Below are 72,089 nucleotides of genomic sequence, written 5' to 3' on the forward strand. Positions count from 1 at the left end.
TCTATCAGACTATTGATTCAATTTTATGTTTCCAGCTAAAACCTGCCATTGGATTGGCTATTACCTCAGTGGGAAATGGCTATGGTATCCATGTAATGTACTCTCACTAAAGCCCCAACTTTATATTGCTAATTGCCTTCTAAATATTCACAAATGGATGTCTTGCTATTCCTTGAAAGATAGCTATTCAAAATCATTTTTCTCTCCAAGCCTAGTCCCGCTTTCTGATTTTCTCATTCTTCTATCTCTGCCATAGCCTTTAGATACAAAAAAATTTGAATGTTTTTTCAACTAACACTCTGTAGGCTCCTTGCTATCCTCCTAGGCCAGGTCTTTGGGCCAAGGTAACTAGTCTCTGGATCCATTAGAAAGTCCAAGGGGGCAGAATTTTTTTTATGCTTTGTTCATTAATGTAGCCTAATCACAAAGGATGATAACTAGCTCAATTAATATTCATTAATAAATGAATGAGCCCAAATACCCAAAGTTAGGTTCTCCTATTATTTATTTTACATTAATTACCAGATGAATATTTTTTAATACCACTTTTGTATTGCTGCTTTTCTGATCAGAAACTTCATTTAGTCTATTTTGTCTCTTTTTTTCTGACTTTTAAGATTGTCCATTTTTCCATTCTAAGGAGGTCCTAAGAAAGTGAATTAATGTTGTGGTTAAGAGTGAACATACTGGAGTTAAACAGCCTGAGTTTGATTATTGTTCTTTAATTTACTAACTGGGACAGATATTTAATTTTTCTGTGCCTTGATTTCTACGTCTGTAAAATTGAGATAATGATCACTGGATTGATGTTAGGATGAAATAAGTTAGTGCCTCTTAAGCACTCAAACAGTGCCTGGTATTTAATGAATGCTCAATATGCCTTATTATTGTTATTATTATTATTAACCTCTACATTTGAAAAGCGTCTGTACAGTCAGTGACATCCAGATATTTAATAGAACATATCCCATCTTTCAAACAAAATTTTACATGTAATCCCAATAACTTTATGAAATACAAAATAAGTGTGGCTCTGATTATTTGTACCCTCCGCTTTTTCATAAACTCATAAATGTCCTTGACAAAATCCCCAAACTCCAAGAATACAATTTAAAAACCACTGGTCTCAGTAACTTTTTTTCTTTTTTAAAAATATTTATTTATTTGGCTGCACTGGGTCTTAGTTGCGGTATGCAGACTTCTTAGTTGTGGCATGCGGAATCTTAGTTGCAGCATGTGGACTCTTAGTTGCAGCATGCATGCGGGATCTAGTTCCCTGACCAGGGATCAAACCCGGGCCCCCTGCATTGGGAGCACAGGGTCTTACCCACTGCACCACCAGAGAAGTCCCTGGTCTCAGTAACTTTTGATGTAAGTATTTACTGATTGACTAAGTCATGTTGAAAACCATTAGATTGTAGAAAGAGCAGGAATTTTAATAATACATCTATTATATTGCCAGTCTCAAGTGAGGGTATTGTAAGACAAGGAAGTTACATTTGAAAATATTATCTAACACAGACAATTTATATCTATTTTAGTAAATTTAGATCAAAGGAATAAACTTTTTTTTATAATAAATGAGGGGTAAGTTTGAATTACAAATCATACTTAAGGAGTCAAAGTGTTGTGTTATTATAATTGTCATATATAGAATAAATTATTTGCCCTTTGAGCATTTGGAGATGACTTAAAACATTATTTGTTTCTGAACTAAACCTAAAAGATGTAAAAAGCATTTTCTAAATGATAATATTGATATTAACAATACTTATCCTTTTACTTTCAACTCTGTAAGCTTAGTAAAACTTCAGACTTTATTGATATCCCCATATCTAAAAGATATTTATCTCTACTGCTTAACTGGAAATTTTTGAGAAAAAATTAATTGATGTTATTAAAAGAAAGGTGTCATCTAAAATTACACGGTCTCATTCTTAGAAAGAATTTCCTGAGTGATCCAATGAACATCTGACTAAGAGTCATGTACTCTTAAAGGGGTTGAGAACAGGTTCATGAGATATTTTAGTCCCTTCATTTTACAAATGAGAAAAATATGAGCCTGCTTAGCTAAGCAATTTACCAAAGATAAATGATTGCATATTAAATATTAAGAAATATTAAAATCTCTGTTCTCAATCCAGTACTTTTTCCACCATTTGGAAAATTAATCATACAGTCTCAAACATCAAAATATTTTTTCCTGTATCCAAAAGAGAACAGAATGTCATGTTTTAGAATCCAGATGTCATATCAACTTAAAAAGCAACATAAAAAACAACTGTAAAGTAAAACTTTGGATTAAGCAGATGATGACTGCTTGATTGGTAGTAGCTTATAGTGGAATATAAAGTAAATCGATTCGCAGAAATACTGCAGTCATCTGTTTTTCTGAATGTCAATAAACAGAGCTGTTCTAAGAAGGATTGAGAAATAGCAAAAGGCTGGTCTTTCTCCAATCTGTGGTTGTCTTTATTGAACTCATTTTCTTTTTTCCTTGCCCTTTTTGGTGCCTCTTATCTCTGTTCTCTCCTTCTCCTACCAAAACTTCTTCTAGGAAACTTATATCAAACTTGTACTGAAATGTAAATGGCTTACAAGCCTTAAGGTGCTGCCTCTCCCAGGGAAGTGTGAGGAGTGAGATTTAAGAGGGGCAAAGAAAGGTAAAGTTATAGAATGTATATCTAAATATGAAATTTTAAGCATCAATGAGGAAGAGAGTAGCAGTTTTAAATTGTAGGAGGACACACTTCCCAGTGATTTTAAAACCATTGTTAATCTCTCCAAAGAAATAAAAACCAAACAAACAAACAAATATGCAACAAATATAACAGCCAAACACAAAAACAAAAATAAAAAACCCCAAATTAATGGGACTTGACTATGTTGAAACTGAGATTAATATGTGGAGTATTGATTTCTCTAATAAGTTGAGTCCCTCAGTCCATGATCATGGTATAGCCCTTTATTTAGATATTCTTTAATTTTTTTCAGTACTGCTTCATAATTTTGCATATAGAAGTCTTCGTATCTCTCATTAGATTTATTTTTATGTGTTTCACTTTTTAGATATTACCATCAAGAGCATCGTTTTCTGAATATCCTATTTGCTGTTGGTCTGTACAAATACAATTGATTTTTAAAAATACTGACCTTGGATTCAGCAACCTTGTTAAATTATCTTATTCAAATGGCTTACCTGTAGAATTTGTTTCAAATACCATAATGATTAAAAGATCAATTCTCTAAAACAATGTAATAAATCTAAGATTTCACACAAACAATAATGTTTTTAAAAATTCATACAGCAAAACTTGACAGGAAAAGAAGAATAAATATGTAAATCCACAATCATCATGGGAGATTTTAACACAACTCTCTCAGTAGTAGGTAGAACAACCAGCCAGAAGTCCATGGAAGATTTTTAACACAAATATCAAACTTGATCAATTTGAAATATATAAAACGCTCTATGCAACAATGATGGAAATCACACTTTTAACAAGTATATATAGACTCTATTACAAAATTAATTATATGGTTGTACATAAAGCAAGTCTCAACATATTTCAAAGACTGAAATACAATAAAATATGCTTTCTGACCATTGAGATGTTGAGTTAGAAATCAGTAACAAAAATTATTTTAAAATAGATCCAAATGTTCAGGAATTAAGCATTTTACTTTAATAATCCACAAAGAATAAATCACAATTAGCATAAGAAAAGCAAAATTTTAGCTATATTCCCATGGTTTATTACATATATGTGTACTCTAACACCATCACAGTTTCCCCCACAAGCATATGCACTAACAGAGTTTGTATCCTATTTATCTAGTTTCCTTTAGGGTCTGATAAGGCCAGGTGAAGATGCTTACTAAATGCTAATTGGGTGTATTGGCAGAACTCTTGGTTTTAAGCAACATGATATGACTTAGATAACTTTAAGAAAATGAATTTATTACAATGATATAGAGTAGCTCACAGAATGGTTTGGAGAGTCAGAGAACCGTGGGTCCAAACTATCAGCCAGGAGAAATGTCTAAACTTATTTCATGGTCTGATGTGGTGAAGATGAGATTGCCACTACTGCTGGATTACTGGATTACTCTGCAGATTGTAATGCTGAGCTCACAAACACAGAACGTTAGATGCTGCTGGAAAGAGGATATTGCTTCCACTAGGGTTCTTTTATGTGACCAGTATAGACTCTACAATTGCTGTTTTCCACTCTCTCACTGGCAGCTTTTAATTGCAAATCTGGGGCATATGCATCCAACTGATAGAATTCCGTTTTTGTGCTAATGCCCTAGTTTCAAAGAGGCTGAGAAAACAAGTACTTGAGATGTTTAGCTTCTATGGTGAAAGGTGGATTTGCCTCATAAAGTGGGAGATTCCTAAAACATAGGGAATGGACAAGGTTCATGCAATTTATCTATGACTTTCAGGCAGACATGGGTCTTGCCAAGACACTTTGGATAGTCTATTTACTGATCTGTAGGTTCTCTGAGCATGAGGTCATTAAAATAGAGGATAAGTGTGATGTCGGAAGGTCAAGGTCCCTATGAGCTAAGCTGTGATATAGAATGAAAAAGTTGAGACAATACAGTGAAATTAATACTGCTGCCTTGTGATTTGCAAGCAAATTGTTCTGATGTTCTCAGCTTTTTAGAGTAAAGGAATAAAAGCATGTGCCTAATCAATAGCTATCGATTACTTAGAAAGCAAAGCAGGTTCCTTAGAACCTTATTGATTTGTTCTAGTGAAGAGACCACATATAGAACAACGGTCTCAATTTGCTGTCTCTAGCTGATCAAATTTATAACAATCTTCTGTTTTACTCCTGAATACTCTGACTTCTACACTAGACATATTGAAATTTTAAAAGGGAATATGATAGAAATCACCAATCCTGAATTTGTAAAATCTTCAGTAGTGAAACTAATCACTGTGATTCTCTTAGGGATTTAATCATGCTTTTGACATATTATTATAATAAATAGAGGAAGCTCTTGGGGCTTTTAGTGGGCTCTTCCTAATAAAACATATTATTCCCTGAGACATGCAGCCAAGATGGTGATTCTGCTTGTGGCTGAGTGTACTACTTTAATGATATACTAAGAAACTAATGAAATATTTATGGACATTTGGGGCATCCTACTAGTCCTATTGGGAGGCAGACTTAAGGCAAACTGCCATTTATCATTTCATCTTCATGTCTCCACCCTGACTAGTGGAGAATAGTGGTATTGAAGGTACCAAGAATCAATACAGGGAAGGCTAAAGAGGTTGGGATGGGAAAAATTGACTTCCATTTTCTAGGTAACTTTTCTTGGCTAAGTCATTACATGTCTCCAATCATGGAGAAAAAAATGTTACTATATATTGTAAAATTGACTTATCCTTAGAAAGATGGCAAGTGAGGGTTGGAGAGTCCTTTCTTTATTGGAATCTACCATTATATCCTCATCCCACTACAAAGAAGTCCAGTTCCTTTTCAGTCAATGCCCCATTCCAAGATGCCAATTAAACTCTCATAATAAAGCAGTCATCAGAATTAAATTTTAGTGTCATTCTATCTCAACCTGTGGATGCAAGAAGTAAGACTTTTATCACATTCACAGAAAGTTAATGATATTTTGGCATTATCTTGAGCTGGGAATTTAAGACTGGAATATTACATTCTTATTACATTGGTGTATCCTGTTGTCTTTATTTTTAATTTATTTTACTAATTTATGAAAAGAAATTTTATTGTGGTAAGAAAACAATATGTGATCTACTCTCACATTTTTAAGTGTATAATACAGCCCCTGGCAACTATCATTCTATTCTTTGTTTCTACGAGTTTGACTATTTTAGATATCTCATATAAGTGGAATCATGCAGTATTTGTTCTTCTGTGACTGGCATATTTCACTTAGCATAACGTCTTCAGGTATATCTATATTACTGCACATGGCAGATTTTCCTTCATTTTTAAGGCTGGACAATATTCTATTGTATGTATATATCACATTTTAAAAATGTATTCACCCATCAATGGATATTTACGTTTTGTCCATATCTTGGCTATCATGAATAATGCTGCAGTGAGCATGGTAGTGCAGAAATATCTTTTAGATCTTGATTTCAAATCTTTAGACTATATACACAGAAGTGACATTGTTGGGTCACGTGATAATTCTATTTTTAAGGTTTTCAAGACCCTCCATACTATTTTTCATAGCAACTCTACCATTTTACATTCTTACCAAGAGTACCCGGTAGTTCCAATTTCTCCACATCCTTACCAATACTTTATTTTTATTATTTTTATAATAGCCATCCTAACAGGTTCGGGATGATATCTCATTGTATGTTTTTTTTTGGGGGGGGGGATTTTTTGGTCTGCTCTGTGTGGCATGTGGGATCTTAGTTCCCTGACCAGGGATTGAACCTGCACCCTCAGCAGTGAAAGCACAGAGTCTTAACCACTGGACCACCAGGGAATTCCCTCATTGTGGTTTTGATTTACATTTTTCTGATGATTAGTGATGTTGAGCACCTTTTCATATATCTGTTGACCATTCATGTATCTTCTTTGGAAAAATGTCTGTTCAAGTCCATTGCCCATTTTTAAATTGGGTTGTTTTGGGGGTTTTTTGCTATTAAGTCATAGGGGTTTCTTATAAATTTTGAATATTAACCCCTTATCTGATACAGGGTTTGCAAATATTTTCTTCTCTTCCATAGGCTGCCTTTTCATTTTGTTGTTTGTTTCCTTTGCTGTTCAGAAGGTTTTTAGTTTGATGTAGTTCTACTTGCCCATTTTTGCTTTGTTGCCTGTGCTTTTGGTGTCATATAGATAGGACATCATTGCCAAAATTAGTGTCAAGGATCTTTTCCCCTATGTTTTCTTCTAGGAGTTTTACAGTTTCAGATCTTATGTTTAAGTCTTCAATCCATTTAGAGTTGATTTTTGTGTATGATACAAGAGTCCAGTTTCATTCTTTTGCATGTGGATATCCAATTTCACCAACACCATTTGTCAGTTCTGAGAAAGAGCAAAGTTGGAGGCATAAGAGTTTCTGATTTCAAAAAATATATTACAAACCTACAGTACTCAAAACAGCATGGTACTGGCAAAAAGACAGACTAATGGAACAGAATAAAGAGACTAGAAATAAACATATGCATATACAGCCAACTGATCTTTGACAAGGGAGCTAAGAATACACAATTGGGAAAGGATGCTCTCCCAGTGCCCTTAGAAGTAACCATGACACCCTACAGATTTGGAATACTCAGGGCCTTCATACTTTTTGAAAAGATAAATTTATTTATTTATTTTTGGCTCCATTGGGTCTTCATTGCTGTGCACGGGCTTTCTCTAGTTGTGGCGAGTGAGGGCTACTCTTCATTGCAGTGTGTGGGCTTCTCATTGCCGTGGCTTCTCTTGTTGTGGAGCACAGGCTCTAGGCTCATAGGCTTCAGTAGTTGTGGCACACGGGCTCAGTAGTTGTGGCTCGTGGGCTTAGTTGCTTCCTGGACCAGGGCTCGAACCCGTGTCCCTTGCACTGTCAGGTGGATTCCTAACCACTGTGCCACCAGGGAAGTCCCAGGACCTTCATACTTTTACATGTGAGTTACTACTTGATTTTCCCTAGTCAGGTCACTAGTAGGCTTTAAGTTCCAGGACACTCTAAGGATACTTTTTTCTCAATTTGTTTCTTATTGCCAACTAGAGATTTACTGTCTTCAGTGCAAACCAAGCTAGATAAGTGATGGCAATTTCCCCTATATCCTCAATGATCTGTTGTCTCTGATCTCTCCTGGTATCAATTTTTATGTTAGAGCAATCGGTGACTTACTCTGGGTTAATTAAGTAGAAAATAAACTACTAAAAAGATATTGGACAGTTTATGGAATCTCTAAATAAAAGATTCAACAACCAGGATTGGTGTTTGGAAGTTTAAACTTATGCCTAGGAATCATGCTGTAGAATTGGTCCAGGGAACAACCTAGTTCAAGAGTCACTGGGCAGAGACACTTCAGCTAGAACTACAAATATCAATGATAGGGGATGCTAAATACAGTAATATGAATCACTGATACATTTGTTCTGGATACTGAAAACAGTTTGTGCTTTCCACTGCCAGAATATATTCTAAGCAGTCTTTTCTTCTTGTCAGTAGCTTCTAGTCCAGTCTCCGGAATGGATATAACTGATTGTCAGAGCTAAGGTCATATGCTAGCCTATGGCTTTAAAGGACACTCAGAGATTAAGTAGCTGGCATTTTCAATCTCTATAATGAGAGACAGATTCTTCCTCATAAGATGGGGATTTCCATAACTTATATATGTGTTCATACACTGGACAAAAACGAGGAGCAGAACTCTCCATTAGAGTTTATTCATGAATAAATACCACATAAGTCATAATTTTCTTTACAATAATATTTTGGAAACAAGAATAAGGAAGTTTTATATATATATATATATATATATATATATATATATATATATATGTATATATGTGTGTGTGTGTCTTTATAAATTCTGACTTTATATAAAGTAGGCCTTTGTTTTTTACTGTTACTGTTCTGAATGCAGAATGGGGATCCTTTTATTTACAAAGAGGAAAATGAAAACTTTTTTCTGAACTAAACTACATGAAATGTGAACATGAAGATTAACATCATCTCTGAGGCAGGAAACTCAAAATTATACACCTTCTCAATCAATGCTATTGTCAGTTCTTAGTTTTATTAATTATTAAAGGAAAATATATATCCAAGACATTCCTGCAAATAAATATTTTAGAATATGTCTGGCTTTTCCTGTACAGTGAAAACATTTTTATAATATGAAATGTAAGAACAGATGTTTTTCCAACGTAAGTTCTCGTTGCATATTCTCACATATTATAACCATATATAATTACTGTTAAATGAAAAGCCTGAATTAGATGAGTAAATTGTTACAGCCAGTGGTAAGAAAATTATTATATTGTTTTTTTTAGCACAGTATTTAAATTTGATATTTAAGAAACTTTTGAGGGACTTTTCATCTAGCTAATAAGTGAGTTAATTTAAAACAGAGGAACGTTGTGAAGAGTGGCACCATGGTGTTTTTAGAATCAGAGGGATATGAATTCCAATTATTCAATGATAATTTTTGAGATCCTACCACAGCCAGGTACATGGCTTTTACATTTTCTCTAGGAATTTCATTTTCATTATCTAAACAATAGATATAAAACATTGAACTAATGAAGTTTTTGAGAGCAGAACAAATCTTAAAGGCAAGACACAAAAAGGTGAAAACCTTTCCAAGTAACTTGACTATGTTCCAGAGCAAAACTCAATAATATTTATAGAAATACAAAAATATCCATCACTACTACCAGGCAAAATTAATAAGTTATGTCATCCAACCAAAGATTACCAGGCATACAAAGGGACAGGAAAAGATGAACTAGAATAAGAATAATCACTTGAAAGTGACCCCAAACTGGCACAGATGTTAGAATGAGAAGATAAGGAAGTCAAAATAGCTCTTATAATTGTACCACACATGTTAAAAAAAGTTATGTAGAAATATAGAAGATACATAAAAGAATCAAATTTAACTTCTAGAGATGAAAGCTACAGTTATTGAGATTAAAACAAAGCAACAAACAAATCATTTGATAGGTTTTGTGTGTTTGAAACTTTGTTGTTTGAAAATTTGTTTCATTTGTTCTACCAGTCAGACCTGGTAGAAGAAACAGTGTTTCTGGGTAAGAGATGATGAAAATACCAGTCCTCCAGTTAGTTCACTGTCACTCTCAGAGAGCTTAAAAGAGAACTCAGTGTGGTCAAACAGTAGCCCAGAGAATAAGTTGGAGGGGGTTATTGCTGGAAGTGACAAAAGTATGACATGGCTTCCACTTTGGTGGGGTTCTTCCGTTGTAAAAGAGGCAAGAATAAGGATGAACCCTAAACTCTTCCCATGCTGAAGCCACAGAATGAACCCATCCCATGTTATTAGAGGCCACTGATATCAGAGGCAGAAGACCAGGATCATAACTGCTAATGGGCAGCTAATTGTGCTTGTAGTCAGAGGAGGGTCTCCCTCTTTTCCCCTTTTTCTTTTTAATCCTAAACTCAGGGTTATAATTAAACAAAACAGGAATTTAGAGAAGAGCATGTGGGAAGCTTTTTGGCTATTTGGAGTTGTTGCTTTGAACAAATATCCCCCCAATAAAAATAATAACATAATAATAGTGGTACATGAAATGTCCATATAGTTACTTAAACGAATTCTTTAAAATTAGATGTAGTTTTTGGTCTAGACTGCAAAAGCATTAAATTTCCCTTGTAGCAGTTACTGAAAAAAAATTAAACATTTAAATTTTTTTACTTCATCAAGATTGAATTTCTCAATCAAACCACATATGATTAACCTGGTTTTCCAATGTATCTTTTATAACAGACACATAATCTGATAATAAACATGGCATTGTTTTCTAAATTATTTTTAATGACATACATGATAGAACATGAGAGGATCTTGGCCCATTTAGCAACCCCCATACTTTTATTTTAATGGAACATATAGTTTAGGTAGAAAATATAGCCTAGTGGATTTAAAAAGAATTATCTTTGGAAATGAAAAATAATGGAACTGAAAAATTATGTATAAATTAGAGACTATAAGGATTTGATTTATTGGAAGTACAGAGTCCTTAAATTGTGCTTCTGGTTAATAAACTGGCTTTAGACATTGGACAAAGGTCTGTAATTTCTTCTACTACAGTCTGATATTTCAAGAGCTACCAAGAAAACACTGCTGAATGGCTTTAGGTCTCAGAAGTTAAGACATAAGAGAAGTCAGATATCACCACTACGGTGGTAAATTCCCTCTATGCAAAACAATTTAAAAAAATTCCACTTCTCTCATTAGAATACCACAGTGCAGAACTTCCGTGGTGGCGCAGTGTTTAAGAATCCGCATGCCAAGGCAGGGGACATGGGTTCGAACCCTGGTCCAGGAAGATCCCACATGCCCAGAGCAACTAAGCCCGTGTGCCATAACTACTGAGCCTGCATGGCACAACTACTGAAGCCCACGTGCCTAGAGCCTGTGCTCCTCAGCAAGCGAAGACTCCGCAATGAGAAAGCCACACACCGCAATGAAGAGTAACCCCACTCACCGCAACTAGAGAAAGCCCACGTGCAGCAATGAAGACCCAACGCAGCCAAAAATAAATAAAAATTAATTAATTAAAGAAGAAAAAAGAATACCACAGTGCAACGTCATCATCTCCTCAAGAAAAAGTGCCATATAATTCTGTTCTCTGTCTTCAGTGTTACTCAGTAAGACAAGATTTGTTTTCTCCACATCCCCCCTCCCTTTTTTTGGTCATTTCCCCCTCCTAGAAGAGAGCCTTAGCTTAGATGAGAAAAGAAAGTTTCTATTATCATAACACCAAATAAAGGCTATCAACATTTGCAAGAGAAATTTTGATTGTAGATGTTTAACTGAAAGATTAAAACATATTTCCGTAGGACCTTCAAGGTACCTGACCTCTCCCACAGCCTATCTTGCTGAGAAGATGAAAGGAGCCTATTGACTGCTAATCAAGCCTTGCAGAGTAAGAAGAAAGCTAAAAAAAACCAAGGTCATGGTGAAGAGGAGAAAAGTTAGGGAGAACCTACAGAGATGCATCTTTAAGCTGAAACCTGTATAGACTTAAAATGGAAAAGAGGAAAACACTATCCATGCTCTCCACTGTTCTCTATGTGTTTTGTATTGTAAAGTAGGCTTTTCTTCTAGTAACAGACCCACTTTCATGCTCTTCCAGATATTCAAGTCGACATAAATGAGGATTTATATACTTGTGGTCTTGTCTGAGATTACTGTACTGTGACATAACATATGGCTGTGCCTCCATCTAAGACTACCATAGAAATTAGCCAAGAAATACTCCACCGTTTATCTCAACTACCAGATTGTTGCTGAGGAAGGGGAGTGCTCACAGCTTTTGTAAACTGATGTAATGAATACTCTTTCAGCAGGGGAGTAACTTGAGAAAAGTAGTAATCTTGGCCTGGAAGCACTGGCCGAGTGTCAAGTTTGAGAATGCATGGTTTAACATGAATGCCTAGGTTAATACTTTCTAGTGAGTTTATTAGTTTCCCATAGGAAAATTTCACAAGCTGTTATCAGGCTATGAAGAGAGGGAAGAAGTCTGGGGAAGGTCATTTGTGTATCTGCAACATCCAAAATGGATGATAGAGGGGAAATTAGATCGTTTATGAAGACGGAGGAAAAGTCCCTGAATGATATGGCAATATTGATGGGGGCAATGCAGTTGATACAGTATTTGGCTCCAGCTACATTTGAAACAGGGCTTGAAACTAGTGAGAAGACAGCCAGTAAGAACGTGAGAAGAAGAATGCATTCTTTAGGAATTCATGATTCTCTGCCATTCTCAAATAATTCATTGAATAATTAATTGAGAGGATGGGTAAGGGAAATTGATTAAATAAGCTTTAGAGGAACTGATATAAATTATTTAGTGGACAGTGTATATTATGATTGATTTAAGAGATTTTCAAGGGTAATTTTGACTTTAGTCCCTTAAACAATATTTTCCACTGATTTTAGCACCTAATCAAATATCAGAGTAATGTTTGACTCCAATTTATGGACAGATTTGAATATACAAAATCTTAAGTAACCTAAGAATGGAAGGCAAGTTTAAAGAGAAGTTATAAGGTATGAATACAAATTTTTCCTCTCAATAAGCAGTGCAAAAGGAGAACTACAGCTGTAGAACCCTAGAGTTTGTAGAGCTTTTCAGTGTGATTGAGCCATCAGAGATCAATGTTTTATGGTACCATAGTAGGAAATCCTATATTATGATATCATAGTACCAAAGTTAGTAATCTTATTCAATTGTGATGGTATTTTAAAAGACTAAGAAAATTAGGATGTGTGTGTGTTTGTACTAAAGGAAGTTGAAGAAGAAACTATTAATCATTAATTTACTATATCCCAAATTCAGAATTCAGAAGTTGGCATGGTATAGATTCAGGAATTTTTTTTGTCTGTGTTAGATTTAAGGAAGGAGTGAATATTATTTGATACCCATAGGAAGACTAAACCTAAAGAGAATATAAATACTTTTTTCTAGGGAGATTATTTTTTCCTTTGAAAAAATGCTTCAGGGTAACACTAGAGTCTAAACTCTTTGGGGACAGTGGCTATTGGTGAGAGTATTTGGAAGTGTAGGTATAGTTAAATAATAAACTTGATTCTTGGAGTAAAGGACTCTGAAAAAGCAAGAAAAGTTACTTCTCTAAGGGCAAGATCACCTTAAGGAAGTTAATTTGAAAATGTCATTTAAAAGGTGTGAGTTTTGACACACTTCAGTGAATATGTGCACCATGTTGTTTATTGACAAGGGGAAAAAGAATTACTTATCTCATTAACAAGACCACTTCTTACCAATCTGAAAGAACTAAAGATATTTGGAGAGTTCAGATGGAATTATAATCGATTCATCCAAGATTACTCCTAGAGTGAAATAAGTGGATTGGCATTCAGCATCTATTTCATCTATAGACATTTCCCTTTATTCGAGGTTTCATTTTCTGCTGTTTCAGTTACCCACGGTCAATCGAAGTCCAAAAGTATTAAATAGAAACTCCCAGAAATAAACAATTCATAAATTTCTGAGTAGTGTGATGAAATCTTGTATCATCCATCCACCCACCGGGGTATGGACCATCCCTTTGTCTGGCCTATCTCACCCCTTAGTCACTTAGTAGCCCTCTTCCTTATAGAACTGACTGTCTCAGTATCACAGTGCTTGTGTCCAAGTCACCCTTATCTTACTTAATAATGGCCCCAAAGCAAAAGAGGAGTGATGCTGGCAATTTGGATATGCCAAAGAGAAGCTGTAAAGTACTTTCTTTAGGTGAAAAGGTGAAAGTTCTTGGTTTAATAAGGAAAGAAAAAATCATTTGCTGAGGTTGCTAAGATCTATGGTAAGAATGAATCTTCTGTATGTGAAATTGTGAAGAAGGAAAAATAAATTCATGCTAGTTTTGCGGTCACACATCAATTTGCAACAGTTATGGCCACAGTGCATGATAAGTGCTTAGTTAAGATGGAAAAGGCATTAAGTTTGTACAATAAGATATTTTGAGAGAGGAAGGGACCACATTCACATAACTTTTATTATAGCATATTGCTATAATTTTTACATTTTATTATTAGTTATTGTTAACCTCTTACTTTGCCTATCTTATAAATTTTATCATAGGTATGTAAGTATAGGAAAAAAACACAGTATATATAGGATTCTATGCTATCTGCTGTTTCATGCAACCACTGGGGTCTTGGAATGTATACCCTGAGGATAAGGGGGCTACTGCATTTTCTAGTATACCTTCCTAAGGCAGAGGATTGAAGTTAAGAAAAAAAAAATCCCAAACCCTCTTTCAGCTTGGGATCTTTATATAAAAGAAATTCCACAAACTCAGTGCATTTATGTGAGACTTGGAATTTGAAAATAAGGAAAGGCAGTTATCCTGGTGCTTTAGCTTTTGTGGCCAGCAAGCATCGCTGTGGAGACATAAGTATTCATCTGTAGCATCAGTCCTGTGTACTTAACTCCCTAGGTAGTAAGCACAATAGCTGTTTTTCTTTGTGAGTTTAGATGGAAAATCTATAGACTCTATGTGCATTTAATGAAAATTATGAAGCAGTAACAATTGTTACAATCACACGGGTCAAGAAATGGAACATTGGCAACAACCAAGAATCCCCTCCATGTCTTGCATCATCACAAAACCCTCCCATAGCACAAACAATAACCACTTGCCTAACTTTTATGTTAACCCATTCATTGTTTTTCTTTGTAGATTTATTACTTATGTGCACATTCCTGTAATACTGTTGATAGATATTTGTGTTGTTTTCTATTTATGGCTGTCATGAACAATGCTGAACAAGATACATGTTTATATATGTATCCTAGTACACAGGAGAACACATTTCTCTAGGGAGTGAACTACTGGGTTATAGGGAAGTTTCAGGAATGAGATGCTGAGTCACAGAGAATATATGTCCTTAAACCACAAGATAATGACAAGTGGTCAAATCAACTTACACTTCCAACAGTGGTGGTGACATATTTAAATTCCTTGACATTAGTTGTTATCATTTATTTTAATATTTCCTATCTAATCTGTGTGTAGTGGTACCTCATTATGGTGTGAATTTTAGTTTTCATGATTACTAGTGAAAATATAAATATTTTACAATTTTAAATATAGTTATTGGCTTTTGGGATTTGCTGTTTTTTGAAGGGTCTATTGAATTTTTGGCCTACTTTTCTATTGGGTTATTTGCCTTTTTATTCTTGCTTTTAAGAGTTTATTTCATTTTTTAATTGAAGTATAGTTGATTTACAATATTATATTACATTCAGATGTAGAACATAGTGATTCAATATTTTTATAGATTATACTCTATTTAAAGTTATTATAAAATATTGGCCATATTTCCTGAACTGTAAATATATCTTTGTAGCTGATTTATTTTACACATTTTATACCTCTTTATCCCCTACCCCTATCTTGCTCCTTCCTCCTTCTCTTACCCCACTGGTAACCACTAGTCTGTTCTCTATAACTGTGAGTCTATTTCAGTTTTGTTATATTCATTCATTTTATTTTTTAGATTCCACATATAAATGATAACATACAGTATTTGTCTTTCTCTGTCTGACTTATTTCACTAATCATAATACCCTCCATGTCCATCCATGTTGTTGCAAATGGCAGGATTTCTTTCTTTTTCATGGCTGAGTAATATTTCTCTCTGTGTGTGTGTGTGTGTGTGTGTGTGTATCATACCACATGTTATTTATTCATTTGGCTGTTAGCAGGCACTTAGGTTTCTTCCATATCTTGGCTATTGTAAATAATGTACATAATGCTGCTGTGAACATTGGGTGCATTCATCTTTTTGGATTAGTATTTTCGTTTTCTTTGTATATATACCCAGGAGTGGAATTGCTGGATCTTATGGTCGTTCTAATTTTAGTTTTTGAGAAACCTTCATACTGTTTTCCATAGTGGCTGCACCAATTCATATTCCTACCAACAGTTTACTAGGGTTCCCTTTTCTCCACATCCTTGTCAACATTTGTTATTTGTAGTCTTTTTGATGATAGCCATTCTGACAGGTATGAAGTGATATCTCATGGTGGTTTTGATTTGTATTTCTTTGTTGATTAGTGATGTGCATCTTTTCATGTGCCTATTGGCCACCTGTATGTATTCTTTGGAAACATGTCTATTCAGGTCTTCTGCCCATTTTTAATTGTTTTTTTAATATTGAGTTTTATGAGATGTTCATATATTTTAGATATTAACCCCTTATAGGTCATATCATTTGCAAATATTTTCTGCCATTTAGTAGGTTGTCTTTTCATTTCGTCAGTGGTTTCCTTTTCAGTGCAAAAGCTTTTAAGTTTATTTAGGTCCCATTTGTTTATTTTTGCTTTTGTTTCCTTTGTCTTAGGAGACAGATCCAAAATAATATTGCTATTATTTATGTCAGAGTGTTTTGCCTATGTTTTCTTCAAGGAGTTTTATGGTTTCTGATCTTGTATTTAGGTCTTTAATCCATTTTGAATTTATTTTTGTATATGATGTGAGAAAGTGTTCTAATTTAATTGTTTCACAAGTAGCTGTCCAGTTTTCCCAGCACCACTTATTGAAGAGACCTTTTTCCTATTGAACATTCTTGCCTCCTTTGTCTTAGATTAATTGACCATAAGTGTATATAGGTTTATTTCTGGTCTCTGTATTCTGTTCCATATGTCTGTTTTGGTGTCAGTACCATACTGTTTTGTTTACTGTAGGTCTGTACTATAGTCTAAAGTCAGGGCGTGAGATACCTCCAGCTTTATTCTTTTTAAGTTCTTTTCATATTTTGAATAGTAGTCTCTCTATTGGTTTTATATGTTGCAATGATCTTTTCAAACTCTGTGGCATGACCTCTCTTTTAACTATCTTTGTGTTTTCTTTCGTTGGAAAATATTTCTTAATTTAATGTGGGTAAATACATCAATCTTTTCCTTTAAAGCTTATACTTTTTTCCATCTTTCTACTTTGTGGCTTAAAGATAGCCTCCTATATTGTCTTTTAAAATATATTTGGTACCATTTCACATATAGGTCATTAATCCATCTGGAAATAATTTTGTTTACAATATGATACAATTTTAATTATTTTTTCTTTATGGATACCTTAGTGCTCAGCATTTTTTAATTGAAAAGTTTGTTATGTCTTTGTTGAGGTGCTGTGATACCTCTGTTATACAGAGGTGCCATACGTATGTGTGTGTGTGTGTGTGTACATATATATACATATGACTTTGGTTTAATAATATATGTTTTGGTTTGTTTTTCTGTGTCTCTATTAAGTCTTCTTTTGGTTCATTTGTTTGTCTCTATATCAAAACTGCACCCTCTTTGTTACTATAGCTTTATAAGAACACTAAATATTCAGTAGAACAACTTTTCCCACATTTATATTATTCTTCAAGTGTGTGGTGGACTTTTGTAATCTGTATAAATTTTTAAAGAAGTTTTTCAGGTCCAAAACAAAATCTTGGGCATTTTCACTTAGATTTTGCTTACTCTATAACTTAATCTTTAGAGACTTAACATCTTTTCACTATTAAGATATCCAACTTATAAACACAAAATATATCTTTATTCATTTCTGATATCTTCAAGGTCTTTGAAAAACTATTATAATGTTGTCTGTAAAGGCTTTGTATATCTTATTGGATTTATTGCTACTTCAGCTTTTTGGTGCTATCTAAAAGGATTTCTTTCTTTTTACTATCACTTTCTGTTTGATGCTATTATATAAAAACACAATTTATTTTTATTGATTTTTATCTAGAAATCTTAAGAAGCTCTCTTACAAATCCTAGCAATTTCCTGTACATTATTTTGTATTTTCTCTGTACACAACCATATCATATATAAATAGAACAAGTTGTGTGTTTTCTTTTCTAATCCTTAGACATTTTAGTTCTTTTTCTTGACTTTCTCCACTGGCTAAACTCTCAAGTACAATACTGAATAGAGTGGTGACAGGGGGCATCCTTGTCTTCTTCCTGATCTTTAAATCTTTCATCATCTCACCTGTATCTATAATGTTACTCTATGGTAGATTGCTAATTTTCATTTAGGAAAGTTTGTTTCTACTTTGATAAGATTAGCTGCAGGTTTTTGTAAAATCATACATGACTGCTGAAATTATAAGAAACTTTGGATTTAATTTTTTGTATGTTTAATTTTATTAATTTTGTTGTGTAAAATAATTTTGGTTGTCTGTCATGAAATTAGCTTTTTATATTGGACTCAGTTTGCTTATATTATATTTATCATCTGTTTTCCTGGGTAAGGTCACCTCTAATTATGCTTTCTTATACTACCCTTTCCTGTCTTGAAATGAAGAAAATATTAAAAAGTAGTTGAATAGTGTTCCCTCTTTCTATTCTCAAAGAGTTTGTGTACTATTGGAATTCTTCCTTTCTTTAGAACACACTAGTGAAAAATCTTGGATTTCAGCTTTCTTCATGGTGAGAGTAGTGAGTGCTGATTCAATGTCTGTAATGTATAAATGTATGTATAAATTTCTATTTCTGTTTGAATCTATTTTGAGGTTATATATTTCTAGGGGACTGTGACTTTTATAAAATTTTAAATTTATTTGAAAACACTTTGTTCATTTTTTCCTTTGTAAAGTCTGTAACATGTATGTGATATATGACCCTTTTACCTTTCTGATATTGGTTTCTTGTGCTTTCTATCTTTTTTTATTCTTTTTTGGTCTTGAGAAGCCTCTCAAGTAGATAGCCATTTTTATTAGTATTTTCAAAGAGCCAAGTGTTAGCTTTTGAAATTGTGTTGTTTATTTTTTATGTCATTAATTTCTGCTCTTGCATTTATTATTTACTTCTTCCACTTTCTTTGGGTATGTCTCTTGAAGATAGCACATAGTTCCATGTAATTTTATACAATCTGACACTTATTTTCTTTTCATTTGGAGCAGCCAATCCATTTGCATTAAATGTAGTTACTAATTTGGTTTAAATCTTCCTTTTTTTCCTACTTGTCTAAATCCTTTCATATTTTTCTTTTTCTTCTGGAATCATGAAATATTTATAACAGTCTACTTTTACTCTATTAAGTTTGAAACTGTAAGCTCTATTTTATTATTTAATGACAATTTCTGTCAGAATTTACTAAATATTTAGAACTGAAAAAAAAAAAAAAAACCCTTGCTGGGAACCTGTAAATCAATACTTTTAATCTGTGTCACACACACACACCCACACACACACACATATATGAAAGGAAACTTATTAGAAATTAATTAGCTAAGTTTGCAACATAAGAATTAAATAGATTGTGCCATCGAAGAAGAGATAATTAATAAAACAAGTAGGACAAACAGAAAACAAACTTTAGAGGGTATCAATAATCTACAACTTGTAGGAAGACTCACACTTCACACTATTTAAAAAAATAGTGGTAGGACAGTAAAATGGTGTCACTCAATTGAAAACCATCTAAGCAGTTCCTCCAACAACTAAACATGAAATTACCATATGACCCAGCAATTCTACTCCTAGATGTATACCCAAGAGAAATGAAAACATATATTCACACCAAGTGAACAAGAATGTTTATAGCAACATTTTTCATAGTAGCAAACAAGTGGAAACAGCCAAAATGTCCATCAGCTGATAAATGGATGAACAGAATTGGTATGTCCATACAATGAAATATTACTTGGTTATAAAAAGGAATGAAATACTGATGCATGCTATCACCTAGATGAACCTTCAAAATATTATGCTAAGTAAAAAAGTCAGTCACAAAAGACCTTATATTGTATGATTCTCTTTCTATGAAATGTCCAGAATAGTGAAATCTACAGAGACAGAAGATAGATTAGTGGTTGCTTAGAGCTTGTGGCAAGTAGGATGGGAATATAGGGAGGTGATGCCTAAATAATATTAGATTTGTTTTTTGAAGTGATAAAAATGTTCAAAATTGACTGTAATGATGGTTGCACTTATATGAGAATATACTCAAAATCACTGAAATATATAAATAGGTGAATTCGATGGCATGTGAATTATATGTCAGTAAAAAATGGGATCTAAATAGACAATAGAGAGGATCAGTAAACTTCAATTTTGTTTCTTTGAAAATATAAAGAATGGTATTTTTTTATGTTCATAGAAGAGGAAGGCACAAACAAAACTATGAAAGAAAAGGGGTTTTATTTACATATATTTGGAGTTTTACTAATTATAGGAATAAAGTAAAGAGTATTATGCCATTAATATGAAAATTTATAAAAAATTGAATTAAAAAATAAAATTAGCACAATTGTCTTAAGAGGAAATAGAGAAACATAGTATACTAACAACTTTTACATGAATAGGATAGTCTGGTCAAATGTCTACAAATCAGCAAACAAAAACACCAGGACCAGACATTTTAAAAGTGACTTTGCAAATCCTTCAGGGCTCAAATTAACCTTTATCTTATATAAAATTTTTCAGAGAGTGAAACAAGAGGGTATACTCACTTTTTCAATATACAATAGCCAAACCAAAACAAATAAATAAATAAAATATACAACACATCCATTTATAGAAATCAATAAAACTATTCCAAATAAAATATTAACACAAGATTAATTTATATGTACCAAAGCAAAAGCCAGTGGAAAATATATGTGAAAACAAAAAAAGAGGTGGAAAATGTCTGCATACAAAATATAAGAAAATCTGTAATCTCTGAACTTGCTGGATGACTGACGTACAAAAACCAATAAGAATTTAAAATATTAGCAACAACCAGTAAGAAAATGTACTACTATTAGTAAATACAATTCCATTAATACTTTTACTATTAAGTAAAAATATCATTCACAATAAAACAATAAATATCAGGTATTTGAGAATAAATATAATGTGAGTCAAATATTCATAGAGAAAATGAAGCTTTCTTAAAGGATGTAAAAAATTAAATGGAACACTTTGTAACATTCTTTGAAAACATGAATCAATATCTTATAATTGACCATGGCAATAACTTGTGTATGCATTGCTATTACAATGAAAATTGCAATAGATATTTTCATAAGGCATGACAAGCTAAATCTAAAGTTTATATGGGAGAGAAGTGTATTAGGCAGAGTTCTCCAGAGAAACAGAAGCAGAGCCAATAGGACATGTGTATGTGCAAAAAACCTGCAGGGCAGGGCAACAAGCTGGAGACCCAGGGAAGAGCTGATATTGCGGTGTGAGTCCAAAGGCAGTCTGCTGGCAGAATTCCCTCTTTTTGAGGGGCCGTCAGTCTTTTTCTATTAAGACTTTCAACTGATTGGGTTAAATGTTAATCTCATCTAAAAAATTCTTCACACAAATATCATGAATAATGTTTGACTAAATGTCTGGTTACCGTGTCTTAGCCAAGGTGACCATTAGGTATAAGTAGGGAGTTGAAAGTAGCCGAAAATTTTTGAAGAAGATATGAAAACATGAAGAAACATGAAGAAAGGGCAACCTATGCTACCTGATATAAACATTTAAAGTCATATTAATTAAAACAGTGTGGTACTGGCACAGCAAAGGTATAGACAAACAAAATTGAACAGAATATAGGGCCCAGGAACATAGATAGATTAAAAAAAAGACTAATGTGGTAACATTACAGATTTGTGGAGAAAGGATGAACCTTTTAATAAATGGTGTTGAGATTATTGGAAATTCATATGGACAAAGGGTTAGACCCCTATCTTAAAGAAATGAGAAAATAAATTCCAGTTCAAATCAAAAATTAAATATGAAAGAAAAAACATTAATACTTTAAAAGCAAAATATGGATATAGCTTTATGAAATCAGGTTAGGGAAAGGTGTCTTAAAGACAACATTTAAACAATCACAAAGTATGAAGAAAAGCTGAACAGATTATATGACATTAATATTGAAACATTTCCACAGCAGTATAGACAAATGGACAAATAAAAACACAAAAGAATACATCTGGGTGGCCACGAAAATTATAATAGAAAGGTCAGCCTCTCTATCATTAAGGAAGTTCTTATTTATCTACATTAGAAGCTAGGTGCATTGGAATCTTAATGTAGTGCTGTTTATAATAAGGTGGATGTTACCTAAATTACCTTCTTAAAGGTAATTGATAAATAAATTATGGTTTGTTTTCAAAAGTATTATATTATACAATAGGTAAATTGAATGAAATGTCTTTGTGTGTATTAACATGGGTGGATCATAATAACATAATGTGGATTTAAAAAATAAATTGCAGTTACAAAAAGAGTATGTAGGTTTACAAATATATGAACTGAAGGGATGGGTGTGTGTGTGTTTTTGTATGTATGTGAGAGAGCGAGAGACAGTGTGTGCATGAGTTTTTGTGTGTGTTAAATAAGAATATATATGTAGTCAGATATGGCAACATGAACATAGAAGATTTACATACCTTTTGGTTAGAGATCTCTCTAATGATTGGGGATGATCTGAAGCGAAATGCAGGAATCAGATCTTTGGAAACACGGTCAGGCTCCACGTGAAGTTTTGAAAAATTTACCACTTTAAATAAACATTTTCTTCTCTGAGTCTGTTAAGATTTATTGCAAGTTCGATCTAATGAGCTGTATAGTAGAATGAACTTTTCAAAGTATGCTTGGTGAGGGATAGATTTCAGATCATTGATTGTTCCCTTAAAGACTAAGGCTATTTGGTGAGAAGGCTCCAAAACAAGGATTTTGTCGATATATAAATCTGTTTTCTTGAAGAGCTAATTATTTGTAGTTATGGCAGTATAATTTACTGAAGCTTTAATTTGTGTTTATTTTCCCCAATAACTCTATTACCACCACTTCAAGATGGTAGTTAACATTTGCTGTTAATTACTTCAGGGGAGATTTGTGTTAGGGTGAAAAGCTGGTGTTTCCTGGAATTGACAGATTTTCCTTTGTTCTTTGAAAAGCACAAATACTTTGAAAGAATAATGTTAGGTGAGAGAGAGAGAGAGAGGAAACAGAGGAGAGCCATTGAGACTCCAAAGGAAGAGGGATAGATGTCCCTGAGGCTGGAGAGAGGGACATATCTTCATGTAGCAGAAAACTTAAACATTCACTATGGCAATGTGAAAATAGGGCATGTCTCCAGAGATAGAGAAAGATTTCAGAAACAGTGGTTATGCACTTCATGCAAGTAATATGGGTTCAGGCACCAACTTTCCTGTTATTCCAGTTTATCAGTGAAGCAGTAGAGTCAGCAGATTTAAAGCCACCATGAAAGTTCAACAAGATGTATCTTTTAAGGCCCCAATACAGAGCCTCTACCACACTTTCTAGGGTTATTTTAAGCCTCTAGAATGTTCATGTGACCTAATGAAAGAAATGGATTCTTGAATGATGACAAACTAGTAGAGTTTCTTCTTTGCCTGATGGGATGAGGGCTTACATTATTATTAAATTTGAAATAAAAGAAGTAAATAAATGAGCCTCTTCTTGACCAATCACTTGAAATTCACTTTAATGAGAATACCAATATGGTGTTGTAGAATAACAAAATCTCATGCAAGAAGGGAGCCTAGAGATCACTCCATCCAGCCTACCATTTTGTAAATAAGGAACCTGAAATTGATCAAATGTGGACAACTTGCCCGAACTTAATATTCTGGTAATTAATCAAGCTGCGATTCAAACTCAGGTCTTTTGATTCCAGGTCTAGTTTATTTTTCCCATTATATTAGGCTTTGTTTAAATAAATATAATTTTAAAAGTACATGATACCTTTACTCACAGTGGGACAGTATTCCAACATGAAGGTTTTATTTCTATTTGCCTTTCCTTGAACCTAGGACAGTTGAGGAACACACACACACACACACACACACACACACACACACCACTCAGTAAATCTTCATTGCTTGGACTATCAATCCATTGTTATTTTAGCATTTCCTTCAGACATATGATGCATCCTAAGAAGGTATATTTTCAAATAGCATATTTCAGATGAATTATCTAAATGTGTGGGGGTTAGTTCCTGAAAATCTATTTCTCAGTTAATTGCTAGTTAATGTTTTTCTATTTTTACCACCTTAATCTGTTATCCTTTACCTGGACTCTTATAAAGGGCCTTCTAAAGTTTCTTCTTGAATCCTTGTTTACTTGTCTATAGGAAACTCCCCATAGATAATCTTTTGTGTGTGTGTGTGTGTGTGTGTGTGTGTGTGGTACGCAGGCCTCTCACTGCTGTGGCCTCTCCTGTTGCGGAGCACAGGCTCAGTGGCCATGGCTCGCGGGCGCAGCCGCTCCGCGGCATGTGAGATATTCCCGGACCGGGGGATGAACCCATGTCCCCTGCATCGGCAGGCGGACTCTCAACCACTGCGCCACCAGGGATGCAGCCCCCAATAGATAATCTTAAAAAAATAAATTAGATCATTTTTCTCCCATGTTTAAGCCTCCAAACCCAACTCTGCATTGCACTATCCTATTGTAATTGAATAAAATCAATATTTCTCACCATTGACTAAAAAGCTTACATGATATGGCATCTCCCAAATACTCCTTTGTTTGGTCTGCTATGACAAAAATACCATAGACTGTCTTTTTCTGTCTTATATCACTTATATATGGAATCTAAAAAAGCCAAAGTCATAAAAGCAAAGAGTAGAATGGTGGTCCAGGGGCTGGGAGTGGGGAAATTGGAAAAATGTTGGTCAAATGATATAAACTTGCAACTGGTATTGATAGATAAATAAGCCCTGGAGATTTAATGCACAACATGGTGATTACAGTCAGCAATACTGTACTATAAACTTCAAAGTTGCTAAGAGACTAGATCATAATTATTCTCACCACAAAAAAAGAAATGATAATTGCGTGACATGATAGAGGTGTTAGCTAATGCTACTGGTGGTAATCAGACTGCAATATACAAATGTATCAAACCAACAAGTGTACACCTTGCACTTACATAATGTTATATTTCAACTATATCTCAATAAAAAATACTATAGGCTGGGTGGCTTAAACACAAATATTTGTTTCTTATAATTCTGAAGTAGTATTTCCCCCAAATACTACTTCACTATTGAGTTGTAAGATCATCTTACATATCCTGGATGCCAGTCTATGTTATGTATATATCTATATCTATATCTATATCTATATCTCATGAATATTTTCTCTAATCTGTGGCTTGCCCTTTCATTTTCTAATGGTGTCTTTAAAAGTGCAGAAATTTAAAATTTTAATGTAGTTATAATTTTTTTTATAATTATCAAAATGCTATTTTTAAAATTCTGAGGTAACGTGTTTTTAATTATAAATTGAAAAGCAGATAGTATAGGTATGTGATTTTGTATCTCATTCAGAATTTGGCAGTCTGGTAGCTTGTGAATATTTTCTGTTTGTACTATTATTGCATGTATGAATTTATTTACGATAAATATACTTACGTGATACATAGAGAATAGTTAAATTGTCAGGATTTGCTATTTCCCCATAACCTTTCTCCACTCAATACTCTGAAGACTTGAAATGTTTACTTTCTTAATTGGTACAAGGCCTTTGTTGAGGTGGGGGGTGGACGGGAGAGAGATACAAAGAATGTAAAGAATACAAATAATAGCCCAGGCTATTCTCTATGAGGAAGAATGAAAGAGGGAAGAGGGGTAAGAAGGATAGGGAACAATAAAGGAAGGGTGAGGACAGGAGAGAAGAGGTAAAAGGAAAGAGCAGTCACTATCAGGAATGGGATTTAGGAAAGGGAGTGTGTAAAAAATCGTTCGGAATCCTAGCTGTGTGCTGCCTCCATCTTTAAAACAAATCAACATGATCTTCAGTGCTTTCTGCAGGTTGGTTTCTGTTTGTGTGCATTATCATACCTAGGCTGTGATATATTTGACATCCTAAATTTTCATGGAGTTTATTTCCCACTCTGACATCTATGTATCTTACTGACACAACTTGAGTACTTCCTACTTTTTCTCATGTCCAATCACCATAAACTCATCAATACAAGGGACTATCATAATGCTTTTGTGATATCCAGATGACTAATCTCCCTATGGACTATAATATTATAGACATCGGGAGACTTGGCATAGCACTCAAGTAAGACAGAGTTTGAGTGTACTTCTATCTCTGTCAGGTAGAAGTGAACTGCTCCATTACATTTGCTGTTTGATGTGGAGACAACTATTCACCAGATCAATAGCTGTATATCAGGAGTTAGAGATGTTTTGATTTGTTCCAGGAAAAAAAGGCCCGTAAAATCCAGCAGCTTTGATTAGAATTAGTACCTCATTATCTTATGATAATCAACAATCATTGTCCATGACTTATTTGCCTTTTTTACAGGCCAAACAGATTATTTAAATGGGGCAGGTGATGGAGATTACCATCTGCATGGTTATTTTAGTCTCTGCAAATTCCCCAGATATGTGCTATTGCTATTTTTTGGTATTGTTTTCATGTAAGGACAGTTCCAGGAGCTTCCACTTGGCCCTTCCTATGTATTTTTTTCCAGTTGTGGCAAAATATGCATGACATAAAAGTTACCGTCTTAACCATGATTAGGTGTACCATTTAGTGGCATCAAGTACATTCACGTTGTTGTGCAACCATCATTACCATTCATCTCCAGGACTTTGTTCATCTTCCCAAACTGAAACTCTGTACCCATTAAACAACACCTCTCCATTCATCACTGCACCCAGACCCTGGCAATCACCATTCTATTATCTGTCTATATAAATTTGATTACTCTAGTACCTCATATGACTGGAATCACAGTATTTGTGTTTTCGGTTCTGGCTTATTTCATTTAGCATAATGTCTTCAAAGTTCATCCGTATCGTAGTGTGTGTCAGAATTTTTTACCTTTTAAGGGTCATTAATATTCCATTGTATGTATATACTACATTTTGTTTATCCATTCCTCTGTTGATGGACATTTAGGTTGTTTCCATCTTTTGGCTATTGTGAATAGTGCTGCTAAGAACATGAAATTACAAACATCTGTTCAAGTCCCTGCTTTTAATTCCTTTGGATATATACTCTGAAGTAGAATAGCTAGATCGTATGGTAATTCTGTTTAATTTTTTGAGGAACTGCAATGGAGAAGGGTTCAGATTTCTACACATCCATGCCAATACTTGTTATTTATTATTGTATTTAATAATAGCTATCCTAATGGGTGTCAGGCAGTAGCCGTTCTTAATAGCACTTACCTTGTTTGAGAGTTCTGTCATTTTCCAAGTATGTGTACTCCAAAAATACATTCAGATATGGGGAAATATAGTGTAGGTCACTGCACAAGATTTCTAGTGAGGTGAACTTGTGTCAAAATTTCAATTATCACATGGCTTCCATAAGCCCTATTATGACCTGAAGACCACAGTGATGTTTTGGAACCTCAGGTGTGTAAATTTATCTTAATAACCTCTGAAAAATTCTGAGTTTTCCACTTTTCTTTCTAAACATTCCCCCTGGAAAATTGTAAACACCTTTGAGGTAGACCTGGAGAAAAAAAAAATCACACTCTATACTTTTGACAGTTTTGCAGCAAAGTTTCTGAAGCTATTGTAGCCACCTGATCTCTGGTTTAGGTCTGGGCGAGGCTGTAATTTTCATTCCTGGAAAATCAATGCAGGTTTCTGCTCATTGTGCTTGAATTTTATTTTCATTTATACAGTCAAGCCTGCTCATCAATGTAATTCCCAGTGTAAATGTGATTAATCTGTTACTGCTGGAAGTCATTTTGGGTGAAAATAGTGCCACTCTGCCCTGCTGACCTTTATGATAATTGCACTCACCTTGTTTCTCATATTAAATGCTACCACTTAACCTCTGCTACTCTGTAACCCCATATTCCTGTTAAAAGCATGGGGGCCATTTCATTGGTGCTATCCCGCATTGTCATCATTAGCCCCCAGAAGACAGATTCCACAGAGGTTTTCAAGTATGCTTGTATTTCTCTCATCAAAGAATGTCTTAATGTCTTGAAGAAGAATGTTATCGATGACCTCTGTGGGGGCATAACTGTGGGATAGTTGAGTGGGTTTTACATAATTAATCCACTCCAACATTCTCATTTTAAGTACATGGATTCCTTTGTCTACATTCTGTCAGATAAATTATGGCATCTTGCCCTCTTTGAATGTTACTGACTATTGAATCTATGTATCAGTCAGCCAAACAAGCCAACGATTAGAGCCAATTCCATCAGCTAGAGCTAATACTTTGAATCTCAGGTATGTTTTTATAATAAATTCAACCCCTTTCAACTTTATATTCCATCTTTCTCAGTCTAACACTTGTAAAACATATGCCAGGGCTTCCCTGGTGGCACAGTGGTTGAGAGTCCACCTGCCGATGCAGGGGACATGGGTTCGTGCCCCGGTCCAGGAGGATCCCACATGCCACGGAGTGGCTGGGCCCGTGAGCCATGGCCACTGAGCCTGCGCGTCTGGAGCCTGTGCTTCGCAACGGGAGAGGCCACAACAGTGAGAGCCCCGCGTACTGCAAAACAACAAACAAAAAAACCCAACAAACCATATGCCACACACACATTCTACAGGTTTCTGCTGATACACATTAGCAGGATATAGCATTTCTTTTGATGTATATGCTAACTCCTACCAGGGTGGACATTATACTTGCCTCCTGGGGCCTGGTGGAATCTGACTGTAGTTTTTAGGATGCAGTAAGTGCTGATGTGGGTGGGTCTTGAGAAAAGTAGAAATTTCCTTGAAAACTAACCTATTTAGATGAGGTCTTTAGAGATATGTTAAGTAAGGGAAGGTTAGTTTCCTCAAATGGGGAGGAAGAAGGGTGGTTTCCTTTGGCGAGGAAACCAAAGGAAGATTTGGGTTAAAAATTTTCATATTAATCTGAGTCTGCCTACCTGCACTTATCCTAAATACTCAATATATCCTTATCTTAATGCCCAGCTCTTCCTGATCAATGTCCTGATATTAATCTGTGAGACTTAGCACAGATGTACCTTGAACTTGCATTTTAATTCTGCAACTCACACTTTTAGATTTGAAACTTGATCCTCAGCCATGTCTGCTGTGTGGCTATAAGACGTGAGAAAATTTTAAGGCCCTCAGTGTGGCTCTCTGTGACTTCCCATGCCTCGATCTGAGAGTTTAAACACCTAACATCTTTTAACATTAAGTGTAAACATTTTCATTTTGTAAGCTCTCTGGTGCTATAAGAAGCAGCTAATGGTCCCCGTGGTGCTTGTAGTTATTACTGCTGTAATAGACAAAATCAGCTGCCGCTTGACATGTAAAAGTATTGTCTTCAACTGGCAATATGTTCAAAGCAAATATTGCTGGTAATTTATTTATTGCTTCCACTACTCGGAAGAAGCACTTGTCTTTGCATTGGCAATGGAGTCACTACTACATTCAAGCTCAAAACCTTATTCCAGAGTCCCATCTTGAGCATCTTTTTCCCGGGATTACTCATGCAGGACAGGAAATCTGCTTCAGGAAGTTTAGAAAGTAGATTTTAATAAAAGGAGCTTGTTTCAAAAGTTATAAAATATGGAGTCAAATGAAATAGGAAGGCAACCTAGAGTTTGGAAAGACTGAATCCCCTAAGCAGAACTGGAATGAATGTAGAGACTGCTGGTGGGTGCTGGGGACATGGAGGGAGAAGCCCTTGAGCAGGAATTGGATGCATGAGGGAGACGAAGCCTCAGTTGTATGTACAACTCAAAGAAAGAGGTCATTCTGGGTTCTCCCCTATCCCCTTCTTCCAAACTCTCACCAGTCCTTCCTTTACTCAAAATTAATTGGAAGCTAGTTGCCAGTGAATCCTGGGAAACCGAGTTTTCAGGAGTCAGTCCTCTAAAATAAAAATCAGAGCTGGAAAAAGAGAAATAGTCTTTAAAAATTATTCACACAAATATGCCATCCCTTTACGATAACTTCTCACATTCCAGTTCACTTGTTCACATACCCCACCACTATGATAGTACTTTGACGCAAGTCTGTTTACCCCCTTGCTTTCTCCTGATACTGCCTTTGTATCTCTCCTTACTCTCTTACATTCCAATGTCCATTATCTAATAGTGTGTTTGTCCCTAGCCCTGTTCCAGTGTCTTTTAATTATGCTGGATCAACCCAAACCATTGCTTTCTCTTTTCTTGACCTCCAGCTTTCAAAGTCTTCCCAAGTAAAGTGTATAATAGTTTAGATTGTTTCCTTTATAAATTCATGATCACTAACCTAAAAGGTCCTTTAATATTGCCCTTTAATTCTGCTACATTAATCTGGACCCATCATTTCCCACTCTTTACAGTTTGTTCTCTCTTTCTGCACTATTCTTTGTTTTTTTAAAAAAATCTTTATTGGAGTATAATTGCTTTACAATGTTGTGTTAGTTTCTGCTGTATAACAAAGTGATTCAGCTATTGCACTATTCTTAAATGGCATGTCCCCACCATTTGCTATAATATCAGGAGATAATCTCTTTTAATTCACAGAAAAGAAAAGAAAAAACATTAGGAGAACTTTCCTGTTAATTAACATAATAGAGTTACTACATCTGCTGCCATCTTTATCTCCTTTGGTAATTTAACAGAACAGAGGCTCTATTCCTACTAAACCCAATTCCCTTACTCCTGATTTGGATTGCATCACCTTGCACTCTCTAAGGATCCTTATTTTGTTCAATACCTTCTCTAATCTGGATCTTTTCCACTATCTTTTTTAAACATTCTAAAATCTTCCAAATTGGGAAAAATAATAAAGAAGAGTAAAGCAAAAAAGAAAAGCAAAACCAAACTCACCTTTCTCCACCTGACTTCTATTACTAATTACCACACTATCTCTTCTTCAAAGGCACAGTTTTTAAAATAATTCTTGAAAATGTTTTTCTATATCTTGGCAATTGTGAATAATGCTTCAATGAACATGAGAGTGCAATCTTTTTGAGATCCTGATTTCAGTTCTCTTATATATATATATATATATACACACACACACATATATATACATATATATATATATATACATATATCCATTCAGAAGTGGGATTGCTAAATCATATGATAGTTCTATTTTTAATTTTTCGAGAAGCCTCCATACTGTTTTCCATAGTGACTATATACCATTTTGTATTCCCACCAACAGTGTACAAGAGATCCAATTTCTCCATATTCTCCCCAGTACTTGTTACCTCTGTATTTTTGAAAGTAAGCATCCTAACAGGTGTGAGGTGATATCTCTTTGTGATTTTGATTTGCATTGCCCTGATGATTAGCGATGCTGAGTACCTTTTCATATACATTTTGGCCATTCATATGTGTTCTTTGGAAAATATATATTCAAGTTATTTGCCCATTTCTTAATCGAGTTATTTGGTTTATTTGCTACTTAGTTGTGGGAGTTCCTTATAAATTTTGGATATTTACCCCTTACCAGATATATGATTTTCAAATATTTTCTCCCATTCCATTGGTTACCTTTCCATTCTGTTGGTTGTTTCCTTTGTTGTGCAGGAGCTTTTTATTTTGATGTAGTTCTACTTGTCTATTTTTGCTTCTGTGGTCTGTGCTTTTGGTGTCATAGCCAATAAATCATTGCCAAGATCAATGTCAAGAAGGTTTTCCCAAAATGTCCATCGACAGATGAATGGTTCAAAACATGTAGTATATATTTACAATGGAATATTTTCAACTTTAAAAGAAGAAGGTGGTTCTACCATTGTGGCAACAGGGATGAACCTGGAGGACAATATGCTAAGTAAATAAGCCAGTCACAGAAGGGCACATACTGCATAATTCCATTTATATGAGGTATCTAAAATAATCAGACTTCATGGAAGCAGAGAATAGAATGTTGGTTGCCAGGGGCTGGGGAAAGGGAGAAATGGGGAGCTGTTGTTCAACAGGTATGAATTTTCAGTTATACAAGATGAGTAAATTCAAGAAACCTGCTGTACCAATAGTGTCTGTAGTTAACAATAGTGTTAAGCACTTAAAATTAGTTAAGAGGGTCAATTTCATGTTAAGTGTTCTTACCACACACAGAAAAAATGGGACACAAGGAAGCTTTTGGAGGGGACAGATATGTCTATTACCTTGATTGTGTTAATTGTCTCATGGGTTTATGCACATGTCCAAACTCATCAAATAGTATATATTAAACATGTGCCATTTGTTGTGCATCAGTTGTACCTCCATAAAGCTGTTTAAAAATGTTTATCTATATTTGATATCTTCACTTTATTACTTCCTTCTCATGCTTCAACCCACTCCCAATAGAATCCATCTTTTATTACTCCAATGAAAAGGTACTTCATAAGTTATTTCCAAATCCATGGATGCGATGTGAAAATTTTATCCCCTACTTACTTGACCTATAAGTAGGATTTGCTTCTGTCTTTGAGACTTGATTTTCCTTGACCCAAAAACTCTTCTGGTTTTCCTTTAATCTCTGCGGCAGTTCATTCTCTATCTTCTTTGCAGGTACGTATCCTTCTCCTCAGACATTAAATGTTGAAATTCTGCAAAATTCAGTTCTAGGCCATTATGTCCTCTCACTCTAGAACTCATAATATGATTTCACAGAAACACACAGCTTCAGTTACCAACTCCATAAAGTTTGGACATTTGTGTACCTGAGACCTCTAATCTGAATTCTGTAAATCCAGTTGCTTATTTAACATCTAAATCTGTTCATTTAAAATATACATAAAGCTAAATACTCATGGTCTCCCTAAACTGCCGAATCTCTCCTCCTTTATTTTCATTTGTCTTAGTGTGTAGTGACACCATTCACCCAGTTGTATAAACCAGGCACCTAACAATAATCCTTGAGTTCACCCTCTCGCATCAGCCACTATATCCTATCCATTATCAATCTTATCCATTTTACCTCCTAGATACTTCCTTAATCTATCTAATGTCCTCTATCTACTCATCGTTGTAAGTGGTAAATTAATGCATGAATATAAATTTCCCTGATTGCTTTGCTTGCTACCTATAGTTTTTATGGCAGAAAAATTTATATAAAAAAAAATCCGGAGTTCCCTGGTGGCGGAGTGGTTGAGAATCTGCCTGCCAATGCAGGCGACACGGGTTCGAGCCCTGGTCTGGGAAGATCCCACATGCTGCGGAGCAACTAGGTCCGTGAGCCACAATTACTGAGCCTGCGCATCTGGAGCCTGTGCTCTGCAACAACAGCGGCCGCAACAGTGAGAGGCCCGCGCACCGTGATGAAGAGTGGGCCCCACCTGCCGCAACTAGAGAAAGCCCTCGCATGGAAATGAAGACCCAACACAGCCATAAATAAATAAGTTAATAAATTAAAAAATATATATATTAAAAAATCCGTTCATCTTCCCTATATCTTCCCTTCTGTTCCTCCATCCTCCTGTCCCCATTTCAAGCAAGTATCCAGGACTCCCTAGAAACCTCTTCCTCAGGAAATATGCCATTTCTAAGCATCAAGGTGTGAAGGAGGAGATTACAAGGCACTTGGAGGATTAAAAGCCATTGAGTACAACAAGCACTGCCTGACACTACCTTTTTACTGGATAAAGCCTTGGAGCTGCACCAACTCATTAGAGGGATGTAGTTGAGAGAGATATAGGGAAGGCATGTAATAGGCATGAGGTATCTATCTCATCAAATATTTCAACATCCCAAACATTATACAGGAACATTTATAAATGGGACATAAAGGTACAGGTGTCCCGGTCTCAGAAGACCAGAAGGACCTCCACAACACTTTCATGTTACAGGGTTTTTATACCACTTTGGCTGTATAAGGTACCTCTAATAATGGCTGAGTCTAAATTCTCTACCTGCTCAGTTATTTAAAGAATTAAATTCATTTAAATCAAGTAAAGAAACAGTAGGCTTATAGCAGCTCATAACTGCTTACTTTTAAAAATTTATTTATTTATTTATTATTTTTGGCTCTGTGTTGGGTCTTCGTTGCTGCACGCGAGCTTTCTCTAGTTGCGGAGAGTGGGGGCTACTCTTTGTTGCAGTGCGTGGGCTTCTCATCACGGTGGCTTCTCGTTGCGGAGCATGGGCTCTAGGTGCGCGGGCTTCAGTGGTTGTGGCGCATGGGCTCTAGAGCGCAGGCTCAATAGTTGTGGCACACGGACTCTAGAGTGCAGGCTCAGTAGTTGCAGAACATGGGCTTAGTTGCTCCGCGGCATGTGGGATCTTCGGGAACCAGGGCTGGAACCCGTGTCCCCTGCATCGGCAGGTGGATTCTTAACCACTGCGCCACCAGGGAAGCCCCTTAAATGCTTACTTTATGTAGAAATGCTGTCACCAATATATGGCAAGAACTTTGCTTGTATAATTTACACTAACTGGTATAATACACCTTCTACAAGAAAACTGAACAAGAATGAACTAGGGAGCAAAACATTTTTATCCTTTGAGCCATTCTGTTTTTAAGGGTTCTTGTAAGCTCTGATGTTTTATATCTGAGAGAAAGAAAAAAATTTTTTTTTAATTGGAAATTTAGAGATTTTTTTTTAAACTTAAAATGAAAGATCTTGGTAGTAATCGAGTGTATAGTATTGTCATGTGTTTTATCATTCAATTTATAGAACTAATTGCCCATGTGTTCTTATAATAGGGGAGGAAAAAATAACGGTTTTAATCCCAGTATAGATATTGCATGATAAAAGGAGAATGATGACCATCTCCATTTCCAAAGGGAGAACAGGAATTCCAAACATGCTATGCCATAAAACGTTTAATTCAGCATTTTAAAATATTTTGAGCATTTTGAACTCAATGTTTTGTAACTTCTAAAAAAGTATAATGTATATACATAATTTCCACACATTTAAAATGAGTTGTTAAATTGTTGAGCCCTGACTTCTTTCTCAAAATTAAGGTATGCTAGTCGGACCTGAGAATAGCCTCCAGAGGGCGACCAAGTTTCATCCCTGCAAACAACTGCATCAAAATTTAACATTGCTTCCAACAAAAGCAAGGACTTTCTAAAGTTAAAATTTGAAAAGCCAGTGATAATAGTTAATCCTTGAAAAAATACCATGACCCAAAGTCTGAATAGCTCTGCAAATATTGGTTGTTTAAGAAGGAGACCACCTCTAATTTGATGGTTTAGTAGAGCAAGGGTCTTTGGATCCAGACAAATCTCACAAAGCTACTAGATCAGCAAAACTTGTCATCAGTTCATGCATGCTCTAATTTTCCTGCTCCCTGAAGTCTACCTATTCTAAGCACCTTATATTAGCAGGGTTTGGCTCTTGCATTTCAACAGACGTAAGGCCTTAAATTCAAGGGTCAGCTCTACAATTGGTTGATATATTACTTTGTAAACAGAGTTTCATCTACAGAATGGGATAAATATCTTCCTTATGTCTCATTGTTTTGTGAGTATTAAATTAGATAAATATATGAAAACACTTGACACAATGACTGGTAGGTAAACTTACTTTCTGCCCATTTCTTTTGCCCTCCCTTTTTTTCTCCTTAAGTTGAGAAAGATAGGATCTTATTATGTCATTCACTTCAATGTTTTAGTGCTATATCACTCTTCCATTACTTTTCCCCAAAGTATATTTTTAAAAATCTCACAGAAATAAAGTAGTGATTAAGTTTAAATAATTGATATTTCTCAATCCCTAGACAGAAGTATATCTAATAAAAGTAGGTTTGTTAATCCTTGACTGATAATGACTAGAAAATAAAGAAGTATTTCTAATTGGGCAATCCATCCAATTGGCTCTCACCGTGTACCAATGGATTATTTTTTTTTCTACTTATTTCATCTTTTTTTTTTTTATAACAAATTTAATCAGTTATACATATACATATGTTTCCATAACCCCTCCCTTTTGCGTCTCCCTCCCACCCTCCCTATCCCACCCCTCCAGGCGGTCACAAAGTACCGAGCTGACCTCCCTGTGCTATGCGGCTGCTTCCCACTAGCTATCTACCTCACGTTTGGTAGTGTATATATGTCCATGCCGCTCTTTCACTTTGTCACAGCTTACCCTTCCCCCTCCCCATATCCTCAAGTCCATTCTCTAGTAGGTCTGTGTCTTTATTCCTGTCTTACCCCTATGTTCTTCATGACATTTTTTTTCTTAAATTCCATATATATGTGTTAGCATACAGTATTTGTCTTTCTCTTTCTGACTTACTTCACTCTGTATGACAGACTCTAGGTCTATCCACCTCATTACAAATAGCTCAATTTCATTTCTTTTTATGGCTGAGTAATATTCCATTGTATATATGTGCCACATCTTCTTTATCCATTCATCCGATGATGGACACTTAGGTTGTTTCCATCTCCGGGCTATTGTAAATAGGGCTGCTACGAACATTTTGGTACATGTCTCTTTTTGAATTATGGTTTTCTCAGGGTATATGCCCAGTAGTGGGATTGCTGGGTCATATGGTAGTTCTATTTGTAGTTTTTTAAGGAACCTCCATACCGTTCTCCATAGCGGCTGTACCAATTCACATTCCCACCAGCAGTGCAAGAGTGTTCCCTTTTTTCCACACCCTCTCCAGCATTTATTGTTTCTAGATTTTTTGATGATGGCCATTCTGACTGGTGTGAGGTGATATCTCATTGTAGTTTTGATTTGCATTTCTCTAATGAGTAAAGATGTTGAGCATCCTTTCATGTGTTTGTTGGCAGTCTGTATATCTTCTGTGGAGAAATGTCTATTTAGGTCTTCTGCCCATTTTTGGATTGGGTTGTTTGTTTTTTTGTTATTGAGCTGCATGAGCTGCTTATAAATTTTGGAGATTAATCCTTTGTCAGTTGCTTCATTTGCAAATATTTTCTCCCATTCTGAGGGTTGTCTTTTGGTCTTGTTTATGGTTTCCTTTGCTGTGCAAAAGCTTTTAAGTTTCATTAGGTCCCATGTGTTTATTTTTGTCTTTATTTCCATTTCTCTAGGAGGTGGGTCTAAAAGGATCTTGCTGTGATTTATGTCATAGAGTGTTCTGCCTATGTGTTCCTCTAAGAGTTTGATAGTGTCTGGCCTTACATTTAGGTCTTTAATCCATTTTGAGCTTATTTTTGTGTATGGTGTTAGGGAGTGATCTAATCTCATACTTTTACATGTCCCTATCCAGTTTTCCCAGCACCACTTATTGAAGAGACTGTCCTTACTCCACTGTACATTCCTGCCTCCTTTATCAAAGATAAGGTGACCATATGTCCGTGGGTTTAACTCTGGGCTTTCTATCCTGTTCCATTGATCTATCTTTCTGTTTTTGTGCCAGTACCATACTGTCTTGATTACTGTAGCTTTGTAGTATAGTCTGAAGTCAGGGAGCCTGATTCCTCCAGCTCCATTTTTCGTTCTCAAGATTGCTTTGGCTATTCGGGGTCTTTTGTGTTTCCATACAAATTGTGAAATTTTTTGTTCTAGTTCTGTGAAAAATGCCAGTGGTAGTTTGATAGGGATTGCATTGAACCTGTAGATTGCTTTGGGTAGTAGAGTCATTTTCACAATGTTGATTCTTCCAATCCAAGAACATGGTACATCTCTCCATCTGTTTGTATCATCTTTAATTTCTTTCATCAGTGTCTTATAATTTTCTGCATACAGGTCTTTTGTGTCCTTAGGTAGGTTTATTCCTAGATATTTTATTCTTTTTGTTGCAATGGTAAATGGGAGTGTTTCCTTGATTTCACTTTCAGATTTTTCATCATCAGTATATAGGAATGCCAGAGATTTCTGTGCATTAATTTTGTATCCTGCTACTTTACCAAATTCATTGATTAGCTCTAGTAGTTTTCTGGTAGCATCTTTAGGATTCTCTATGTATAGTATCATGTCATCTGCAAACAGTGACAGCTTTACTTCTTCTTTTCCAATTTGGATTCCTTTTATTTCCTTTTCTTCTCTGATTGCTGTGGCTAAAACTTCCAAAACTAGGTTGAATAAGAGTGGTGAAAGTGGGCAACCTTGTCTAGTTCCTGATCTTAGTGGAAATGGTTTCAGTTTTTCACCATTGAGGACGATGCTGGCTGTGGGTTTGTCATATATGGCCTTTATTATGTTGAGGAAAGTTCCCTCTATGCCTACTTTCTGCAGGGTTTTTATCATAAATGGGTGTTGAATTTTGTCGAAAGCTTTCTCTGCATCTATTGAGATGATCATATGGTTTTTCTCCTTCAATTTGTTAATATGATGTATCACGTTGATTGATTTGCGTATATTGAAGAATCCTTGCATTCCTGGAATAAACCCCACTTGATCATGGTGTATGATCCTTTTAATGTGCTGTTGGATTCTGTTTGCTAGTATTTTGTTGAGGATTTTTGCATCTATGTTCATCAGTGATATTGGCCTGTAGTTTTCTTTCTTTGTGACATCCTTGCCTGGTTTTGGTATCAAGGTGATGGTGGCCTCGTAGAATGAGTTTGGGAGTGTTCCTCCCTCTGCTATATTTTGGAAGAGTTTCAGAAGGATAGGTGTTAGCTCTTCTCTAAATGCTTGATAGAATTCGCCTGTGAAGCCATCTGGTCCTGGGCTTTTGTTTGTTGGAAGATTTTTTATCACAGTTTCAATTTCAGTGCTTGTGATTGGTCTGTTCATATTTTCTATTTCTTCCTGATTCAGTCTTGGCAGGTTGTGCATTTCTAAGAATTTGTCCATTTCTTCCAGGTTGTCCATTTTATTGGCATAGAGTTGCTTATAGTAATCTCTCATGATCTTTTGTATTTCTGTAGTGTCAGTTGTTACTTCTCCTTTTTCATTTCTAATTCTATTGATTTGAGTCTTCTCCCTTTTTTTCTTGATGAGTCTGGCTAATGGTTTATCAATTTTGTTTATCTTCTCAAAGAACCAGCTTTTAGTTTTATTGATCTTTGCTATCGTTTCCTTCATTTCTTTTTCATTTATTTCTGATCTGATTTTTATGATTTCTTTCCTTCTGCTAACTTTGGGATGTTTTTGTTCTTCTTTCTCTAATTGCTTTAGGTGCAAGGTTAGGTTGTTTATTCGAGATGTTTCCTGTTTCTTAAGGTGGGATTGTATTGCTATAAACTTCCCTCTTAGAACTGCTTTTGCTGCATCCCATAGGTTTTGGGTCGTCGTGTCTCCATTGTCATTTGTTTCTAGGTATTTTTTAATTTCCTCTTTGATTTCTTCAGTGATCACTTCGTTATTAAGTAGTGTATTGTTTAGCCTCCATGTGTTTGTATTTTTTACAGCTCTTTTCCTGTAATTGATATCTAGTCTCATAGCATTGTGGTCGGAAAAGATACTTGATACAATTTCAATTTTCTTAAATTTACCAAGGCTTGATTTGTGACCCAAGATATGATCTATCCTGGAGAATGTTCCATGAGCACTTGAGAAAAATGTGTATTCTGTTGTTTTTGGATGGAATGTCCTATAAATATCAATTAAGTCCATCTTGTTTAATGTATCATTTAAAGCTTGTGTTTCCTTATTTATTTTCATTTTGGATGATCTGTCCATTGGTGAAAGTGGGGTGTTAAAGTCCCCTACTATGAGTGTGTTACTGTCGATTTCTCCTTTTATGGCTGTTAGTATTTGCCTTATGTATTGAGGTGCTCCTATGTTTGGTGCATAAATATTTACAATTGTTATATCTTCTTCTTGGATCGATCCCTTGATCATTATGTAGTGTCCTTCTTTGTCTCTTCTAGTAGTCCTTATTTTAAAGTCTATTTTGTCTGATATGAGAATTGCTACTCCAGCTTTCTTTTGGTTTCCATTTGCATGGAATATCTTTTTCCATCCCCTTACTTTCAGTCTGTATGTGTCTCTAGGTCTGAAGTGGGTCTCTTGTAGACAGCATATAGATGGGTCTTGTTTTTGTATCCATTCAGCCACTCTGTGTCTTTTGGTGGGAGCATTTAGTCCATTTACATTTAAGGTAATTATCGATATGTATGTTCCTATTCCCATTTTCTTAATTGTTTTGGGTTCATTATTGTAGGTCTTTTACTTCTGTTGTGTTTCTTGCCTAGAGAAGTTCCTTTAGCATTTGTTGTAAAGCTGGTTTGGTGGTGCTGAACTCTCTCAGCTTTTGCTTGTCTGTAAACGTTTTAATTTCTCCATCAAATCTGAATGAGATCCTTGCTGGGTAGAGTAATCTTGGTTGCAGGTTTTTCTCCTTCATCACTTTAAGTATGTCCTGCCACTCCCTTCTGGCTTGTAGAGTTTCTGCTGAGAGATCAGCTGTTATCCTGATGGGGATTCCCTTGTGTGTTATTTGTTGTTTTTGCCTTGCTGCTTTTAATAGGATTTCTTTGTGTTTAATTTTTGACAGTTTGATTAATATGTGTCTTGGCGTATTTCTCCTTGGATTTATTCTGTATGGGACTCTCTGTGCCTCCTGGACTTGATTAACTATTTCCTTTCCCATATTAGGGAAGTTTTCAACTATAATCTCTTCAAATATTTTCTCAGTCCCTTTCTTTTTCTCTTCTTCTTCTGGAACCCCTATAATTCGAATGTTGGTGCGTTTAATGTTGTCCCAGAGGTCTCTGAGACTGTCCTCTGTTCTTTTCATTCTTTTTTCTTTATTTTGCTCTGCAGCAGTTATTTCCACTATTTTATCTTCCACCTCACTTATCCGTTCCTCTGCCTCAGTTATTCTGCTATTGATCCCATCTAGAGTATTTTTTATTTCATGTATTGTGTTTTTAATCGATGCTTGATTCATCTTTAGTTCTTCTAGGTCCTTGTTAACTGTTTCTTGCATTTTGTCTAGTCTATTTCCAAGATTTTGTATCTGGGAAATAGAATCTTGGATCATCTTTACCATCATTATTCTGAATTCTTTTTCAGGTAGAGTGCCTATTACCTCTTCATTTGTTAGGTCTGGTGGGTTTTTATCTTGCTCCTTCTCCTGCTGTGTGTTTTTCTGTCTTCTCATTTTGCTTATGTTACTGTGTTTGGGGTCTCCTTTTTGCAGGCTGCAGGTTCGTAGTTCCTGTTGTTTTTGGTGTCTGTCCCCAGTGGCTAAGGTTGGTTTAGTGGGTTGTGTAGGCTTCCTGGTGGAGGGGACTAGTGCCTGTGTTCTGGTGGATGAGGCTGGATCTTGTCTTTCTGGTGGGCAGGTCCACGTCTGGTGGTGTGTTTTGGGGTGTCTGTGGACTTTTTATGATTTTAGGCCACCTCTCTGCTAATGGGTGGCGTTGTGTTCCTGTCTTGCTAGTTGTTTGGCTCAGGGTGTCCAGCACTGTAGCCTGCTGGTCGTTGAGTGAAGCTGGGTGCTGGTGTTGAGATGGAGATCTCTGGAAGATTTTCGCCGTTTGATATTATGTGGAGCTGGGAGGTCTCTTGTGGACCAGTGTCCTGAAGTTGGCTCTCCCACCTCAGAGGCACAGCACTGACTCCGGGCTCCTCAATTTGGGATGATGTGTTGTCTATTCATGTATTCCACAGATGCAGGATACATCAAGTTGATTGTGGAGCTTTAATCCGCTGCTTCTGAGGCTGCTGGGAGAGGTTTCCCTTTCTCTTCTTTGTTCTCACAGCTCCTGGGTCTCAGCTTTGGATTTGGCCCCGCCTCTGCGTGTAGGTAGCCGGAGGGCGTCTGCTCTTCGCTCAGATAGGACAGGGTTAAAGGAGCAGCCTCTTCGGGGACTCTGGCTCACTCAGGCCGGGAGGGAGGGAGGGGCACGGAGTGCGGGGCGAGCCTGCAGCGGCAGAGGTCGGCGTGACGTTGCACCAGCCCGAGGCGCGCCGTGCGTTCTCCCAGGGAAGCCGCCCCTGGATCCCGGGACCCCGGCAGTGGCGGGCTGCACAGGCTCCCGGAAGGGCGGTGTGGGCAGTGACCTGCGCTCGCACACAGGCTTCTTGGCGGCGGCAGCAGCAGCCCCAGCGTCCCACGCCCGTCACTGGGCTCCGCGCTTTCAGTCGCGACTCGCGCCCGTCTATGGAGCCCCTTTAAGCAGCGCTCTTAATCCCCTCTCCTCGCGCACCAGGAAACCAAGAGGGAAGAAAAAGTCTCTTGCCTCTTCGGCAGCTCCAGAGTTTTCACGGACACCCTCCCGGCTAGCTGTGGCACATTAGCCCCCTTCAGGCTGAGTTCTCGCCGCCAGCCCCAGTCCTCTCCCTGCGCTCTGACCGAAGCCCGAGCCTCAGCTTCCAGCGCTGCGCGCCCCGGCGGGCGAGCAGACAAGCCTCTCGGGCTGGTGAGTGCCGCTCGGCACCGATCCTCTGTGTGCGGATCTCTCCGCTTTGCCCTACCCAGGTATGTGGGGAGTTTCTTGCCTTTTGGGAGGTCTGGGGTCTTCTGCCAGCGTTCAGTAGGTGTTCTGTAGGAGTTGTTCCACGTGTAGCTGTATTTCTGGTGTATCCGTGGGGAGGAAGGTGATCTCCGCGTCTTACTCTTCCGCCATCTTACCCGGAAGTCTATTTCATCTTTATTAAAGCTACAACACAGAGAACATTAGTTGAGTTAACTTTGTAACTGCCCTTTCTCATTATTCCTGACCTGTTTCTAACTAGCAGACAGTTACTTTTGATTCTTCTGAGAAAGTTTCTAAAGCATTGCTTTTCTTTATAAAATAACCTTCCTGAAGGTAATGCTAATTTTAACTACTGATCAAGATGGCCTTAATGTGTCCCTCAGTTTGGCTCAACTTCAGACAGGTTTTTTCTTTACCATAGGCCCTTAACCTCCCTTTTCTGAAAACATTTACTTTAAGAAACTTGAAATTGTAAATTCTTTCTCTGCCCCTTTGAGATGTAAATTTTCTCCTAGTCACTTGATACTTTTCCAACCCAGAAATGTCTTTCTCAAGGACCTGGGAGTCAGCTCTTTGAAATATAACCTTCAAGAAAGGTATTGCCCCTACTTCCCAGTCTCTGTGGGGAGTATAGGAGCCTAACTTTGATAAGAGCCAAAGCAAACAGAGATGGTCTAATTATATTGACCAACCTCTTCTCCAGCATCCTCTACTATTTTTCCTACAGCTCATCCTGGCATCTAAAAACTTCCATGCCTTTTGTTTCAGCAGAACGGAGTTCAGTCTCTCTCCCCTATTACAGAATCATCTTGAGTAAAGTACTCCTTGCCTGTTTAACCATCTGGTGCAATTTTTCTTTGACATCACTCCATCACATACTCCAAACTGCCTACCACTTTCAGATTAATCTTATAAAACTTTGTATATGTGCTGCTGAAGTGAGCACAATCTTTATAGAACTTTGAATCACTCCCTATTTCCTGTGGCATGAAGCCCACCATTCAAACTTCTCCACAGTCTTATACCTTCCAAACTCATTAGTGTTCTCTTCCAATTCCTGAATTCTCTCCTCCAATAATATTAGTACATTTTCTTCCTAAACGTGGCTAACATTTCCCCATTTTGAGATTTCATGTCTCTTCTAATTTTTTTTTAATATTTGGAAATTTTATTATACTGTATTTGCCCATAACAAATAAAATAGAAATTGTTTCAAGTCTTTGCAAATAAATTTAATACAGGGTATTAAGAACACCAGTGATGAAACTTCTGAGAAGTAAAGAAGGGCCACCTAGATAATGGAGTGATTAGTAGGAACAGGAATTTACTTTTACCCCTATGCTGGAAAGGCAGAGTTAAGCAGAGGGTTGTAAAGGAGTCCAGGGCCAGGTTAAATGATCATCAATGTCAGACCATACCAGTTCTGTCTCATTGGAGTTGGAGCCATGGAAGTTACAAAGTTGCTGCTGGAGAATCTTCACAAAGTAGAGGAAGAAAGGGAGAAATCTCGTAGCTTATCCCTAAACTCCCATATACCATCAGTTGCTTCTTTTTGGCTGCACCTGATCAGAAGTAAGCTGCCTGTATGAGTCTGCTATCATGTGATACAAAACAGATTCAAGAAGGAACAATGACTAAATTCAAGAAAAAGCAGCCCAAAACTAGTATTTTTGCTTGAATGTTGTGCAACAGTCTGTTTTCTGTATTTTTCTAACTTTATTGAGATGTAATTGACATATAGCATTGTGTAAGTTTAAGGTGTACAACCTGTTGGTATGTTACATGTTGTGAAATGATTACCACAGCGGAGCTAGTTAACACAACTCCATTACCTCGCATAAATAACATTTTTTTTTCGGTGAGAACATTTAAGATCTACTCTCTTAGCAACTTTAAAGTATATAATACAGTTCTGTTAACCTCAGTCACCATGCTGTAGATTAGATTCCCAGAAATTCATGTGCTAACTGGATATTTTACCCTTTGGTCAACATCTCCCCATTTCCCCCAACCCCAACCCCTGGCAACAACCATTCTATTCTCTGTTTCTCTGGGTTTGGCTGTTTTAGAGTCTACAATTTAGTTATATCATACAGTATTTATTTTTCTCTCTCTGACTTATTTCACTCATCATAATGCCCCAAGGATCCATAAATGTTGTTGCAAGTGGCAGGATTTTCTTCTTTTTCATGGCTGAATAATATTCCATCTATGTACGTACCAAATCTTCTATATCCATTTATCCATGTATGGACACTTTGGTTGTTTCCATTTCTCGGCAATTGTGAATAATGCTGCAATGAACGTGTGAGTGCAGATATCTCTTTGAAATAGTGATTTCATTTTCTTTGGATATATATACACCCAAAGCAGGATTGCTAATGTATGGTAGTTTTCTCTTTAATTTTTTGAGGAGACTCCATATTGTTTACCATAGCGGCTGTACCAATTTACATTCCCACCAACAGTGCACAAGGGTTTCCTTTTCTGCATCCTTGTCAACATTTGTTACCTCTTAGTCTCTTTGAGGTGATAGCTCGTTGTAGTTTTGATTTGCATTTCCCTGGTGATTAGTGATGTAGAGCATCTTTTCATGAACCTGTTGGTGATTTGGATGTCTTCATTGGAAAAATTTTTATTCAGTTCTTCTGCCCAAGTTTTAATTGAATTGTTTGAGAATCTATATCTATCTATCTATCTATCTATATATATATATATATAGCCATTGTATGAGTTCCTCATATATTTTGGATATTAAGACCTTATCACATACATGATGTGCAAATATTTTCTCCCATTCTGTAGCTCGCCCTTTCATTTTGTTGATTGTTTATTGTTCTGTGTAGAAGCTTTTTAGGTTGATGTAGTTATATAACAAGTTGTATATAACAAGTTATATAACAAGTTGTATTTCTCTTGGTGATTTTAAGATTCCCTTGTTATCTTTAACGTTGACATTTTAATTTTCATATTTCTTGGTATGGATCTCTTTAGGTTGACCTGCTTTGGAGCTCTCTGGGCTTCCTGTATCTGGATGTCTGTTTCTTTCCCCAGGTTAGGAAAAGTTTTCAGATATTATTTCTACGAATGTTTTCTGCCCCCTTTTCTCTTCTCCTTCTGGAGTTCCTATAAGGTGAATGTTATTCCATTTGATGTGCCATAAATCCCTTAAGCTATATTCATTATTTTCATTCTTTTTTCTTCCTTATTCTCTGATTGGATGAGTTCCTCTGACCTGTCTTTGAGTTCACCTATTCTTTCTTGTGCTTCATCTACTGTATTTCTAAGTTCAATTATTGCATTCTCTAGTTCTGTGACTTCTATTTGGAACTTTCTTATATCTTCTGATTCTTTGTTGAAGTTCTCATTGTTTTCATCCATTTTCCTTCTGAGTTCAGTGAGCATTTTTATGACCATAACTTTGAACACTTTATCAAGTAAATTACTTATGTTCATTTCATTAAGATTTTTCCCTGAGGTTTTATTTTGTTCTTTTTTTGGAGAATAGTCCTCTCTTTCTTCATTTTGCTTGACTCTCTGTGTTGGTTTCTATGCATTAAGTGAAATAGCCACATCTCCCAGTCTTGAAGAGCTGTGTGACAGATGAACCTTGTCATTTAACCCTGTCTACTCTTGGTTGCCTCTCAAATCTTTGTGATTGTCTAAGCAGTTTATTTTTAATAGACCTGGCACACCACCCCAGCAGTTGAGGGTGTGCCAAGACAAATGAGCAACCCAAAGTGGAGGATCTCAGGCAGTACCTAGATTCAGGTTGATAGGAAGCCAGAAAATTTGGTAACAGCTTTTAAAGAATGCAAATATATTTAGCCTTGTGAGATTGCAAGTGTAAGCCCTGCTGCGCCCCAGAAGCAAGCAATCTGAAGGTGTTCCCCGGGGAGCAGTCACAAGAAAACAGTGCTTCACATAAGTGTACAAGCTCCATTCTGGGAGATACCAGTGAACTGTAGTAAGGCAGAGTGAGGGTGGAGAGATGGCACCCCCAGCCTACCTTCCCCGAGAGCACATCCGTAGCCTCTAGATGTGTGCTGAACCTGAAGTCTGCTCTTAAGTCTTGTCCCTACTAGCAAATAGGCTTTTTTCATGTAAAGACTGGGGCTGTGTCTCAGTCTGATGTGTAGTGGTACATCCTGGGGGTGGTATCCTGCCAAGAACTGTCTCTCCAATTGTTACAGTCCCATGGGACCCAGAAAAGAAATCCCTCCTGGCCTCCAGAGCCAGGTGATCAAGGAGCATCCCCTGAGTGGAGGCCACAAAAATGGGATCTCCTGTCTTGGAGATTCTGGGTCTCTGGAGCACATCAAAAGGAAAGTGTGAAGATGATGCTTACTGGCTGAGTGAGGCGGTGGGAAGAGTGCAAAGATGACACCATTTGAATAAAGGGAAAGAGGGAAAAGAAAAAAAGAAAAAGAAGAAGAAAAAATATATATATAGCAAGACAGAGGAAGAGCAGGGAAGAAGGAGCCAGCTGGCTGGAGCACAAAGTTGTCACCTGCAGGAAAGGAAAAAGGGGAAAAAAGATGGCACCTTTCAGTTTTATCAAGGCAGAGAGAGAGCAGGAAGATGGCACCTGCCAGCCTCTGTCCCTGGGGAGTATTCCAGCAGGCCCCTGTTCCTCAGATTAATGCTGTAAAATTGGGAAGTGAGTCTCTTTCACAAAAAGTCAGAGTGCTTTTCAAACAAACAGAATATTATTTATGTATATGTAAGTTTATTTATTTATTACAATAATCTAGGAGGTAAGACTTTACAAATAAACAAATGTGCAGAAGTATGAACTAACTTGCTTGTGAATAACAGACCTGGAGCATGCCTCAGAGAAAGTGTGTAAAATGGCTCAAAACTAGAGAAAGCATAGAAGCAAACTAACCACTGACACGGCACTAATAGAAAAGCTATCAAAAGTCTAAATCTGGGCTTCCCTGGTGGCACAGTGGTTGAGAGTCCGCCTGCCGATGCAGGGGACATGGGTTCGTACCCCGGTCTGGGAAGATTCCACATGCCGCGGAGCGGCTGGGCCTGTGAGCCATGGCCGCTGAGCCTGCACGTCTGGAGCCTGTGCTCCGCAGTGGGAGAGGCCACAACAGTGAGAGGTCCACGTACCGCAAAAAAAAAAAAAAAAAAAAAAAAGTCTAAATCTGAGCAGAACCAGGAAGAAAGGAAATCACAAGAGGGATGAGACCTTGCTAAATAAATACATTTTTATTTCCATAATTAGAGGTAAGAATAAGGAAGAGATGAAACTAATTCCTAGTGTCAAGCCTATGTAAGTGGAAAGGGTGTGATTTCAATTAACAAGAATTTCTTGTTTAGATTCAAAACAAGTATTTGTGTCAAAGAACCAATTCCAGTAGATTCCATGAGACATGCATATTTATATTCATTTTTCTGCATCAATGCTTTTAAACTTTTAACCCATCCTTCTGGTAGGAAAGAAAAAGACATAAATATATGAAATATCTTATCAAGCTTTAATTATGTTTACTTCTTGATTTAAAATTACTCTTTATTAAGTTAAAACGAAGATATTCTAGACTAACTCCAAAGCAGAATTGAAATGGCACACGAAAATGATCAAACATGATTCAAGCATCTCATTTAACTGAGATTTTACTACGTTTGTGTAATGATGTCTAAAATTGTGTTTTCATTAAACATAGCGGAGTAGAGCGAAACAGGGAGAGTCATCCTATAGACCTTGTTTGAATCTAAACATATTATCTATTACTGTAACTTTGAGAAAATCACTTAATTTGCATCAGCCTCCATGCCTTTATCTCTGAGAATAGTAATACCTCTCTTGCATGGGGCGTGAGATCAAATAAGTTAAAACACAAGCAGAGTGTCTAGCAATTACAGTTGCTCAGTAAATAGCTCTTAATATTACCAATGGTCTCTGATGTGGGAAAACTATTACATAATAAAAAGATCCTTAATCTGGTATCTTTAAAATCAGGCTGAATGCAAAGAACTTCAGATTTTATGTCCTCCCTTTTTTTATTTTTACCCAGAGAATAATGCAATTCAGAAAACAGAGGGAGAGATTAATTTACACTTCAACTGAAAAGTCATCATTATAAGATTTTTTTCATCATGTGCTATAGTACATTAAATATAACCATAAAATCTTTGTTACCTCTCTATTGAAAGGTAGAATGTGGTGTCCCACTTCTTGAATATGGGCTGATACAGTGGCTTATTCAATCAACAGAATGCAAGAGAAAAGGTGTTCTTGCACTTGTGAGGTTAAGTCATAGGAAGACTTACAGATTCCAGCCAAGTCTCTTGAGATGTTTACTTTGGGTGAAGCCACTCACTACGTAAGAGTTCAACTACTTTGAGATACCCAGGTTGCTAAGACTCCAAAACTACACCGAGAAATTTCATGGAGAAAGACAGAGACAGAGAGGAAACCAGCCCCAGATTTTTCAGCCTGTGCAGCCCACCTCAAGCCCCAGATTTGTGAATGAAGATGCCATCTTGGTTGGACATTTCAGCACCAAAAGATGTGACTCAAAGAAAACTTAGCCAGAACCAAGGCCCCAGACATATGACACCAGTCAAGTTGTCTAATCTATCTCCAATCATTCAAGCCACCACAACTGAGGCCCAGTCATGATGGAGCAGAGATGAGCCATCCCCAGTATTCTTTATCTTTATTCTTAGCTCACAAAGTCCTGACTATAACAGCATGGTTTCTATTGTATCTACCACTGCGTTTTGGACTGGTTTGTTATACTGCAATAGGTATCTGGAATATATGTCTTGATCATTTCTTACAGTTCTAAAGCCACGGAACTCCTTTTACCCATATTCAGGGAGAATGCTATCTCTTGCTTATTTTCAGTCTCCCTTTGAGTCATAGAATCTGTTCAGAAGCTTCCTTGGACAGAGTCAGTAAAAGAAAACTCTTGATTACAAAACTCCATTATTACAACCAGGATAAAAGAACAGCCAAATCTGCTCACACACACCCCATTTTTTCACCATATCATAAACAATGGATTGGCCAAATTTTTAAGTGCTTGACTCTGTTTGAAAGTAAGCAGCTTTCCATCTTCAACCTCTTCCCCTCCAACTCAACTTCGAGTGATGCTCTAGTCAACCTCCGGACTTCCTGATGCACCTCCCATCTCTGAAATGAGAAGTGAAGAAAAAACATCTTCAGAAGACTTCTGATATCAAGACAAGGGATAGAACAAAGGCCAAAGCAGCAATATTGCCATCCAGAGGAAAAACTACTGAACCTACACTGCAATACTCAGAAGGAAAGTCAAGACATGAGAGAACTAAGTGTAAAGCACAGCTATATTGGTGGCTTCTATTTAAATAATCAAGGTCAATAAGTAGGTCTCTGGGATGATGATCCCTATACCCTGTTACTTGCACCAGAATTGGGACATAACCAGGAACAAATAATTCAGGAAGCTAGAGTCATTGACACTGAGAGCCAACTACAGGGAACACCAAACATCCGGGGCTATTAATAGTTCATGTGCTTCTGTACCTAAATTTGGAAAGACTGTAAGACTTTCTGAATCTTCAGGTAACTTGCATACTATTCTAATCATAAGCAATCATGCTCCCTCTTAAGCTAAACCATACAACTTCAGAATCAGGTGTAACTTCTTATTGGTACCACTGTCCACTAAGCAAAGACAGAAATACAGAAGTAATCCTGACCCCTGCCTTTCCCTCATATATTCCCCCTCCCCACTTTTCCCTCTTTCCCACATATTACTAGGTTTAATCAGTTCTGCTGCCTAGAGATCTGTTAAAGTCCTTCATTGTAATCATATTCCTTTGCCCTGATTCAGATCCTTGTCATCACTAGCCTAGGCTGCCCTCTATCTATTTCTGACCCTCCCATCTGAACTGTTGCCCTTCATATTCATCCTCAACACTACTATCAATATTATTTCTAAATTGCAAATTTGACCATCAACTGTCTAAAGACTTCAACATCTTTCCATTGCACTAATGATAAAGTCCAACTTCTAAACATGTCATAAAGGTCTCCATTTTTTGGCCTTGCTCTGCCAATTTAACTAATGTCTTTTTTTAGTAATTAAAATCTACTATCCTTGTTGTTTTATGAGTGTTAGCAGTTGCTGTTCTCACTTTTGAAAATATTTCCCCCTTTCATTCACTTAGGAAACTCCTATTCATCCTTTAAACCCCAAATGCAGTGAAACCGATTTTCTCTCTCACTCAAATCACTTTCTCCTCAAAACTGTAATTTTACCTCTGTGTAGCTCAATTGTTTGTTATACTCTAATGACAACAGATTCTTAAATATACTCATCTTTGTATCTTAATATCCGATAATATGACTGACATTTAACAAACGCTAAACATACTTGACACTTGAATTGATTGAATTGAATTAAACTGAATCAATCACTCTCAAGAACACTAACGATTGTGAGGGTTTCCTGCATCAAGAGTACAAATCACGCTGAATTTTCATAATACTGCTAGTTTTGATTGAGGCACAGCAAACAAGTTTACAACAGATTTCCCCTGTGAAAAGAATAACTTCAGTAAAAGATAACAAATACACTCAGAAGTCCATAAAGGAGGCAGGGTAGTCTAGGGATTCTGTTCTCATCCAAAGTCTTGCTGAGATTTGATTCAGAGGGGAAAGATTGATTTTTCTAGCTTAAGTTAAACGAGACATCGAACAAATGTCAAAAGCAGGACATAGACTTAGATTCTTCACTGTCACACCAGTAAAGTTACCATCCTTCCATCTCCTTGAGAACAAACAAGAAAGCCTGCTGTGGACCATGAACAAAACAACAACTGTGAATTTACACAGCTCCTTCAACTTCTAAGCTGTGTACTGAGAGTGAATTAGAGGTCTCCTCCAGATAGCATTGCAAATGAGCGTTATTTTATTTTCACCAAGCCTTTCAGGTGATACATGTGACAAAATCAGCAAAGTCAGTACTCACTGTGGCAGACAAAGTAACTATTATGTATCTGTCCTAAAAGTTCCTGTGATGTTCTGGCTAGTTTTGCTTAAGTACTATTTATAATATTTATGAGAAAGGAGGACAAAAATGAACCTGATGCTTTTGTGGAGAAGGAATTCCCTGGCTGAGCAGAAAAGGCTGCCAAAGTTTTGGTGTTTCTTGTTTGTTTGAAACAAGACTGAAGGACCATATAATGCAAGATGAAGCCATTAACAGTTAAAAGGGAGAGGACACACTAAAGAGACTCAGCCAGGGCCCTGGTAAATTATCAAAAATTGTGGGCTTTCTTAGTGAGAGTCTAGGATTTGAGAAATTCATGAGAAAAGGCGGAGGTCCCTGGGCACCTGAAAATGAGAATTGCTGCATTGAACTAGGCTGACTTTGGCATGGCATTTTGAAGAAGGCAGTCATATGGAATGTAACGAATAAATAGAGTATATCAGAGCCTGAAAACGCCTCCTGAAAACCTGAGAATAGGCTCCTGTGGGTGAAACGAGGTGAAGCACGGTGCTTGGTACACTATAAACCCTCAGTAACATTGGCTGGTTTTGAATGAAATGAAACCTAACCTGAATCCAGTCCCTACTCGGTAACAGCGGGGAAGATAATGGGTGCCTAGGCAACGTCTAGCAAGTTCTGGGCTAGAGGCGGCTCCCAACTGTTGCGTCACCAGGGGCCACAGAACTGAGTCGGGAAGGGAGAAGGGAGGAATCTGTGCGGAGGGTCATCCGACTGAGTCGGAACCGGACACTCTGGCAGGAAGTAGAAAGCGAAGAAAACGAAACGACCACTGGTGAATTTCAACACCACGTCGTGAATTTCAGATAATTTTCCACTTGTTTATTAAGGTGGAAAACTCGGATTCCAACGATGAAGGAGATGGAGTTTCGGCCCAACACATAAGTCAAACGGACCGATTGGTTCGGGAAGAAGATTTCTCCAGGTTCGTAAATAATCTGAGTGAAGAAGATTACGAACTTATGAGAGACAACAATCTTCTAGGCATTCCAGGTGAAAGTACGGAAGAAGAGTTGCTGAGAAGACTTCAGCTAATTAAAGAAAACGCACCACAAGACTCAGATGAAAATACAGGTATATTTTGCTTTTGGAGGGAATAGGGTGGGATGAATAAGGAACTTCATAATAGGAAATAGTAACTTCATAATTTTAAATAGTAAATTATACAGAAGTGACTTACATTAATTTGGTAAGTAACTTCTCATAAAAAGAACTGGCATTTACTTGATTTTTGGTGAGCATGTCAAGGTATGTTTGCTTGTCTTCCTGATTCACATTTGGGTTGTTTTAATTGGGAAACAGTGCAAAGTAGCCTATTTGTATTTTTCTTGGTTTTCTACCTCAACTGAAAGTCCCTCGTACTTCCTGAATTATTTTTTCTACATAGACATGTAAAAAAAGCAAACAGAAATATTCTCCAGTGGGGACAATTGTGCTCTCTTCAACACCTGGGGACATTTGGCAATGGCTAGAGATATTTTTGGTTGTCACAGGGGAGGCATGGGTGTTACTAGCATCTAGTGGGCAGAGGCCAGGCATGCTGCCAAAGATCCCACAATGCACAGGATAGCTCCCCAAAACAAAGAATTGTCCAGCACCAAAATGTCAGTAGTGCTAAGGCTGAGAAACCCTGCTCGAACCTCAGGTCTGGTGCCTTCCCTCCCAGTGTGAAGTAGAAGATTTTGCTGTCTAATGAAGAGGATACTATAATACTTTGGCTCTTGAATATGGTCTTATATGTACCATGCTAGGTTCAGTCTATTCATTTGATCTGACCTTCAATTTAATGTCAATTAAAAATCTTGTTAACATTAAGAAGTATTCAAACTGCAAACACTTTTAAACCTATAAAACTTGTTTATGTTTGGGCAATAACCTTATATTTTAAAACAGCTTATCTATTATCAAAAGCACATAAGTGAAGAGCCTACAAGTAGTCATGTTGGAGACTAATGAAAATTAGACAATAATGTAAATTGAACTAAACTACTAGCATTGTACCTTAACTGGTGTTTACCTTGTTTAATTGCATTAGTGTTTTGACAGTGGACTGAAAAAAAAGTCTCTTGACATTCCTCCGACAGTGGTACACAGGGCTGTGTATATGATGAAATACTGAAAAATAGACTTCCTCCGGATTCCCTTTTTAAAAAATTCTCTAAGTTTATCTAGGATTAGCTCACTCTTTTTGGATGGAATCGAAACTTTTCTACCTTTACTTATAAATCTACACAGTGCAGTTTATAAAATATTAACTCTATAAATGTGAAATCAGTTGAAAACATCTGAGTATTTAAGTTCTCATTTTTTGTTTTTGAAACAAAGTTTCAGAGTGCTATTTTATGATGGTTCTAATTTTGGTAGTTCTTTTATGCACCCTCCCCATTTTTTTTGTTAACAGACAGAGGAGACTCTTCAGATGACGTGTCTAGTGGTGACTCTCTAATAGACTGGCTTAACTGTTCTGGACAAACTGAAAATATGACAAGTGGACAAAGAGAAAACCAATCTTGGAGGGAAGAGAGCCAAATTAATCCTAAAAGTGATCAGTTCATATTCAGTTTAGAAATAAATGCTAACCTTGATAATGGGAGTCCAAATCCAGAGAATGAATATGTAGCATCTGCAAGACTTCCCAGAAGAGAAAATATGGAAGACAGCCAAAGGCAAATGGAAAGTCCACAATCTGAATCAATATTTACAAGACCATCTATGTCTGAACAAGATACAACTGAAACATTAATGGAATTCCCACCTACCACAAGTCAGCGAAGAGCAAGAAGTAGGAGCCCAGAGTATCGGAGAACCAGAGCAAGAATTGAAAGTTGGTCACCTCCACGTTCACTTAGGGAAATTGTACAAAGACTTAATCATAGTATACCCTCTCAGAATTTTGAGCAGCCTCTGCTAAGTGAGAATGTGAGATTTTCTAGAACTGAGCACCAAGAAATATTGAGACAGCAAATGACTGGATTTGAGTTGCAAAATAGCGGTCTTATTGAAACTTCTAGAACAAGGAATGCCGTTCATGGAGAAAATTCTCCAGATACAACCAGCAGTGGTGAATCTTGGGGAATGTGGGAAATATATCCAACCATACCCTTCAATCTTGAAGTAGGACAACTTTATTCTGGAGCATATTCTCGGAGAGACAGCAGAGCTAGTAGAACTCAGTTAACATCCGAGACACCAAACAACACTGTCACTTCTGAAAGTGAACGAGGACTGAGGCATATGTATTCACATTCTGAGCAGGCAGGTGTGAGAGCTTATGTCAATACCATTAGAAATTCCGTTTGCAGAACTTTAAATACTAGATTAAATGATACAACATCTGTTCCAATTCAGAGCACGTTAAGGCAGACAATGGCAGAATTTAGTAACTCAAGTAACCTTATGGACAGTGACAGTAATTTAGAGCATAGTGTCTCACCTCCAAGTCAAAACATGGAATGGCTAGAGTCACCTAATGGTAGTAGTAGTGGTACATTTGGTTCTGATTCAAATGCTAGCTATGATACCCATTCAAGTTCCACACTGAGTTGGCATTCAAGCCACAATTGTATGTCTAGTTACAGTTCTAGTCCTATTTCCGGTTCCAGCTCAAGTGATGAAAATTCAGGAATTAGCTCACTGATGTTTGAAGGCAGTGAAGAGACAAACTTATCATCAGACTTATCATCAGAGACCAGCCAAGGGGGTAGACAAATTATCCTTGACAGTAATTTAGAGCATAGTGTCTCACCTCCAAGTCAAAACATGGAATGGCTAGAGTCATCTAATGGTAGTAGTAGTGGTATATTTGGTTCTGATTCAAATGCTAGCTGTGATACCCATTCAAGTTCCACACTGATTTGTCATTCATGCCCCAATTGTATGTCTAGTTCCAGTTCTAGTCCTAGTTCCGGTTCCAGCTCAAGTGATGAAAATTCAGGAATTAGCTCACTGATGTTTGAAGGCAGTGAAGAAACGAACTTATCATCAGACTTATCATCAGAGACCAGCCAAGGGGGTAGACAAATTATCCTAATAATGTCTGATGAAAGTGACTCTGGGTCCTCCCATAATCTGCAACAGTTTTTCCTCTTAAATGAAGATGATATATACCAAACTACAGGACTCACCAAAGCACAGATTGACAATTTGGCTGTAAGATCTTTTGGTGAAAATGATGCACTAAAAGCCTGTAGCATTTGCCTTACAGAGTACACAGAAAACAGCAAGCTTCGCATACTACCTTGCTCCCATGAATATCACATTCACTGCATTGATCGCTGGCTGTCTGAGAACTCTACCTGTCCGATTTGTCGTGGGGAAGTAGTGGATTCCAATGAGAGTGAAAATCCTGATTGAGATCTGAATTCTCAGCTATATAAAGTGTTATAGGGCTTCCCTGGTGGCGCAGGGCTTGAGGGTCGGCCTGCCGACGCAGGGGACTGACAATAAAAATTAATTTCACACCATAGCAGTTCACTGAATTTCAATAAAAACTTAGCATGTGCACTGGGTTGGGATGTTCCTGATTCCATGGGAGAAATGTCTTAATATGATATAATGAATCTAGATAGATCCTAGTAGTATTATCTCGTCATGTAAATCCCAGACATCTCTTAGCCCTGTTCAATCCTGGTTGTGCATGCAAAGAAACAGAAACCCAACCAAATATCAATAATTAAGAAGCCATTTAAGACTACCTTAGAGTCATTCACATAAAGAAGTCATGTTACATTCCTAGAATGCCATAAAAAGCTTTGAAACCCTTCTCTTCCTATCTCTCTCCACAGCAGTTTATCCCACCTCCCTAACACTACCTTAACATTTCTCCTATTCCCCACTACCAATGTATCAGTCAGTTCTAGCTAAAAACTGATGGCACACTTTAAAAGAGTGATGGAATAGCATTTAATGAAGAGACTAAAGTGTGTAAAGAATGAAGGGAAACCAAGAGATGATGAAGTACCCTGCGGCTAGCAGCTGTGAGAAACCAGTATTATAACCACTAGGTTTGAAGGGGCATAGAGAGATAGCAGTTCCTGCAACCCAGAATGTCTTCGAGTTATAGGAGAAGCCCACCCAACAAGAGATGTAACCTTAGGAAATGGCATCCACTGCCAACCTAAAGTTTGGAAGGGGGCAGATCATGGAAATAAATACCCTTGCCTTCTTTCCTCCTGACTTCTAATCACTTATCAGTAGTTCATATTAACCAAACCCAACCTGAAGACACAGAGAGACTGGTCCATGAAGCTGATAAAGATCAGCCTCCTGGAATCACGAAGCAGGGTTAAGAAGGATGGCGAGTAGATCCGGTAAGCAAATCAGAGACCATCTACCACAACCAGCATTCCCAACTCTCTTCAAACCCAGCCTGTGTATGCTTTCTTGCCTCTTCCGCTTCCGCTTGTTCTCTATTCCACTCTATGACTCAGCTCTTTAACAACCCTCTCTATTTTCCTTTCATTTACTCAGATCTTGTATTTTTAAAAGTGATAAGATGACAAAGCCTTAGAACTTAATTACCTTTTTCTTAAACATGTCACACTTTGATTTGCTGTGATTGTAAACAACTAAGGATAAAGGGCAGTTATAGGTATGTCTTTAATTTTTGCTTCTTCAATATATTCAAGCTTCAATTTCTTTCTATATATGTTTAGTTCATATACTTAATTTTTAAAACAGATTCTGATTTCTTATAAAGGGTTTTATGGTTTATATATGACTCTGAATCCTTGTGTGAATGACCCAAAGTAGCCAATTGCTGCTTGGAGCCTCACAAGCTGCAATATGAAAGCCTTAAAGGTAAACCTTGGCTTCAGGAAACATGTCTACATAGTTCAATTCTAATTGTCCCCAGTAAAACCATCACCAAAAACCCCGAGTATTTGAAATCAAAATTTAGGTCATGCTTCCTTCCAACCTAAACATAGTGAAGGACTTTTCTCCTAATTCAGCCTGAAGACTATTTTTGGGGGGTTGTATTGGCCAGTCCAGAAAATTTTGCTTAAATTTTTCAATCCTGGTATAGGTGAGAGTACATTGTATTATAACCTAAAGCAATAATCAGAAATTTTGTGCAATGTGCAACCTATACAAATGTAGGCAGTGTTAAGTATACACCTTCTCTAAAAAGTTAAAGTCAGCAACATCACTGACCTTTCTTTTCTCTGTGAATTGCTGGCAGCCACAGTATTTGCACATAACTACAACGTATAAATGGGGAGTGGTGGTGAAGTTTTTGAAAACATCTTTGAGGTAGCATATTTTTCACACAGAGGATATCTGCATGGCCAGAAATGAAGGCTTGGCTCAAACCTCTGAAATTTACATTAACTTCTGAAAGTTGTTTGAATAGTCTGATTTTTAGGAAGTATTTTTGATATCAGATATACTTCATTTAAAGTGAGTAGAATAATTATAACAGTACTTGGCTTTCATACTATCCTAACAGATTAAAACCTTCCAAAGGATGATAATTGCTTAATTAATGCTTCAGTACATTCACATGCACCTTCTGTGGTCGACAGAATTCTAAGATGATGCCCAATGATCTTTGTAGGAGCCCCTCCCCTTGAGTATGAGACCTGTGAATGTGATGGAATATCATTCCCATTATTAGATTATGATATATAGCACAGTTGATTGGGAGATTATCCAGAGTGAGCCTGACCTAATCAGGTGGGCACTTAAAAGGCACAGAGAGGACTTCTAATCCAGATAAGATGGTTTATACTCCCCTCTCCCTGCTCCCCCTTTATACGCACAACTATATATCCTGGAAATAATATGAGACAACCAAAGGAGATCTCTGAAAGGTCTAGAGAAGGTGAATTGCCTAGGGACCCTCAGAATGGATGAACAGCCTCATGGCAGGGCACCTTATGACCCTCTACCAACAAAAAAATGTGATCCAGGCCCAGCATTTCCTAACTCCCAACTTAGTAACAGGAAGTGGCTCAAAGAGGCTCTTCCTCCATCACATCAAATGGGAATCCCCCAAACACCAGGCGAGCCTTGCAGAACCTGCAAGGACGAACAATTGGAAGCCCTGATGACACTAAGTGACCAGGGAAAGTGCTTTCCTTCCCCACTGGGCCTGAGATCCCCCTTCACCACCCAGACACATCAGTGGCTAAGGGTCCCAGCAAAAGTGCTCCTACCACAAAAAGCTCCCACCTGGACAATGCTCTCCTCAGATGGGCCTGAGACTCCTCTCCCCTCCCCAGAAACATCAGGCAACTTGCTGGTACCGGCAACGGAGATCCCTCCACAGAAAGCTCTCAACCTGGTAAGCACCCTCCACTCCTTACAGTCCAGGGAGACCCTGTCACAAGTGCCTGGCCCAGGAAGGACTCTTCATCACGTGTTCCAGAGATTCCCTTCCCTCACCAGAAGCACCAAGTGCCGTATCCTGGGGAAGCTACTTCAGACCCCATAAGCAGCATGAGAAGGGACCAGAGGTAACCCCACCTGCACAAGAGAAACAGACCATAAGAGTACCACAAAGGGTCAGAAAATTAGGTTATCATGGAACCACCATCCATAAAAGTACAGGAAATGGGTGCCAAACCTATAAAGAGTGAATGCCTGCTAAAAATTAAAAAAAACAAAACACTTTAAATAGGGACCAAAGTATCCTAACATAATAGCCAAAATGTCCAAAAGACAATAAAATATCACTACTTATACCAAGAACCAGATACATGACAGCTTGAATAAGATGTGACAGATGATGACAACAGAGGTGAATTAGATGTTAGAATTATCTGACAAGGGTTTAAAAATGCTGATTTCAGACCTTTAAGACCTTGAACACAGAACCTAGTCACTCCATGCCAGTATCCCAACCTATAGAACTGTGAGCTAATAAAGGGATGCTGTATTAAGCCATTACATTTGTACTAATTTTTTATGCAGCAACAGACAACTAATACAACTTCTCATCTAGGATCCATCCTGTACCTAGAAAATGATTATAATGAGTCCTAGACAAGTAAATGGCTTAATGTCTTGATTCTAGGCCCACTATAACATTATATTCTACCATTTTTCCCAAAAATGAAATCCCTAATTCCTGCTACTGAAGCTGCTAGAAGACAGTATCCTTCCTGTTTGAACAACCACCAATATCTTATCGCTCTAACTTTACTTCACATCACCCTATCTCATTCTACCAGTGTATGCTGCTTATATCATAAACCCAATTTAACACTCTGACTTTGAAACTATAGAGCCACTTATTTTGCTCTCAAAGCGATTGCTGAGTATTATATTGCTCTTCCAAATCATATTCCTCTCTGTCTGCCCTGACAAATCAGAAATGGAGAAGATTTGTACCTGAATCTTCTGAGCTCAACCTGATACGTTTTTTACATTACAGAATATCAGTTTAAATACACAGCATCACTGTGGTTGTGAGCATAAATATTTCCATCTTAAGAATTTTCTCTGTATTTTCTTGGTAGTTTTTAAAACATTTGTTTATTTTGGCCTAATTCCAAAAAAAACCCTTATCTGAATAACAAATTCTTTTTGAAAGTAGTTATAGCCTGTGGATAAGTTTTTGATACTAATATAAAGTCTATCTTTTTTGGCTAACCATGAAAATAAGTTGTGCTCTCAATATTCCATGAAGAATTAATTATAAAGATTCTTTTGTTAATGCAAACAAGCCTGAGCATCGAACAACATGAACATCAAAACACTGCATGTACTGGAAAGTTCACAAAGAAATGTGACGTTTCTGTTAAGTAATATTACTTGTTATCCATATGCAATACTTTGAGATCTTCAGTATCTTCTTTACTACAATTAACCAAACATTTCATGTCTTTTCATTATTTGAGAGGTGAATGTATACTCCCTTCAATGAGAAGTTTCCTGGTATGAGAATTTCGAATGGAAATCTGAACTGCATTTCTTTTCTGTGACTTCTTTTAAGATTTGAAAATTCGTTACCATCTTAACTCAGGCTTTTTCACTATGAAATAAGAGGCTCTCCTTTGTGTGATATTCAAAACTCTCCATTGTTAATCATCAAGCCAGCATCTTTAACATCACTGCAAAAATGTGAGGATTTGGAAAAGCATGTTGGGGAAAATCCTTTTTCTCTCATCCACCATTCGTAGAGGACAGACACTAATTATAAGCCAACTCTGGGCTCTGGGTTCTCCATTCTCACATCACTAGTCACAACACAGTTATCTACCACCCCTGGCCTTGTCATCTTCTATTCTGGAAGTGTATTTTTTTTTCTTTAGTAGCACTTGTGACTATCTAAAACATCTTTTATTTATCTTGTGCTTGTTTTCTTCCCCATTCCTATCCCAAAATAGAAGCTCCAAAAGATCTTTCTTTTTTTTTAAATTACTACTACATTTCTAAAAACTAGAACAGTTACTGGCATACACACCCACACACACACACACACACACACTGCTTCAGAATTTTTGGCCACTGTGAGCATCCCAGACTTATTTTTCACCCTTTATTCTCCAAAGAAAACCTATTTTAATACTGTTACCTACCATCCTGGATTTGATGTATTTCAACCTAGATCTCTCTCACTTACTTAACATATTTGTATAGGGTTTCTTGCCTATTAAGTTATAATATCTGCCAACCCTTTTCTAAATCACTATTTCAGGCATTCAACGCTGACCAAGAATGTGCCATGCGCGACGCTGGGTGCTAGGGTTATAGTTACGAACTACAGCACTTATCATGAAGAAATGTATTACATTTTAAAGAAGGCAGATGAATAAACATACAGTAACACTCTAGGTCAGGGATGCCCTGACACAGATTCAGATACAGGATAAAATGGAATGATCTAGGAGGAGAAATCTACACTAATAATTCAAACCTCCTTAAAGTTGGGTTATATCTGAGTTGTATCTTACAGGACTAGTAGCAATTAGCCAATGAAATGAAGTCATTAATTTTATTCTAAGCAAAATAAACACTGCATGCAACAGTAAAGATGCATTGAAAATTTAGGGCTCAGTAAACAGTAAATATGAATCATCATGCTCTGGGGTAGAAGAGGAAGAGATGTAAGTACATTAGCAAGAAATGAAGAGATGAGGCCAAAGAGGTAACAAGTGGTATTGTTTATCAGGCTGAAGAGTTGAACTAGATCTTCTAAGCAATGCACAGTCAACACGATTTTTCTAATAGGAATAAAATTTTTCAATTTTTAGAATGGTCATACTAGCAGGGATATGAACAGATTGTCAAAATTTAGATTGTCCCACTTACGGAGTTATGGCATTAACTGGAAGAAACAAGTATAAAGTCCTGATATAATGGTGAGACAGTTGAGATACGGATGCATATAGATTCAAGTAGTGTTAAAGAAGCACAATAAAATTTGGTGGCTGCTTGGATAATTTAAAGATGACCTTAAGTTTCTGGTTTAGGTGACTGAGTAGATGGTGAGAAGTTCCACTGATATAAGAAATGCAATATAACTTGTTTGTCATAGTAGAGGAATAGATGACAATTCAGCTGGAATCTCTGAGATTTGAGATGTCAGAGTGATATTTTAGTGGCAATGTTCATCTAGCTATCACGGAATATCAAGTATGCTTCTAAAATTAGGATAAAGATGCCAGACTGAAGTCAAAGAAGTATGAGGTATTGCCTGTGAAAGTATGTTCCATGGTAGTAGTGGAGGGAGATGGATGGAATCCTTTGGAACAGGAGCAATTATAAAGTAGACAGACATAAAGAAGCTAGCAGAGATTATCAAGACAGAAAAATGAGAGGTGTAAAGATAATCATAAACACAGAGCTCATGGTCTTCATTCATAAATATGAAGAGAAAACAAAATATCTCTAGATATTAAGAAGAATGTAAACTCCTAGGAAAGCAAGGGTTTTGTAATTTTCACTACAATAGCCATAGCACCCAAAAAACACTGCCTTGCCCAAAGTCGATGTTCCATAAATATTTGTTGAGATATTTGAGATAGGCATGACATAAGAGAGAATAAGATAAATATTAAAAATAGCAAAATGAGTCCTGGGAGAAATAGGAATAATTCATGGACTAGGAAAGAACCTGAAAGGCTTAGTTTTACCATGAGCAGATGGAGACCTGCCACTATTCTAAACACATACAAATGTTGAAAGAATAAGTCTTTGGCAGGAACTGTAACAAACACACTGGCCATTATAGATCACCTGGAAACAGTCTTTACATATCTTTTTTAAAAGGCTCCTTTTTAAAAGAAAGAATTGGTAAGAGGGTGGTTAAATGCCTTTCTGTCAGGCTTTTTATTTGGAGAAAAAGGTGTAGGTGAAGTAACTCTGCCCCACATAGACTTTCAGTCTATGTCTCCCTCTTGCCATCCTGAGTTACTCAGGAGTTCTGCTGGGCACATATATATCTCAGAAGCTGAAGCCCCCTCCTTGCATATTATAGTAGTGGGCTTCCCTTTCTTTCAGATTTCACCGTTATTATGATAGGTTTTTGAGAGGCAAAGGTAATGGCTACGTATGCTTACATTCACAAACATCTTGAAGCAGAGCCCATTTTCTTTTGTATTTTGAAATCCAATATAAAGGAATTTAAAAATTCAGCAAGAGGGAAAGGGTTTCAGAGTATTTGGACTTGAAAGAGTATATACCCATAACTTCATTTTTGCAAGAAAATTAGCTTCTTGAAATCTTATGCAATTGCTGCCATGGTCATTGTATTAATTTTAAGTTGTAATTCTAGAGAACACTTACAAATTAGTTTAAAGGCTAGAAAGGAATTTATTGACTCACAATACAACAAAGTTTGAAAGTGCTGATACTTTCAGACACAGGTAAGTGTGGGGGCCCAAAGGATATAAATAGAAAATGTTTCTCTGACTTGGATATTCTTCCCTCTGCAGTTTGTTTTGTTTGTTTTGTTTTGTTTTGTTTTGTATTATTTTGGGGAAACATTTCTCCAAGGGGTGGCAAGAAAAATGACCAAACGCAACTCTATTTTTGTATATTACCAATTTACTGAACCCAGGCAAAGAGACAGCCTTTATACAAAAGACTGACTCAGCTTGGGATTTCTGTTAAAACCTCAAGTTCAGGGAATTCTAACTGGCCAGGTCTTGGTCACATGCCCAGCACGAGAATATGGAGGTGGGATCTCCAAGCCAAACCAGATGGAAATGTGAACAAATTCACCAAAAGTAGCAATGAAGGTCTTCTAAGGGTTCTCTTTTATTTTTCACACTCTTCTGGAATCAATTCTGGTGGTATATATTTTACTAGGAAATAATCAATTTCATCCAGGTTTTAGATTTTTACAGCATATTTATGTTCAGTGCATCATCCTAAATTTAATATATTTCCCTTTGTGTTATTTTTCTTTCTGTTCCTATACTTTATACCTTGGCTTTTTCCCTTTTTCCTTGATCAGAATATCAAATGACATTCGATAAACTCTATATTAAGGTTTGGTTGGACAAGTAGAACCACTAGAAGGACTTTATTATAGAGATTAAACCTTACATGATAGTGGGGCTTTGTTAAGCAGTCTATGTAAATCCACTGCCCCTGCCTCTTGGTGCCAGTCCTGAAGTCAGTAGGGCTGGCAGTCAGGAATGAGAGACGATCGGAAGCTAGAAGATCAAGGATAAGCTGGAACCTTCAAAGATAAGCTATAATCCAACTAGAAAAATGAACTGAACACCATATTAAAAGGATTATACATCATGGCCAAGTGGGGTTTATGTGTAAAATGGTTCAACAGACAAAAATCAATCAATGTGATACACCACATTAACAGAATGAAGGACAGAAAAACCACATGATCATCTCAATTGATGCAGAAAAAGGCAGAAAAAGTATGTTCATTGGAGTTCAAAACCCCATAGAAAGTTTAAATAACATATTTGATAAAAGTGAATTTGAATTTTATAAGTTGAAAATAAGCCAGAAGAAATGATGAAGTTAAATGAAAATGTGAATGATAAAGGAATAAAGGATAAAACGGAAGACCCACATTCATCTAATAATATTTTTAGAAGGTGAGATTAGAGTGATTTTAACAAGTATTTGAAGAAGTAGTACTTCTCAGAGATTAAGTTAGAAATAAATCCTCAGATAAAAGAAGTGCATGGAGTCACCAGTAAAATAAATGAAAACAAATATATGACTATATCCTGTATCATATACCTCACCTCAGCCTGATCCTTCCTTTGTTCCACATTAAAAGAATGTGCAACACTGGCAGACTACTTATATATACAATCTGGCAGTGTCTCACTGTGTTCATGATTCCAACAAATCTATCCTCCACCCCCTCCTTACTCCAGCAGGTGAGAATATTCCTAAAGCAACCTTTTCAGTTCTCCCACAGGCTAAACCCATGGATGAATTCTTTCTCCTTTCTTCACATTCCCTCCCCATAATTTTGAGATCCAGTTTACAGAACTTCCAGAGGTCAAATCCCAGCTTGATCATGCATTCTCATATTGAATCGCCATCCTTCCCTGCTTCACTACTTTTGCCCTGCAATCCAGTTCACTTGCATTGTACTCTCTAATTAAATAATAGCACATAAACTCTTGGCCTGAGGCTCTGCTTTCTGGGGAAGCAAGGCTAAAAAACAGCTGGTAAACCACATCACATAATGGCAAAGGGAAAGTCTACAAAGCAACTTGGAAGAAAGAAAGAATATCAAATAAAAAGAGCAATGAGACTAGTAGCAATCTTCTCATCAGTAACAATAGATGCCAGAAGATAACTGAAAGCACTATCCTTAAAGTACTAATGGAAAAATCACTCTTAGCCTAGAATAGAACATTTAACTAACCATATTAAAAAATGAAAGAGATGACATTTTCAGACAAAGACAGAAATTTCTACCTATAGATCTTCAATACTAAAACTTCCAAGGAATAGGTTTCTTACTGAAGGGAATTAAACTCACCGTGAAGAAGTGGGATTAAAGAACAAACTGAGCAAAGAAAGTGATATACATGTAGATAAATCCAAGAAGTTTAACTGTTAAGCACTGTGTAATTGTGTGACTAATTTGGGGGCCAAGTCAAAAATAAAGTGCAATTCAATGGAATATTAGCCATAAAAAGAAACGAAATTGAGTTATTTGTAGTGAGGTGGATGGACCTAGAGTCTGTCATACAGAGTGAAGTAAGTCAGAAAGAGAAAAACAAATACCGTATGCTAACACATATATATGGAATCTAAGAAAAAAAGAAAGGTCATGAAGAACCTAGTGGTAAGACGGGAATAAAGACACAGACCTACTAGAGCATGGACTTGAGGATATGGGGAGGGGGAAGGGTAAGCTGTGACAAAGTGAGAGAGTGGCATGGATATATATACACTACCAAATGTAACATAGATTGCTAGTGGGAAGTAGCCGCATAGCACAGGGAGATCAGCTATGTGGTTTGTGACCATCTAGAGGGGTGGGATAGGGAGGGTGGGAGGGAGGGAGATGCAAGAGGGAAGAGATATGGGAACATATATATATGTATAACTGATTCACTTTGTTATAAAGCAGAAATTAACACACCATTGTAAAGCAATTATACTCCAATATAGATATTAAAATAAAAGAAATTAGAAACTAAAAATAATAATAATAATAAATAAGTACAATTAAAATAGAGATGATAATTACATGGAGATGATATAAAATACAATCAGAACCAATTCTTTGAAACTCATCAATTTTGTTTTCTGTAAGGGTTAGAGTTATTAAATATAAGACTGTGATCACTCAAGTAGGAATGTTAGACCTTTAATTACTAAAAATCTAGAATTAGAATAGATAAACTCCAAATCTGTTGAGGGGAAAAACATAACATTGAATGAAAAATGCAAGTTACAAAAGGAAATATATTATTTATGCAAGTTCAAAATATAAAAGAGTAGAATAGGATTTCTAACTATAAACAAATTCTTGATTTACAAAAATATGGATGCTAGAGTATAGTCAAACTTTAGACAGTGTGTAACTAAGCAGCAAGGAAAATGCCATGGACTTTGAGAGCTCTCATGTGTATCATTAATATTTTATTCTAAAACAAGGTACCAATCAAATAGGGAAAAATCACATCTTGACTCTGAGTTTTGGATATACTAGTGATTCTGTGCTGTTTTATTAAGTTTGAATAGTTGTAAACAGTAAAAGTTAAAAAAAAACTGTAATGGATCAATGTCCTTTACTAAGTCCTGAGTCTTAGATCATGCTTTCTCCTCCTCCTTGGGCCAGTCCTTCTCTCTTCCTCCTTTTCCTTTTATCTCTAGTACATAACCTTGTATATGGAACATAGTAAGTACACATTAAACATGTGTTGACATGAATAATTCACATGAATGAGCTTTGCAAACTAAAGCCATTATCCTAAACATAAACTCCTCACAAAATAGCACAATTGTCTTCCAAGAAGTGAACCACTATAATAAACTCTGTTATGTGCTACAGAGTACCTCAACATTAGTAAATGTGAAAATATGTACCATAATTAGAAAGCTATCTTAAAGAGCATTAAAAACAAAAGAAACAATTAACCAGCATCAGTATATTAGGTAAAAATTGCTTTGTTAGATGTCTTTCCAGAAAATTGCTAGACTACAGAAAATTGTAGACTGAGGAATTTTCTAAATATGATTCTGACGTGAATCCTGTAGACCTATTTTTGCAAATAAAGGTTTCTGTAGAGAAAGTGACATCATATAACACTGGTGGAACCAAAGCTTTTATGACTAAAGTACTTACTGGTGCACAATTATATATAACTTTGGTGGGAGACTATTAAATATCTAGCATGCGAAGGTAATCTATTAATCTAAGAGTATAATTTTTAAGAGAGGTGAGAGTAGAAGGCCAATTTTTATGATAGCATAAATGCTATCAGAATTGCACTTGCGTTACTATTATAAAGTAGGACACTCGCAGGTACAGAAAAATAGGTTTCTCAAGTGTGGAAGGTGAAAGAAAGAATAATGGAAATTTTAGCTTTTTGAACATAATAATGTGAAATATATGCTTTAGCAATGAAAATGAAACTACAAAATAATCGTTTTTATTAAAAATATTTTCTTTCCAGTTACTAGGTCTTGCTAGAATACTTTTAACCAGATCATTTAATTCCCATTTCAATCCATTCTATATACCCGATTTGGTTATGATTTCTAAAAGTAATATGTATTCCCCCCCAAACCGCAATATTGCACACAATATGAAAAGAGAATATTAAGCTTACCGTGAGATTGAGTAAAACCTATCATTATGCAGTGTCCTCATAATGAGATTGCATAGTATAAAAAGAACAAAACAGAATTGAAATAATGTATGAACATCCATATGTTAAGGTTAGTTCTACTTGGGTGACACATTATACAATAATTCCGTGAAATGAATTGGAGATAAATATCTCAAGACTTGAAAAAAAATCCAAATTCACAGACATTAATCTACTCTAGCATTAATTTTACTACTGTTCTTTAAAAATACTGTGAACCTTTCTTGAAAATCTATTCTAAGTCAAACTCTCTGTCATAGTCAACTATGATTTTTGTACATTTATTCTATGGACTCAAGGAGAGAACTGAATGCTGATATCAGAATGTCCCTTGAGTCCACAGATAGATTCATTGACAATCATCTATATACATAACAAAAAAACATGAGCTGATACTCACTACACGCAACACTTTTGGTATTCGTACTTATAGTGTTTCCTTCAAATTGATGTTCCATAGATTTTTGGTATACAATTATTGATGGAAAAAAGGATGAAATATTAAAATCTATAACATCGCATAAATACACATACAGTTGATAATGTCTATAAGCAGTTAAACCAAATTTTTAATTCATATTTTATTTTTTGCATTTTTGTGAGAAAAGTATCAAACTCAAAGAAATGTTGAAAGACCAGTATAATGAATAAATATACCAACTATTAATGTACCACAATGCCAGTTTTCTCTCTCTCTCTCACTCTCCAAACACAGACACACACACACACACACACACACACTCACACACACCTATGTCTCTTTTATCAAACAATCTGATATTAGCCTGAGGATATTATACTTCACCTCTAAATACTTCATTATGCCTGTAATGAGGATACAAACCCATATCACCACTACCACACTTATGAAAATTAACATTAATTCAATTCTATCATCCATTATACAAAAGTGGAGGAAAATTTGGGACCCCAAAATATGCCTCTTTGGCATAAGAATTATTTTAGACTGGTTATTTTTTAAAAATGAGCAGACTCAGGAGAAACTCAGAAAACCAAGTAGAAGTTACCCTTTTGTAAAGGACATTTACAAGGGGAAATCTCCATTTGTAAGGGTGTCTCCCCCTCTATATCAGAAAAGGAAGGATGACTCTAAATCTCTAGAAACTCTTATCAGTAGTGAGGAAAATGACTTAAATCTGCATAACAAACATATCTTTATTTACTGTGCTTTGCCTGGTAACCTCCCATAACTGCCCCCCCACACTAAACATCTTTGTCTTTAGCTGGAGATGGTATCTCAGGTGGTGGCTTGGGCCATTTTGGGGAGATACTCAGTTTTCCTGGGTACCTCCCATGTATATAGGAGGTATACCTGCTATTAAAATTCTGTTTGGGGACTTCTCTGGTGGCACAGTGGTTAAGAATCCACCTGCCAATGCAGGGCACATGGGTTCGAGCCCTGGTCCGGGAAGATGCCACATGCTGTGGGGCAACAAAGCCCGTGCACCACAACTACTGAACCTGCGCTCTAGAGCCTGCGAGCCACAACTACTGAAGACCGCATGCCTAGAGCCCGTGCTCTGCCACAAGAGAAGCCACCGCAATGAGAACCTGCACACTGCAACGAAGAGTATCCCCAACTCACCACAACTAGAGAAAGCCCGCATGCAGCAACAAAGACCCAATGTGGCCAAAAATAAATAAAATAAAATAAATAAATTTATGTTAAAAATTCTCTTTTTATTCCTGTTACTCTGTATTTTATTATAGGAGGATTAAAGGGGAACACATTTTTCTACCCCAAAAGATGTCTCTTTGGCATAAGGATTATTTTGAGCGAAAGATAATCAAAATACATCAGATTCAGGAAAAGCCCTTTAGCTCCCCCTCAACAGCTTAAATTTACATTGGAAAGGGAGCCTGTACCAGGAAAAAAGCTATTACCAGAGAGAACTTTTTACCTAAGAGACTTACTTGCGTAACAGGGCAAACTTTGTTTTCTAAACATCTCTTCCTTCCTGTGAATGGCCTTCTTTCCCTTTGTACCCCCAGACCCCTACCCCTTTCCTTAGCTCAGAATGTTATATAAGCTTCAATTCCCTGGCTGCCTTTTGGGGCTCTTATTTTTATGGGACTCCCATACATATAAAATTAAATTTGTTTTTCTCCTGTTAATGTCTTAGGTCAATTTGATTATTAGACCAGCCAAAGAACCTAGAAGGGTAGTAGGAAAATATTTCCACTCGAGTTGGCAACCATGACGGGACCTTCACTGGCTGGACACTGCTCACTCTGGCTGCTGCAGCTGAGAGAACCTGGGACCTCTGACAAAAGCCAAAAGAACAAATCTCATGTCAGTCTCCCAGATCTCTGCCTGCAGGGTCTGATGGAAGTGAAGGTGGTGAGAGTCCTTTGCTTTTTCTAAATTTAGATTAGCAGGAGAAAATATTTGGGTGAATTCGTTCCTTAGGAACACCTACTCTGGTAAAAATTTGATATGAGTACTCTTGTTTTCTATTGATTCTTTTCCTACTGTTTCTTTTATTTGTTTATGTCTTTTGTGTCATTTGCCATAAGGATGAAAACCACAGTGTATAACAGAGGCAAAAGTCCTATAAGCTTGTCATTTGAGCCTGCCTCACAGACTGGTGAGTTCCCAGTTCTCACCAGACAGGCACTGTGAGTTAATGTGCACATGAGGTAAAGGCTATGACGAATGGAATTTCAGAAGCAAGCCACAAAATTGGTGGGCACAGTCGAGCACTTAAAAGCTGTTAGAGCACTTGCAACCTAACTCCAAGACCCCCAGGTTAGGATAAGTTGGCCATGAATGGGTTAAATTGACTAGGTCACCACCAACCTCAAGAAAATTCCCATGTCATGAGGTACATGGTAAAATACCACAATCCCCAATCCAGTGGCACATGCCTCTTAGCTATCAGTTTGGCTCCAAGAGACCCAAGGCTTAGCTGAAGCCATTCATGTGTACATGAAAAAAAAAAAAAAGAGGTGCAGGAAATTTTCCTTTTGTGTTGTTCTATGCTTAAGAGCTTAGCTTTATGACCAGTGAGAATATCACGTCTAGTCTCCACCACCTGGAAGGTACCTATACTTATGTGCATTTCCAGTTGAAAAGACTGGGATTCCAAGTGCGGTAGCCAGTTGATCAGAATCACTGGTAACAATCTGGGCTTGCAACTGGCATCTCTTTGTCTGACTATGCCAGCTCTCAGGGGAGTCTGTCACAAGGGGCCTTTGTCATCTCAACCTTCATTGTCTCATTCTAGATATTGTTAGGGCTGCATGTTTGCAGTCTCCTTTGGGACATTTCTTGCATCCATGGTTAAGCCATAAAAAGTCTTATTGGTTTGATTTGATATTGAGATTAATATAAGATCCTACCTGTCAATTGCCAGACAATGGGAGCTTCGAATTGGCTATATTTAAGTGTAATGGCTATTGTTAGGGACTCCCTTAATAAGACGAGAGAACAGAAATTAGACTCAGAACAAAAATAACATCTACACCTGACATAAATTCCCCTTTTTCATCCTCTTATACATTCCTTTACCCCCAACTCCCTGTCCCTGACCCTCCAGATCTTTTGGCTCTCTGGGTCTCTTGGTCTAAACCCTACCTCTCAAAATCCAACTCCATCACCTCAGTGAACTCCCTTAGGTCCCCAGATTCCTCCAACTTCCCCCAAAATCCATTAAACATCAAGTTGCCTGTCCTGACTTCCCTTTCTTTACAAGATTTACAGAGAGCACTCTGGCCTAACCTCTAGGCCTGGGATATACAGATTAGGCATTAAAATACTAAAAGCAAGGAACTGAATTCAGAACAAGTACCAGAGACAGATGGTAGGGATCATTTTTCCATCCCTTATGACCCTTGCCACTTTCCAGGACTCTGTAAACAGGCTCTGCCAGCTTTAGGCCTTCCTATGCAATGCCTCTATGGTTGTTTCCAGGACCCACAACAAAAAAATTCATGTCCCCCAAACAGCAGCAGATCTTCTAAGTTATAAAGCCTTTTACCTCAACTTTCAGAACCTCTTACCAAATTTAGAGAGGAATGGAAAGCTTAGTGGCCATTCACAACCACACTCACAGCAACCTAGATTGGCTGTTAAGGGATGTTCTTCCCACCCTTGATTATACTACAGCTATCAGACAAGCCAGGCAGTCCCCTGAGGAACACCTCCCCGCTGCAGAGGAAACAGATGGCCAGAAGTTCTCCCAGGCCCTCCTACAAATGATCGGGAAATGGGTCACCTGGAGGCCAATGTTTAGGGGCTAGTAGAAGCAATAGTACAGGTTTCTCCCTAAGGTGAATTGGTCTGAGGTTGAATTTGGTACTCAGAAAGGTCTTTCTTAAATGCTTTAGACAGACTTTTTGAAGGCATACTGCATTAAACCCTCAAGCTCTAGAAATCTTTTAATTTTCATCTTAGTTGGAAATCTCCCTGATATAAAGAAGCAGGTTTAGTTGGATG

At 36.8% G+C, this 72,089-nt stretch overlaps 1 protein-coding gene across 1 annotated transcript; it reads left to right on the top strand.

Annotated features, from left to right (window-relative positions):
- Positions 1 to 28,020: 28,020 nt before the first annotated feature.
- Positions 28,021 to 55,718, top strand: LOC309807184 (E3 ubiquitin-protein ligase RLIM-like; the record flags this gene model as incomplete). The annotated part of the gene is made up of 4 exons (XM_082626519.1): positions 28,021 to 28,179; positions 52,196 to 52,439; positions 53,767 to 55,086; positions 55,684 to 55,718. 4 exons carry the CDS (start codon positions 28,021 to 28,023, stop codon positions 55,716 to 55,718), a joined length of 1,758 nt encoding a protein of 585 aa, XP_082482645.1.
- Positions 55,719 to 72,089: the final 16,371 nt, after the last annotated feature.

This window comes from Mesoplodon mirus (genome assembly GCF_964341445.2).
Source record: "Mesoplodon mirus genome assembly, chromosome: 1".
Classification (NCBI taxonomy): Eukaryota; Metazoa; Chordata; class Mammalia; order Artiodactyla; family Ziphiidae; genus Mesoplodon; species Mesoplodon mirus.